This window comes from Symphalangus syndactylus, chromosome 9 (genome assembly GCF_028878055.3).
Source record: "Symphalangus syndactylus isolate Jambi chromosome 9, NHGRI_mSymSyn1-v2.1_pri, whole genome shotgun sequence".
Taxonomy (NCBI): Eukaryota; Metazoa; Chordata; class Mammalia; order Primates; family Hylobatidae; genus Symphalangus; species Symphalangus syndactylus.
The window spans coordinates 92,589,734-92,661,822 of NC_072431.2; the positions used below are offsets into that span (position 1 = coordinate 92,589,734).

A 72,089-nucleotide genomic window follows, 5' to 3' on the forward strand; every position below is an offset into this window, starting at 1 on the left:
GTCAACTCTGTGATTTAACTGATAAGGAAGCATGCCATGTTCTCCAGATGAATGAAGTACCCAAGATAGAGTATCTGTTTTAATTTAAAGTACCCCAAAGAAGACGCTGAATGCTAGGATAGCAATAGAATATCCTCCCTTATTATTCAAACAACAGAGATAAGCAAAAACATGAAATAAAACAAAAAGACCCAAAATATCAAAGTAGCTACTCAAAATGTCAAAACTAGCATTTTGGTGTGAATCCTTCTGGGTTTTCCTTCTGTTTTGGCGTATGAACTTAATAAGGCAGCATGAAAATTGCTCCACATAAAGAATGCAACAGTAGGTTTATATTGGACAGTTGCATAGCTTGGATGTATCAGAGTTTATTTTACCAATAATTTGTGAAAGTGGACTTGTGGTTCCCTAGTCATGCCAGGGTAGGATAGGTGTTTGTGACACAAATAACTTTCCTTCATTATTGAATACTAAAGACCATAAAAAATGTTGCCATAAGAGAGTGCAAGGCATAGGCTGGGTGTGGTGGCTCACACCTGTAATCCCAGCACTTTGGGAGCCTGAGGCGGGTGGATCATAAGGTCAAGAGATCGAGACCATCCTGGCTAACACGGTGAAACCTTGTCTCTACCAAAAATACAAAAAATTAGTCCCAGCTACTTGGGAGGCTGAGGCAAGAGAATCTCTTGAGCCGGGGAGGCGGAGATTGCAGTGAGCCAAGATCATGTCATTGTACTCCAGCCTGGGTGACAGAGCGAGACTCTGTCTCAAAAAAAAAAAAAAAAAAGAAAAGAAAAGACTGCAAGCCATAAAGGTTTTCCATATTTTGTCTAATGAACATGTGTTACTTTTATAACTATCAGATACTACAAAAATATTATCAGAGGGGGATATATATAGAATGTAATTGGGTTTAAAGACATTTCGACATGCTAATTTGAAAATTATTGCCTTGATCGTATGCATTTTTATCTGGGTCCTCAGAGAAGCAAATGCGAAAACAGAATTAAATGTGCAAAACGCCTGTGAGAGAGAATGGGGAGGGATCTGGGTAGGGCTGGGAGAGCTGTCAGAACACAATGGATGTCCACCTCGAGTGAAAGAGAGAGCGAAGAGAGAAGAAAAGTTGGGTAGAAGCATTCCACACTGCTGTAAAGTCTAAGGAAAGTTTGGCAACGTTATTTGGGAGTCTTGAGCCAGTCATCTGTCAAACGAGTCCCTCTTCTCCCAGGGATAACTCTAAGTATCCTGTTGTGCTCAGTCACTGACTGGGAGCAACCCATAGGTAGTGCAGTCTTGCTGCAAAGGTGGCAGTGAATTTCAGGGTGCAGAGTTAGAACCCTTGTCAATATGGCCCCTGCAATTGGAAGTTGTGATTCACATTCTCATACTCATCACACTATGACAATCATAAAAATATTAAAGTTTGACCACCACACTTTTCCAGCACAAACTATAAAGTAGTGTCAAGCAACAGAATGTCTCTGTCAATTTCTGTAACTGGCAGCCATACACTCTTTAATCCCTAAGCCTTGGACTTTTGTCTTCATGCTTTTTCATGTCTTTTTCTTTTCGAATTTATTGAAGAAAGAATATGTTGATCACCACTACAGAACTTACAGTATTTATTTGCTTTGCTACCTGAGAGAAATTTCTCTCTAGTGGAATGTAAGAAAATATTTGTAAAGAGGTAATTAATGGCAAGAACAAAGCCATGGTGTGTAATTTTGCCTTTACAGCCTAAGTCTAATATATTTAGTTGTGATATTTGTATGAGAACAATTTTATAACTAAAATATGCAGCTGCAGTATCTCAATGAGAACAATTTTCTAATGGCCAGTATGACTCACTTAAATGACATATTATGAAAAGGGAAAACAATTAAATTGTTCATTAACAATTATATTCAGCTAACAGGGAGGGCATATAATCAGAGGACTATTCCTAAATCTCATAAAATTGTAAGAACTTGAATAATATAACAAGGCACAAATAACTGAAGTTAAGCAAAAAAATGGTATTATGAATAAAATTTCATCATGGTAGCAAAATAAATCTAAAATAATGTTGTTGATTCAAACTGATGGACTTTTAAAATTCGCTAACATTTTAATAATAATTCTAATAATTTAAAATATTTATTATGTCATTGAAATAGTTCAGCAGCTGAAAATTAGGCAGACAATTGCTGAGTCATCTTTCTCCCTTTTTGGAATGCATAAAATGTTTGGCTTTGGAGGTCATCCAAAGTAGCTTCCAATGGCTGAGCAGGTTCAGACACAGTTCAGATAGGCATCAGTGTCAGGAATCCCTTTCAGTGTCCAGAAAGGGCACCAAGACAGTCCAGCTAGAGGGCCACAAATAGAGGACAGCATATTTTACAAAATCTGTCCGTCTTCCACAGGGCATCCAAGGAAGGTACTGGAGAGCATTAGGTTCAAATCGAGAATGCTTTGGGTGTCCTGTCACGGAACTGGTCTGGATGGACTGGGTGTAGCCATCAGAGAGACTCTGGCTTTAGGGTCAAGGTGCGTGACTGAGCCAGTACTAGAGAATGGGGACTGTTCTGTCTGGGGGAATTCATGTAGACACTGACCTCATCCCAGCGAAGTCATCCTCGTGTATTTGGCTGATGGGATAGAGGCACTTTCTGCACAGGTGTCTCATTGCCTACTTACTGAGCCCGTCCCTGAATTCAGACCCACATCCCCACCCTCCTGGGTATCTCATCAGCTGACAGTTCTCAGCCTCAAGTTCTAACTTTTCCTGCTGATTTTTCAGGCCTTACTTGCCTCAGCCACAGTGGTCCAGGCCATGCTTTTACTACCTAAAGTCCAGCCGAAATTCAAGACCAGCCCATTTAGCAGAAGCCCTGGTGACTTTCCAGCCTTTTAAAATCTTTCTCCCCCAGAGGCAAGAAGATATTTCCAAGTACTGCTAACCCCAGTCCTTACATGCCTACCTCTTGCTGCTGTGTTCCACCCACTAAATACAATCCCCTCGAGACCAAGACGAACTCGACTTAAAGCTTAATTGGATAGATCTCTTTAGACATTGATTATTAGATTTCTAGCTACTTCAATTAGAAAGAAATGGCCTTTCTCTATGTCTTGTGTATGAAATCTTTGTACAGCTTTAGTCACATATACACACAACTGAGTGTAGCTTGCCATCTGCTGGTGAAATACGATATCACTTTTAAGAGAGTTTTTTTTTTTTCTTTTCTTTTCCCCCAATGCATTCGAAGGTCTGGATCATTCTTGAGGCAATAGCAGTGTGCCACTCAGCACAATCATATTATGAATATCCAAATACTATCAGGCTATGGAAAGTATCAGATAATAATATTCAACCTGAGGCAGCAGGGAAGGTGAAGGAAGTGAGGAAAATGAAGCTATTGACTGTACTTATTTCTCTGCACAATCTAAAGGAAGCCGATAATTGATTTACCTTATTTTTTAATGTATTCTGGAGAAAGATTGAGAAATATCCTTACTGATAACTCCTATGTAAGTAATTAGATTTTGTATAATTTAACACTATTCACAGGCATGCTTCTCAAACGTTATGTTGGAATATGAAAGTATTGCAGTGAGTAATCTGTTACTAATGTGGAAGGATCAAAGCTTGTGAGCATCTTACTTTTATTAATACTAGAGTTAAGAAATTAGATTGAAAAGTTAATCATTCAGCAACATTATTCTCACTCATGTGCAATCTAATATTTCTCCTGAGTGGAATGAAAAGGAGGGTGTCAGGGCTAACATGCTGGGAATCACACATTACTCTGGCTACGGGCTTAAGAGCATACCACTGCAGAAAACATCATTCAGAGTACATCGTGAGAGAGGAAAAGAAACAAAAAGAAAAACAAAATTGGCTTGTTACCTTCTTGCATTATCTTACCATGAGGGAGTTAGGTACACTGCCTGGACTGTTGGACAGTACTATAGTTTGCAAACTATATAAATCTACATGTCATCCTTTTCCTCATTTTCTGCAAGAAAATTTAGAGTCAAAACTTTGACCAATTTTAAATATACATTAGGCAGTATGCATTTGTATTTAACTCCACTCCTGGCTTTATTTGATCTCTCCTACTCTCTTCTTCCCCACATTTCATGTTCCTCCCTCAATTATCTTGTTGTATGTTGTGTGCATTTATATACCTTAAATCTTTTCTGGAAGATCGGGTACAAATAAACATTAAGATTTGTTTGGGGAATACATTTTTATTGTTGTTATGCATAGCCATTCATTTTTGTAACTTGAGGTGAGTTTTCCTCCAAAGCATGTTTTTCTTTTTATTCCCAGGAAGCTGTGCCAAATGGTTGTATATTGATGTGAACGTATGTATTATCTTCTCAAAGTTCTAGGAAAAGAAAGAATGCACTTAATAAAATAAATGACAGTGTTATATGCTAATCTTTAAGCAGTTATCAGTTTCCATATTGAAGTTTTGCACACAAATCACAGAGCGGGGAGATGGGCCTTAACCTTTACCTATAGACAGCCTGACTGAGCAAGTAAGCAGTCATCAAACATTTACAGAGCAATGAGTTAATGAACAAACATTTGTGACAGAGTTAAAAATATTAACTCGTGAGTAAGCTTTCTACCCAACCCGTTCAAGGATTCAAAACTGCTGGTTAAGCCAAAGGTTAGGAAGACAATAGGAAGGGGATGAGAAAAATACCAGGACAGATTGTGCGGCTCCTTCTGAACATGATGGACAGGCTGGAGTGTAAAGGCGGGGCTGTGGGGTTGCCTGGGGGAGCAGCTGGGGGTTCAGCAGGACTCTCAGGTCAGAGATGTCCAAGAAAGAGTTTAAGGAGTTTGTTGGTATTGTTGTATTTTGTTTGAAACAAAATTTCCTTTATTTACTATCTGTTTAAGAACTTTATTAAAGGCTTACTTTTTTCTTCAACTTTATTTTAAGTTCAGGGGTATGTGTACAGGATGTGCATGTTTGTTGCAGAGGTAAATGTGTGCCATGGTAGTTTGCTGCACAGATCATCCCATCACCTAGGTATTAAGCCCAGCATCCATTAGCTATTCTTCCTGATGCTCTCCCTCCCCCAGCCCCCACTGGCAGGCTCTAGTGTGTGTTGTTCCCCCCATGTGTCCATGTGTTCTCATCATTCAGCTCCCACTTATAAGTGAGAACATGCAGTGTTTGGTTTTCTGTTCCTGCATTAGTTTGCTGAGGATAATGGCTTCCAACTCTGTCCATGTCCCTGCAAAGGACATGATCTCATTCCCTTTTATGGCTGCATAGTAGTCCATGCCACGTATGTACCACATTTTCTTTATCCAGTCTATCATCAATGGGCATTTAGACTGATTCCATATCTTTGCTATTGTAAATAGTTCTGCCATAAATATATCCGTGCATGTATCTTTATAGAAGGATTTATATTCCTTTGGGTATATATCCAGTAATGGGATTGCTGGGTCAAATGTATTTCTGGTTCCAGGTTTTCGAGGAATCAGCACACTGTCCTCCACAATGGTTGAACTAATTTACACTCCTACCATAAAGGCTTACTTTTAATTAAGGGTTTTGAGGTTAGGAGTATATGCATTTTCTTTTAAAAATGTAACACTAACAATTTTGTATCATTTTGGAAGGGGTTTTGAAGAGTTCTCTTGCAAGAGCTTTTTGTGCTTGTCTGAGAAATCATTCTTCCTTATTTCACTATTTTTGTTACTATTTTTTCTATCCTGGCAATATGTCAGGGGGTGTGTGTATTAAATTTGCCATTGCAACCATTTGAGTGTACAAATCAATGGTCTTAATGACATTTACATGGTTTGCAAACATCACCACAAACAATTTCCAAAATATTTTGTCAACTTAAAAAAAAACTCTGCACCCATTAAGCAATAACTTACAATTTCACTCTTCCTTCAGCCCCAAGCTATAATTTACTTTTTCTCTCTATAATTGCTTGTTCTAGGTACCTCATATAAGTGGTAACATTCAATATGTGTTCTTCTGTGTCTAACATTTCATTTAGCAAAATTTTTTTGAGATTCATCCATGTTGCAGTATGCATCAATACTTTATTCCTTTGAATGGCTAAATAATATTCCATTGTATCTTTATACCGCACTTTATGGACACTTGGCTGGTTTCTTCCTTTTGGCTATTGTGAATCATTTTTCTATAAACATTACTGTACAAGTATATGTTTGAGTCCCTGTTTTCAGTTCTCTTGGGAATACACCTAGGAATAGAATTGATGGGTTAAATAATGATTCTATGTTTAACCTTTTAAGAAACTGCCAAACGATTATCCAGAAGACGCACCATTTTATATTCCCACCAGCCCAAGGTGACTGTGGGTTTTTCAATCACTGTACACCGTACAATCATTGTACACTGTACACTGAAACTTTGGCCATTCAGGCAATTACTAAAAAGTCAGGAATAATAGATGCTGGTGAGGCTGTGGAGAAATAGTAACACTTTTACACTGTTGGTGGGAATGTAAATTAGTTCAATCATTGTGGAAGACAGTATGGTGATTCCTCAAGGATCTAGAACCAGAGATACCATTTGACCCAGTAATTTCATTACCGGGTATATACCTACCCAAAGGGATATAAATCATTCTACTATAAAGACACGTGCACACATATGTTTATTGCAGCAATAGTTACAACAGCAAAGACATGGCACCAACCCAAATGCACATCAGCGATAGACTGGATAAAGAAAATGTGGTACGTGGAATACTATGCAGCCATCAAAAAGATCATGTCCTTTGCAGGGACATGGATGAAACTGGAAGTCACCATCCTCAGCAAACTAACACCGGAACAGAAAACCAAACACTACATGTTCTCACTCATAAGTGGGAGTCGAACATTGGGAATGCACAGACACAGAGAGGGGAACAACGCACATCAGGGCCTGTTGGGGGGTGGGGGGTGAGGGGAAGGATCTTAAAGGACAGGTCAATAGGTGCAGCAAACCACCATGGCACACATATACCTATGTAACAAACCTGCACGTTCTGCACATGTATCCCATTTTTTGTTTTGTTTTGTTTTTGGCTTTTTTTTTTTTTAGAACAAATAAAGATAAAAAGAAAGAAACTTTGGCCATTCAAAGTGGAGAAGTGGAAAGGAGCTGAGTAGAGGGACTGCATGAGGCTTTTTTTATTATGGTAGATGACACCACAACTCTAGACCAAGGTGTGTGAACAAATGGGTGTGGTGCTTGCCCTGTTGTCTCCATCCCTCCAGCCTGGATGCAGCATCCTCAGCCTGGTTACAAGCAACCAGAATCCCCAAGGTCATCAGCATCTACAAGGCTCAGCTTTGAAGCTGTGTGGTTACTATGCAACAGAACAGTGTGTCTCACAGGAAATAAAGTTTGATTCAGGAATTTAGGAAAAGTTCTTTTCTTTTTAGGACAGGTTTGTCCTAGCCTCAGTCACTGCAACAAGCAAATAAAATAAAATAATAATTAAACAGGTACGTACTTCACAGTATATACTTTAGTTTTCCTCAGGATTCTCAAAGAGTCTATTAACAACCTCTTTTGCTTCATAGACGTTAGATGCTCCATGGACAATGTTTTTCAACTTACTTATTCCAAACCGGGCTCGGATAGAGTGAGGGGAAAGTACTTTTGCTTCTTCTGGGTCTGTTGGGCCCATCAATCGTCTCCATTCTGCAACAGCATTCCACTTGGTCAGAATCATGACCATAGATGGACCCCTGCAAAGAACGGTGCTTTTAGAAGACTCAGCCTACTGAGAACTCTTGACACTGCAAACAAGGCTAAAGACAACACTGCAGCCTGGGCCAGGGAGCTCCTTTTCATTCTTTGTCCTTATCAGTGCAATCATGTACTCTCTTTTTTTCATTTCTCCCTCTTCTAATAGGTTTATATGCTAGGTGAGTGCTGTAATTTAATTCTAGAGAATATTTGTCAATGAAGTCTTATTATTTTGCTACTTTGAGGTCTGTAAATAGAGACATTGTCATGGATTCAGGACTTGTTGCTTTATGGTTGGCTAGCAACCTCTAACCCCTTCAGGGATTGCCTCAAGTTAAGATAGCCACCGTATTCAGGCCACCCTCATTGCGAGGATGGCCTACTTCAAGTAACTGAGTGATGTGAGCATACAACAGCCTGGTCATCTCAGCCAGTATTGGACAACTCTGATAGACCAATCTAACTGTGGTTAGCAGAGGCTGTTGTCTGGTCTGCACTATTATCTTGACTTGCCGTCATCCCCATCCTGCTTCTTTGCCCCCTCTTCCTTGTGGCATCCTTACTCAATAGCCTGAACAAGAAACTCTTGCTATAGCTGTATGGCAGAAAATGCAACCTGCAGTAAGTATGAAAGTTAGTTTTCTAAGCTGTCATGGTGCAGTCCTAGGCTTCTGCTTATTATTTATATCTAAATAGCACATATATTCCATTAAATTTGGTTAACTTTATAAATTCTGCCTTCCTAAACTCATTGACAAATGGTCAGGAACTGAAAAAAGGGAAGATGTGCAATTAAAGAGGTTTCTTATACGTATTTTATACACACGTGTGTGTGTGTGTGTGTGTGCATGTGTGTGTGTATGCACAGTCATGTACCTCTTAATAATGCAGATACATTCTGAGAAATGTGACATTATGCTATTTCATTGTAGTGCAAACATCATAGAATATACTTACAGAAACCTAGATAGAATAGCCTCTTACACACCTAGGCTGGCTCCTGGGCTATAAACCTGTATAGCATGTTACCATACTGAATACTGTAGACAACTGTAACACAGTGTTATTTGTGTATCTAAACATATATGAACAGAAATGGTAATGCATTGCATTACAATGATCACGAAGTCACTAAAGCAATAGGAATTTTTCAGCTCCATTATAATCTTATGGGACTACTGCTGTACATGTAATTCATTATTGACTGAAATATTATACTGCAAAGCATGACTGTATAGAAAATATTTGATGTTTAATATATATAAAATAGAAAAGACATTTAACTCATAGTAAATCGACAATGATGTTCACATAATTATGAACTCTGTGTAAAAGAGAGCTTTGGAAAGCAGCAGTTAAAAGCAGAGACTCCCTGGGTTCAGACCCAGCGAAACACTAGTTTTGTGACTGTGGACAACTTCTAGCCCGGGGCCTATGTTCTCTCAAAATCAAAGTGGAAATTCTAGTAAAACTACTTCATAGAGTTATTATTATAAGAATCAAATGAAATAAAGTGTGTACAGCTCATCACAAGGCCTGGAATTAAGGAAACAATAAATGTAAGCCTTTAATTTCTATGCGGTGGTTATAAAAGTATGTGTTGTCAGGAACAGATGTATCATGTAGAAAGAAGTTTTAAAAGAGTGTATTTCTTATAGTAATATTTATGTTATTATGTATACATAGTTTTACAAGGTATCAACGCATGTAAAAAAAAGATGTGAATAATCATAGCTAACATTTATCAAGTGTTTAATATCTGTCATGCACTGTTCTAGGTACTTTCAACACATCAATTATGTAGCCCTCCCAACAAGCCTATTAGATAGATACTATTATTACTCCCATTCAACAGATAAGGAAACTCAGGCAACAATTAAGTAGGCTGGCAAAGCAGAGATTTGAACCGAGGCAGCCTCTATGTCTAATGCGAAGACCTAGAGAAACGAGAAGGGAAGGGAAGGGAAGGGAGAAAGGAAAGTAGGAAGGAAGAGAGAATGAAAGAAAGGGAGCGAGGAGAGACAGAAGGAGAGAGAGAAAAGAAGATGTGGGGAGGTAAGGAAACAGAAAAAAGATGAACCATGAATGGTAGCAGAATGTCTTTTCATGAATGAGATTAGATGAAATGTTTTAATTAACTTTTGCATTTTTCAAAGTTTCTATAATGAACATTTACCACTTTTATAATGCAAATAATTATGTATCAGAAACTTACTCAGATAACATTTCCAATAAATCTTTATAAAAGTCTTTTCCTGTTATTTTTGGATAAATTTTCTCTATTTGCTCAGGAGTTAGGAACATTTTCTTCACCTGTGTCAGATCAAACCCAGCCTCCTTAATCATCTTCAGGATCTGCTCTAAGAAAAACAGATATTTGATAATATTGCAGATTGCTTCACTTTTCCTCCATACTCAAGTAGACTGAAATAACTAAGGAAAACGACAGTTTAACTTGCATATTGTGGTTTAACATGACAAAACTGCCAAACTAAATTAAAATTCCAAAGCACCAAATTGACATTCAGAATTTTAGTATGTTAATGTAGATTTTCAGTCTCTGAGGTTCACCTTTCCAGAAACCACCTGAAACACCTAGTAGACCACAAGAGTAGAAGGCGAAGGGACCTGCTCTCAAGCTAAGAATAAAGATATATTTTCACCTTCATACTACAAATTCCAAGGAATTTCTTGCTAGATATGGATTGAAGGATAAAGCCAATCTGAACTCTTCTCCCTGAAGAATCAGAGTACCATCAAAGGAATTAAAGCAAATGTTGTCAAAATCTCACCAACAGCCTAAGTTTTGAGGGCTACATTCTAGAGACAAAGATGAACCAACTGAGAAACTGGGCGCTTTCTGGTAAAACGGCCTGTTCTTTGCTCCAGATCAAAAGCACATAGAATGGTCTGGGAGCTAAAGGCAATATGATTATAACCAACAGACAGCCTGGAGAAGGCTGGACCTCTCCTGCTGGAAGGGAGGTGGCCAGGATCTGCCCTAAGACAGGCACTGCAGAAATGAAAGGGAAGAAAATATAAACCTTTCCTCGGAGACTAATTGTCTCAACAGAGAGCAAGGCCTATAAAGATATCATGAGAAAGTAATCATTATTATAGAGTAATATATAAGGTCCCCAGAACCACAGGTGAGAAAACAATTAACTTTCTCTGAAGAGGTCAGGGATGACTTCACAGAGACACCGACCTTTGTGTTAAGCATGGAAAAAATAAGGTGTGATCACCAAGTGGACAAGTAGGGAAAGGACATTGCAGGCAGAGTGAGTAATGTATGCCAAGTGCAGAGGGCAGGAAGAAGTGACTGGGTGAAAATATACTGGAGATGAAGTTGGCCAAGTAAGTAGAAGAAGGATTATCAAGAGCTATGCCCTGTGAAGAAATCTGGACTTTCCTCTAAAAACAGCAAGGAACATTTAAAGCACTCTAAGCAAGAATATAATCAGATCTGTGCTCTAAAACGATAATTTCCTTTGCACCATGAAGAATGAATTAGGGTAGGAGTGGGTGATTGTGGCATTGCAAGCAAGGTATTTGAAGACTAATGCAGTTTTTGGAAATCAATACTTTCTGGTAAAAGGAGGCACCTTGGAAAAGAAAAGTCTCTTACAGTTCTTAGATAAAGACAGCAAGTGGCTCAGGTTAACGTTCAAGATAAACAGAGAGTACTGTAGGTAGTGAGGTAGATTCACCCCCTGCAAAGGCCCTACCTATGAAGAAACTACCCAATTATATTAATACAAAACCAAGGGAAAATCTGAGCTGAGAAATGAAATGAGCTAACCCAAACACTTATTAATCTTTACTGAACCATTATAAAAGATAAAATTAAAATTACTATGCTAATTAAAAAATTTATTCCCCTGTTAAAGAAATAAATAAAAGAAAGAGAAAGAGGAAGGGAGGGAGGAAGAAAGAAAGCCAGCAGAAGGATGACAAATACCTCCCAAACTGTAACACAACACCCTAATGTGAATTAAGCAGTTTGAACATTAAAAAAATCATAAATCATAAATCAGAACTTCAAACTCAAAACTAGAAATGGCCAAGCAATAAGTAGATGTGAAATAAAAGCTGCAACCACGAAAGACAAAGATAAAATAACAGAAATAAACTAGGTGTCTAATGTAACTTAAAATACAGAGAAGGACATAGAGAACAGAAGTAAAAATAGCCAAGTAAAGGGAAGTAAAATAAAGAAAGAGAAGTCAATAGGGAAAGTGATAGTTACAGAGGTTAGGCAAAGATAAGCATGTCTACACGTGTGTGTATGTAGGTATGTGTGTGTACGTATCTGTGTATATATATAATTAAATAATATATATTACTATATTTATTTAAGAAATTTGACTTCATCATACCAAAAGAGAATATTTTTAACTAAAAATTGAGTAAGTCAATCTAAACACTCAGAAACTTCAAAAGAATCACCTGTTAGTTCCAGTTGGTGAAATCCCTAAAGAAAAAAAAGAACAATGGAACAGAACTAATATTTAAAACTATGAGGCAGGAAAACCGTCTTGAAATAAGAGAAGATAAGAATCTAGGCAGTGAAAAAGACTAACATGTATCTGGAAAAAGAAACCAAGAGTGGTCAAATCTCAGACATATGTTAGTAAACCTACTAGACTTAAGAAACAAACAAAAATTAACCCTGTCTTCTGGCAAAACACCATATTACAATGAAACAAAAATCAATATGGCACCAGGTTTCTTGAAAGAAATGCAGGAAACAAGAATAGAGATACCCTGTCAAGAAACTCCAAGAAAAAAAATGTGAGCCTAGGATTATTTTTATCCAGCATATATGTTAATAATATATTTTCTAACAAAGTACATTTAACATTTAACACAAGTTCAAAAAATAGGAGAATAGCTCAAGAAATGAGAAAGTAGATTAAATACCTAATTGTTGGAAAGGTAATAGGATATCATTTAAAGCAGAGAAAACAAATAATAGGCACTCAGTCAAGAAAAGAGAACTTTCAAGCTTATCCGTCCCACCTTTTTTTGTTGTTGTTGTTGTGTTTTGTTTTAGGCTTTTAGCAGCCCAAAGCCATGGTTTTTAGTTTCTGTCTCTAGTGATAACCAGAAAAGAAGGATGAGGAAGGGGCTTTACTGGACCAATCAGAAACAGAAACTAAGAACCCATGACTATATTCTTTCCCTTGGACAACCCTGATAGATGTTGCAATAAAAATAGCTTCCAGAACAAATAAATTTCTCAAACACAAAAGAAAATGTAAAAGACCACACAGAGAAGAACAACAGTAAATGAAAAATAACATGTAAAGTAAATATAACTTAAAATAATAAGATGTTTGAAACTAAACATATCATTAACATAAAATAAACATATTATGTGACTTTATCTCATCTACTAAATTTTTTTCCTGTAAGACCTAAAACAATAAAACTACTAGAAGAAAATATAGGTGAAATGCTTCATAGCATTGGTCTCGGCAGTGATTTTTTTTGATAAGACCTCAAAAGCACAGGCAACAAAAGCAAAACTAGACAAATGGGATTATATCAAACTAAATTCTACATAGTGAAGAAAAAAATCAACAGAGTGAAGAGACAACCTACAGAATTCAAGGAAATATTTTCAAGCTATGCATCTGACAAAGGGTTAATATACAGCATATATGAGGAACTCAACTCAATAGCAAACAAACAAAAACCCCCAAAAAAGGATTCTGGTTTAAAAATCGGTAAAAACCTGAATAGACATTTCTCAAAAGACATCTGTTGAACATATAATGACCAACAGATATACGAAAAAATGCTCAACATCTCTTAAAAAATTAAAAATAGAACTACCATATATGATCCAGCAATCCTACTATGGATATATATCCGAAGGAAATAAAATCAGTACATTGAAGAAATATCTGTACTCATATGTTTATTGCAGCATTATCCACAATAGCCAACATTTGGAATCAACATAAATAAAATCAACCTATTTATTATCAATAAAAATTGATGGATGAATGGATAACGAAAGTGTGATGTATATACATAATGGAATATTATTCAGCTATAAAAAGTAATGAAATCCTGTCATTTGTGACAACATAGAAGAACCTAGAGGACATTATCTTAAGTGAAATAAGCCAGGCACAGAAAAGACAAATACTGCATGATCTCACTCATATGTGGAACCTAAAGAAGTTGATCTCCTAGAAGTAGAAAGCAGAATGGTGCTTACTAGAGGCAGGGAGGGTATGGGGGAGGGAGAAATAGGGACAGATAAGTCTTTGGGTATAAGTTCTGGTGTTCTACTGCATAGTAGGGTAACTATAGTTAATAATATTACATTGTATATTTCAAAATAGGTAGAAGAGGAGACTTTGAATGTTCTTACCACAAAGAAATGATAAAGTTATGAGGTAATGGGTATGCTATATACCCTGATTTGATTATTACATAATGTGTACATCTATCAAAACATCATAATGTACCCCATGAATATGGACAATGATGTTTCAATTTAAAAAATTAAAAATACGTCAGTTGTGTACTGTTTTATTACAGTGAATTTGGCTGTTTAACATATATTTTAAGAGAAAGTCAGGAATACAAATCTGCCTTTATGGATTTTATGTGTGAGACAAGCCTAAAAAAAGTGATTCAAAAAGGCTAAAAATAAATAGGCAAAAATATACAAAGCAAATGCAAATAATAACAAAGCAGGGTGTGTGGTCTTGATAGCAAACAATACAGAATTCAGGCCCCAAGGCATTAAATGAGACAAATAAGAACCTTGTGTAACGCTAAAAACTAAATCTACCATGAATAGTTTTAAATATCTATGTATCAAATAACATGGCCACCACCATTATGAATCAGAAAATACAGGAAATACAGCCAACAATATACTGAAAACAGGTGACTCACACCTTTAGTTTCTGAGGATCCCCAAAATTCAAGACAGATCAAGTCGGGAAAAAATAAATCAAGATGAATCAAACTGTAAGGCTGGTTTTATCTTATATTCAAACTTTTCACCATGATACTAGTGATGATATTTTTTCTCCTCAGACACGTAGAATCTTCACAAAAGTTTGCCATATGGTAGTTCGGCAATACCATGATAATTTCAAAAAAATGCAAGCTTTTTCTTCTACCAGAATTTTAAAAAATATATTTAAAAATAATTTATTTGTTGAATAATTCTAAGGCCCAAGGGAAAATACAAACCAAAATTACAAAATTTCAATAACATATTATCAATAATCAATAATGATAATGAAAACTCTATGCATTAGAACCTGTGGGCTATAATTAAAGCAGTAATCAAAGAAAAATGTATAACCTTAAAATTTCTTATCAATAAAAATTAAAAGTTGAAAATAAATAAATTTAATATTCAACTCAAAAAGCTAGAAGAAGAACATAAGAAAAAACTACTAGAAAATAGAAGGAAGAAAATCATGAAGATAAAACCAAAAATAGTAGTTAGAAAAGAGAAAAACATAGAACTTATGAATAAATTAAATTTTTATTGTTTGAAAGATAACAAAATAAGAAATGGTAAAGTAGAAATAATCACGGAAATGGAGGAAATATAATAATGATAAGAAATTACTTTACAAATTACGTAGCTGGAATAGATAACTTCCTAGGAAGGTATAATTTAACTATATTTACTCAAAGGGTGATAGAAAGCTTAAACAGAGCAATTTCCATAAAAGAAACAGAGAAAGCAATCAAATAATTATCCCACAAAAAAACAACAGGCCCAGATATTTTCACAGGAAAATTTTACCAAACCTCCAAATACCAATCTCAGTGCTGCCTACACTCTTTTGGAGCACTGAAAAAGATGTTCACATTCCTTATGAAGTATTCCATTGATTTCTAAACCTGATAGATATCAAACCAAAAAAATGGAAAGCAGAGATCAATCTCACTTTTAAGTCTCAATACAAAAAAAAGTAAAATATAAGCAAATAGTATCCAATAGCAGATCTAAAAATGCATCGTAACTAAGCAACATCTACATAGGAATGGAAGGACATAGTTCAATATTTGAAATATCATTAACAAGATATTCCGTACCTATATATCCATGGAAAAAATAACTCATCATTTTCATAAATTCTGAAAAGGACTTCAGCAAAATTCAATATCATTTCTGATTAAGAGAAAGACAAAGACAAGGATGAGGGAGGGAGACCTGAGAGAGACAGCAAGAGAAAATATGACAAAGTTAATCGTTGAATCTAAATGAAGGATAGGAGTACTCATCACAACCTTTCTTTTTTTGAATTTTCTGTTTCCTGTTTTGCTTTTCTGCTCGTTAATTTTTTAAATGTTCACAAAATTTGGAGAAAATGTATACATTGACTTTTATTCTCAAATATTTACCTCTTTGTTCACTTGTTGCATGAGGTTTAATCAAGCCTAAAGTGCTTTGAAGAGGAAAGAAATGCTGTATTTCCCTTTCAGCGGTTTCTAATGAATCGCTGCCATACAACTGGTTGACCGGCAAACTGTCCACCGCAAATTTTGCGCACAAACTTTGAAAAAGAAGTCAGGTTTAAAAGCTATTAGAACAGAACAGAATAATATAACACAATTTACATAAGTTGTTCAAAAGTTATCAAATAACAGCAAATCATTCCAGATCTTGACACTGTGCAAAAGGAAGTAAGTACATGGCGGCTTAGGGCATGCTACTTCTTTTCAAGGAGGTAACGGTCATTAGGAAGAAAGGATGTGATCATTTAAATCATCATGACAATGAATATTGACAGATAACTATGAAAGAGGAATGAATGCCGATATGGTTTGGCTGTGTTCCCACCCAATTCTCACGTTGAATTGTAATCCCCAAAATCCCCACATGTCATGGGCAGGACCTAGTGGGAACTAAATGAATCATGGGGGCAGTTTCCCTCATGCTGTTCTGAGTGAGTTCTCAGAAGATCTGACGGTTTTACGAGCACCTGGTATTACAAGCCCTGCTGGCACTCATTCTCTCTCCTGCCACCCTGTGAAGAGGTGCCTTCTGCCACTATTATAACTTTCCTGAGGCTTCCCCAGCCATGCGGAACTGTGTGTCAATTAAACCTCTTTTCTTTATAAATGACCCAGTCTCAGGTATTTCTTCATAGCAGCATGAGAACGGACTGATATAGATGCCCTGTGCAGTGAAAAAGCTCAGAGGGTAGAATCCTTGCACTACTTGCTAGCTGTGTGATATTAGGGAGCTGCTTAACTTCTCTGTGCTTTAGTTGTCTCAAATATAAATATGACAATAAAACCTGTTTCAGAAGGTGATTTTGCAGATGCAATCAGATGATGCCTTTGAAATATATGGTGCGTGTATTGAACTCTAAATAAATTTTCTTCTGTGGCTTTCACCATGCGTTAATGCTTCACATTAACAAGCATTACATGGCATTTGACTCTAGACCAAAGATACAAAATTATAAACATTAAATCCAGAAGATACTGTAAGGGAACCCTCCAGGTGAGCAACAACAGCAATAAAAGAGAAGTAGACAGGACAACTTTGTGGGAAGAGGCAGGAGTGATGCTGATAATACCAGACCATCCACATTAGATTAGACAGTTTATTGTTATGCTTTCTTTCCTATAAATAAGTATGTATCCCATGAATCAGCTGTTGCTCTTTGGTATTTTTTTCAGTTGTCCTTTTTATCTGTCTTTCTATCTATGCATATTTCAGTAGCAAATAATGCTCACTGCCCATTTCACTTTTTTCCCTTTAAACAGTCCAGGGCAGTCAACCCAACAAATTCCAGCTATGGTGAATAATGTTCCTTCCTGCTAACACTGATGTGGATTCTTCACATCACTGGAAACTTGATTTTCTGTCCCCAGCTTCCAGATCCTCTTCTTTCCTCTCTGGTCTCAGTGACTCATTCAGGGTTTTGTTTGTTTGTTTTTGTTTTTTTGCCTTATCACCTTGACCTTTCCATTCTGCCCTTGGCTGTTCCCACACCTCTAATCTGGAGATACTTTTAGCCCTAGTCCCTTGGACTCCGTGATTGCCAGGGATGAGGGATTTGCACAATGATTGAATGAAACAGCCTGAGCCATCCTGAGCACTTACTCTGCTCAATGCAGAGCATTCTCCCAACCCCTGTTATGCTGTTAAACACGATTATTGGAAAATGTCGGGGGAGGAATAGTGGGATACAGGGAGTAACAGGTAACAATGAGGGGTTGCTGTGCTTCTCTTCTATGCAAATTATCATATTTTGGGTAAAACAATGCCAGCATAGAATCTGATATTCAGGCACAGGAAAGGGGTGAAGTTCTATTTAAAGAGTTATTCCTAAAGCAACTGTAAGTGCTGGGTGGAGCCAAGGAAAGTGGAAAAGTGGGGATCAATTAGAAATAAAGATCAAGATTAATTGTGAACGTGTGGCAATTTTCAGTATGATAGTGGGGTGGAGATGGGGCAGTAACTGAGAGCCTCCACACTTGGTGCCCCAGTGTCTAGACCAGTGTGCCTACAGGCACAGGCCTTGTGTTGATAGCAATCCCTGTCTCTGGTAGCATGCATTGCGCTCTATGCCACATTTTATTAAATGATTCCATGGCACTCTGCTCACAACACTTGCAGAGGTTCTATGCTTATTATCCTTCACAGTCATTAGCACATAAGCAAAGACATAACTGAGTAGGGCTAACTAAGGGGCAATACATGTTAATGCAACAGAAGTCAGATTTAAGTATATCCTACCCAAAAGAAAGCACTTCAGCTTTTATGTAAGTGAGGCTTCATAACTATTGTTATTTATTGTGTCAACATGTATGTCAGGTTTGCAGTGCCTTAAAGAGCATCTATATTCTTGCACACTTGAAGGGGGTATGAGGGGTGTCCTTTCTTCCTTTGAATTGAATCCTACCCTAAAATCAGCACGAAGAATTCAAGGGAATTGAAATTCAATTTGTTTCCATCAGCTTCCTGCCAAATATGGAGATGCATGAGATACTGCTTCTATCCTGCAGATGATATTAAGCCTAGCACGTAAGCTCAGAAAATATTGAAAGAGTTCCCCTTATGTGCCAGGTAATATGCCAGGGGTCAAGTTGATTACAAAGTTTAGCTGATTTCTAAGATTAATCAGTAAGCTAAGTCAATAAATGTTCCCACTAAATTGTAGAGTACATACTCAATTAGTCATCACTGTCTTAAAACTCATGATCAGTTAAAGAAGCTACAGCTGCCACCACAACCTTCTTAAAGGAATTTCTCCTAAATAGCAGGTGGGGTGGATATTTCTCCCAAGAGATGACCTGTTGACTGAAATATACACCTCTTAGCTCCCAGCCCCAAGCCTAGCATCTCACAATGGTCTCTTGCAAATCCTTGGCCATCCTCAGGCTGGCACTGGGCTGGACCTCCAGTCATAAGCGGTCCACTCCTGCCCCAGGAAAGGCAGCTTTCCTGAGAAGCTCCCTTGGAGTAGAGCTGTGGTTCCAATACTCTACATCTAAAAAGGTGTTTAAAATGGAGCCCATGAAAACAGATAGGGACCCACGGTATGAATCCTACCTCTCTGGAAAATATTCAATGGCTTCTTCAGCAGTTCTTGGTCCCAGTAATTGTTTCCAGTGTTGCAAGCCATTGTCTCTCAATAAAACAAGGGCTAGAGATGGACCACTATTAGAAAAGAAAACAAAGAAGAGGTATTAAGAAGTGTAGCTCAGTAGCTAATTATGTACAGGCAATACAAATGCATATTGTTAAATAGATCAAAAACATGTAACGTGTGAAATAATCTTTTAACAGAGGTCTGAAATTTTTTTCCATTGATATGTTTTCAAGAGCATATCTATAAAAGAATAGAAGCAGAGAAAGGAAGGGAAGGGGAGGGTCATGATTCTTGCAGATGTTTCTTTCATTGTTCCCATGGTCCTGCTGGTTTATATGCCCTTGCGGGATTTCGGCCTCAATTGCTATTTCAGTTATTCTTCTAGAAAGAAACCCAGCACATTTCTAGCAACCCATTCTTTCCTAGAACTAGTTAACTATAAGATTACAAAGGCTCTTGTGAGTCAGTCAGTTCTCTGCTTAAACTTGATAGTATTGTACACCCTGGACTTCTGGTGTTCAACTCAGTGGGACTCCAGTAACTTCCTCTGAGACCTTCCTACTATTCCAGTAACATTCCAGGACGACTAGAGAAGACAGGCAGGTGAGCAGAGGACTGGGATGGGAGCAGGACTGGTAGAGAAGTAAATTCAGAACATGTTTACAGACTTGAGGAGTTTGGCAGCTTAAATAGAAACCAGACTTAAGAGAAAGTTTACATGATTCAAAAAGAAATCAGACTGAATTTTCTTAACCTGAATTCTACCTGGTCATGTTTTCTATAAGTTTATTAAAATAGTCTTCATTTTCATATTCCTTGCACAGTGCTTGTGCTTCTTTTTCCGATAATACTACTTGTCTTTGCTCCAGTATTTTGAAGTCTTCATCTTTAATAATATGCAAAACATCATCTAAATAAAAACAGTCACATAATAAGTTTTAAACTGGTAGATTACTGGTTACGTACACAATACATAATATACAATCATGAGGGCATACAATGCACTTTATTCTCATATGAAATTTTGAAAGTTTGCAGAAATACCTTCTTAGGTTTTAATTTGAGGTGAACAGTATCTCTTAACATCTCATTATGATGCTATTTCCAACTTTTCATTCTATAGGAATCATGCACCCACACACATATATACAACACACACACACACACACATAGGTATCTCATTACATCTTTTTCTTGGGTGTATGCATGTGAATGTGAGTGATTGTGTGTGTGTATGTGTGTGTGTGTGTGTAGATAGTAACCTAAATAATCAACCAACACAATTACGGAAGTCATTATAAATAATTTTTATTTTCAATAACCATGATTTGATTTGTCCCATTTGGGGAGAAACAAGGTGATTGAATACCTGAAGGTATTTCTCAACCTTTTATCTCTTGCCTACTTCCCACTACAGAAGCCTAGAAAATCCAATACTCACACCTCCATCCTTCCTTACAGATAGTGTGGCAGTGTGATCCAGCTATGGTCAATGATATTTATAGGAAATACACTGGGGTCTCTTCTGAGAGAGGCACTCAGGGAGAACCTCTGTCCTACACCACCTTCTGCTTCCTGCTTTTGAATGTTTGAGGGACATGATCTTTGGAGCTGTGCAGGTCATCTTGTGACAAAGAAGGATAAGTCAAAAGCACAAATATTGACTAAGATCTTGAACACCCTTAAGCTCCTTATCGAGGCCAAAAAACAGGAAATAAAGTGAATAAAGTAGAACTAAGCAAACAATTGTAGGGAAAGAATAAAACAAAGTATCATGCATGTTAATACAGTTTAAGCAATAATTTGCTTCAGAAATACCTCACAGAGAAAAAAGGAAAACACAGGATATATAGCTCTTGAAATTTGAAAAAGTGGAATCATATTAATTCTTAGAAGACACTGAAGTTTTTTTTAATTACTAATTTTGTAAAAAGATTTCTCAAATGAGGGTAGCTGATGACCACAGTTTAAAAAGTGACAACCAATCCCCAAGCAATTGCCATAAAATATTAATAGATTTTGAAATGACTCATAAAAGCTCAGGAAAAATATTCAGGGAAGGTAAATCTGCATAAAGCTGAAGAAAGTAGATTCAATGGGAGGGTAGGTCGATTGTCGATCCTTGAGAATCCTGGAGATTGCCTTCCCTAATTTGCACTCTCTCAGTTAGGTGATCACAAAGGAATTATAAACCAGGTGTAGAGAGGGTCCTCACCGTCCAACTGTTAAATTGAAAAAATATTGGTGAGTAGAACCAAAATAAGGCATATTGGTGAGTAGAACCAAAATAAGGCATATTGGTGAGTAGAACCAGAATAAGGCATATTGGTGAGTAGAACCAGAATAAGGCATATTGGTGAGTAGAACCAGAATAAGGCATATTGGTGAGTAGAACCAGAATAAGGCATATTGGTGAGTAGAACCAGAATAAGGCATATTGGTGAGTAGAACCAAAATAAGGCATATTGGTGAGTAGAACCAATATGCCTTATTTGCAAGATGGCATTGAGTTTCTTTGAACTCACCACTAGAGGATTGTTTCACTCTAAATTCCATGATGAATATAATAATAAATATTTTATTTTGCTTGCACTATGTCCATGAGAATTTTCAAACACCCTTTCAAGCATTCCAGTGACACTATCTGATGACGTATTTGGTGACAGGTATGAAGACACACAGAATTCCTGGTTCTAGATAAAGGCGTCTAGCAATTGCATGGAAGTTTCATGGAATAACCTGATGCATAAAAACTCATACTTCAAAGCCCTGAACACCTTGCTGATCTTTCTTTCTTTCTGCCTTTCTTTCTTCTTTCTTTCTTTCTTTCTTTCTTTCTTTCTTTCTTTTTCTTTCTTTTTTCTTTTTCTTTCTTTCCTTCTTTCTTTCTTCCTTCCTTCCTTCCTTCCTTCCTTCCTTCCTTCCTTCCTTCCTTCCTTCCTTCCTTCCTTCCTTCCCTTCCTTCCTTCCTTCCTTTCTTTCTTCTTTCTTTCTTTCTTTCTTTCTTTCTTTCTTTCTTTCTTTCTTCTCCTTTCTTTTTTTCTTCCTTCCTTCCTTCCTTCCTTGCTTGCTTCCTTCCTCCCTTTCTTTCTTTCTTTCTGTCTTTCTGTCTTTCTTTCCCTCCTTCCTTCCTTCCTTCCTTCCTTCATTTCTTTTCTTTTTTTTTTTTTTTTTTTTTTTTGACAGGGTCTCACTCTGTCACCCAGGCTGGAGTGCAGTAGCACCATCTTAGCTCACCGCAACCTCCACCTCCCAGGTTCAAGTGATTCTCCTGCCTCAGCCTCCCCAGCAGCTGGGACCACAGGCATGGGCCACCACGCCCAGCTACGTTTTCTATTTTTAGTAGAGATGAGGTTTCACCACGTTGCGCAGGCTGGTCTTGATCTCCTGGGCTCAAGCGATCCGGCTGCCTGGCCTCCCAAAGTGCTGGTACTACAGGCGTGAACCACAGCACCTGGCCCACACCTTGATACCTTACTTCTCATCAATAACAGGCAAATTTCTAAGTAAGGTGCTTAATAGTTAAATAAATGTGTAAAGATCCATTCATTCTTAGATATCTATACAATCTTGAAAAACAACTGAGCAAAAATAAAGGCAAAATATTTTGCAAGTATCTAAATAAATCAAGCCACAACCACCACCAACAAAAACTGAATTATCTACAAAGGAACAAAAACCAAGCTGACGGCAGACTTTTTCTCTGCAATACAACTTTGTGCTCACAAATTTGATAATTCAGATAAATTGACCCATTCCTTGAAATACACTAAATATTAAATACCAAAACTCACACAATGAAAGCTAGGTAATATGATTAGCCCTATATCTATTAGATAAATTGAATTAATCCTTAATAACATTCTGAAAAACACAGCACCAGCACTAGATTATTTCGCTAGTGAATTCTACAAAACATTTAAGGAATAAATGACACCAATTCCCTGGAAACAATTAATTTTTTTCAGAAAATAGAAGCAGAGGGAACACTTTCTATCTCATTCCATGAAGCCAGCCTTACCATAATATTCAAAAAGATATTACAAGAAAGACTACAGACCAATAGGTCTCATGAACATAGGAGCAAAAATTCTTAACAAAATATTAACCATTCAAATTTAACAATGTATAAAAAAGTTACAAACCATGACCAAGCTGGATTTATTCCAAGTATGCCAGGGTGGTTCAACATTTGAAAATCAATTAACATAATCTCCACTAATAGCCTAAAGAAGAAAAGTCATATGATTGTATCAGTAGATGCAGAAAAATCATATGACAAATTTAATACCAATTCATGATAAAAATTCTTACCAGAGGAGGAATAAAGGGAAACTTTCTCAACTTACTAGAGAACATTTTCAAAAATCCTACAGTGAACACTGTCCTTAATGGAGAGAAACTAGATGCTTTGCCTCTAGGATCGGAAAAAAAAGCAAAGCTACTCCCTCTCACTACTCCTCTTCAAATTCATACTGGAAATCTTAACTAAAGAAATAACACAAGAAAAGGAAATAAAAGGTATACTGATTCAGAATGAGGAAATGAAACTATTGTTGTTCTTCACAGAGGGCATGACTGTCTATGTAGAAATCCCAAAGAATCATCATCATCACTGTCAACAACAACAACAACAACACAAAACTTCGGGCACTGATAAGGGAATATTAAAGCAAAGGTTCAGGTTATAATTAATATACAAAAGTCAATTTTTTTCTATATACCAGAAATGAGCAATTGGAATTTGAAATTTAAAACAAAACAATTTATATTAGCACTAAAAAAGAAAATACATGGGTAAAAAATCTATTAAAATACATAAAGAATCCAAATGAAGAAAAGTACAAAACTCTGGTGAAAAAATAATCAAAGATCTAAATAAATGGAGAGATATTCCATAGTCATAGATAACAAAACTTAATATTAAGATGTCAATTTTTCCCAACTTGATCTGTAGATTAAACACAATCCCACCCAAAAGCCCAGCAAGTTATTTTTTGGATATGGAAATTGACAAACTGATTCTCAAGTTTATATGAAAAGGCCAAAGATGTGACACAGTATTGAAGGAGAAGAACAAAGTTAGAGAGCTGATACTACCTGACTTAGCCACACTGATTAATGGAACAGAGTAGAGAGCCCAGAAAGAGACCCACACAAATATAGTCAATTGGTTTGTGATAAAGTTGCAAAGGCAATACAATGGAGGAAGGACAGTTTTGTCAACAAATAGTGCTGAAATAATTAGAAATACCCTCTCAAAACAATAAATCTAGACACAAACCTTATAGTATTCATAAAAATAACTCAAAATGGATGATACACCTAAATGTAAAACACAAGACTATAAACTTTCTAGAGAATAACACAGAAGAAAATCTAGGTGACCTCGTGATTAGCAATGAGTTTTTAGATACAACACTAAAACCACAATCCAAAAAGAAATAACTAATAAGCCGGACTAAATTAAAAATAAAAACTTTTCTGTAAAAGACACTTTTAAGAAACCACAGAACCAAAAACTTGGAGAAAATGTTTACAAACCACATACATGATAAAAGACTTGCATTCAAAATAAGCAAAAAAACTTTCTACTGAACAATGAGAAAAACAAACAACCCAATTAAGAAATGGGCAAAAAATATAAAGAGACAACACATCATCAAAGAAGATATAGAGATAATTAGTAAGCATATGAAAAGAAGCTCTGCATAATATGTCATTAGGGAATTGTAAACAAGGACAACACTAAGGTAATATTATTTGCCTATTAATGTAACTAAACTCCTAAAAACTGACAATACCAAATCCTGGCAAGGTTGTAGAGCAACAGGAACTCTGATTCATTTCTAATAAAAATGGAAAGTGATACAGATGTTTTGGAAGACATTTTGGCAGTTTCTTACAAACTACACATACTTTTACAGCATGATCCTATACTCTTGCTCCTAGATATTTACCCAATTAAATTGAAAACTTACATCCACACAAAAACCTGCATATGAACACCTACAGCAATTTTCTTCATACTGGCTGAAAACTGGAAGCAACCAAGACGCCCTTCTATAGGTAACTACATAAATAAACTTAGTTGCATACATACAATGGAATATTATCCAGTGATAAAAAGAAATGAACAATCAAGACACCAAAAGACATGGAGGAACACAAAATGCACATTGCTAAATGAAAGAAGTCAATCTGAAAAGGCTATCTACTGACCGGGTGCGGTGGCTCATGCCTGTAATCCCAGCACTTTGGGAGGCGAGGTGGGTGTATCACTTGAGGTCAGGAGTTCTAGACTACCCTGGCCAACATGGGGAAACCCCCTCTCTACTAAAAATACAAAAATTAGCCGGGCATGGTGGCACACCTGTAATCCCATCTACTTGGGAGACTGAGGCAGGAGAATCTCTTGAACCTGGGAGGCAGAGGTTGCAGTGATCCGAGGTCGCACCACGGCACTCCAGCCTGGGTGACACAGCGAGACTCCATCTCAAAAAATAAAAAATAAATAAAATCAAATATATATATATATATATATATATACACACACATATATATACACACATATAAAATGAAAAGGCTATATATTGTATGATTTCAACTCTAAGACATTCCGTAACATATCAAATAACAAAAGGATCAGTGGTCGCCAGGGGTTAGGAGAGAGAAAGGGATTAGTAGGTAGAACACAGGAAATTTTTAGGGTGGCAATTCTATTCTGTATGATACTGTAATGAGAATACTGGACATTATGCATTTGTCACAATCCATAGGATGAACAAAATAAAGAGTGAAACTTAATGTAAACTATGGACTTTAGTTAATGACATTGTAACAATATTGGTTCATTAACTGTAAAAGTGTATCACAGTAATACAAGATGTTGATAGGAGAAGGTGGGAGGGAGCAGGTATATGGGAACTCTGTAGTATTTTTCTTAATTTTTCTCAAAGTCTACAATGGTTTTTTTTTTGGCTTGATTTTTCTGTAAATCTAAAACGGTTCTGTAAAGTCTATTTATTTAAAAATAACATGTATTTGAAAATATTATCTTTTTTAAATATTAAAAGACATTCAAAATGGCAAAAAGACAAAAATAAGACAAAATCTTCCAAAAAAGAAAACCCCATGTCTGAATCATTTTACTCATAAATTCCAGTAAACATTTAAGACATAACTCCAATTCTACACTATCTCTTCCATAAAATAAGAGTGACTGCTTCTCATCTCACTTTATGAACCTGCATTACTCTGACACCAAAACCAGATAAAACCATTACAAGAAAAGAAATCAACACATATCCCTCCTGAATAGAGACACAAAAATTCTCAACAAAATATTAGCAAATCAAATCTGGCAGTGTGTAAAAAGGATAATACATGACAGCCAAGTGGGATTTTTCTGGAGAATGCAAGGCTGTTTCAACATCAATAATCAAAATAATCCACCATATTATCAAAATGAAGGAAAAAACACAATCACATCAATAGATACAAAAAATTTGAGAAAAACACAACATCCTTTCCTGATAAAAATTCTCTCCAAACTAGGAAGAGGTGGTAATTTTCTTAATCTGATAAAGGACATACACAGCTAACATACTTCATAGTAAAAGACCAAATGCTTTTGCTATAAGATCAGGTACAGGGCAAGGATGTCTCCTCTCATCACTCCAATTCAGCATCATACAGGACGTGCTAGCTCACTCAATGAGGAAAGAAAAAGAAATAAAAGGCACACAGATGGAAACGAAGAGGAACAAGTATCTCACTTTGCAAACCCTATTACTGTGTCTATCAATGATTTTTAGCTGGAGAGATTTTGCCCTAAAAGGGGCATTTGACAACCTCCAGAGACATTTTTTCGTTGTCACAATTTGAGAGGTGGGGTGGGGGGGAAGGGGGTATGATACTGACTTTCAGTTAGTAGAGGCCAAGGATGTTGCTACACATTTTACAATGCACATAACACAGTCAATCCTCCACCCTGGACAAAGAATTATCTGGCCCAAAATGTAAGCCGGTCTGAGGTTGAGAAATCCTGGTCTACATAGAAATGCCGAGGAAACCACATCAAAGCTCCTAGAAAGCTCCTAGGTAGTTGGACAAGTCAGAGAATAAAAGGCCAATATATAAATATTAATGGTAATTATGTTTCCATGTATTAGGTATAAAAAAAGAATGAATAGTGTTAATTTATGACTTGTGTTCTTGTTCTGCCATATTCACTCTGCTATAAGAATATGGGGCGAGATTAAAAAGAACTAACTCTTTATGTGCCAGGTACTTTGTTTGTGTTTTCTCATTTTAATGTTCTGAATTTTACATGTGAAGAAATAAACTTGGTAAAATATCTTGTTCAAGTCACACTATCAGTTATGGTAGATCCAAGCTTTGAACTGAGGCATTTCAGACATAAAAACTTTCAATATTTATTGTATAATAATTCCTGCAACGTTAAAATCTACTCTAACAATTTCACAGGTTAGAAAATACCTTGTAAACTCTTCAGCTACAAATATGTTTCATTCACTATTATTAAATTATTAGTAAGTTAATACATTAATTTCTTAAGGTACATTTTCTTCAATGTTAATTTTCAAACAATGTCTTTAAATGTAATTATACTAGGGTTTATTCAAATCTCATCTATAAAATACTTAAACAATTTATGCTTGATTCCCTACCTTTCCTTTCATGAAACAGATTTGGTCGAAGTAATGCCAATGTCTTTTCTAATTTCATGCTTTTCATTTTTTTTAAATCAGGGAAGAAAATATCCATGAACTTAGCAACATTAGTTGCATCCTCTTCAAGGTCACAAAACTGAGCTACATGTTGTCTTTCCAGATATTCTTGTAAACTGTCAAAATCCAAAATATAATTTAAGATAATTATAAACTGAAGTTTATAACCATGCCAACAAATTAAAAGTGATAATATGTTAAGAAATTACTAGAAGTTTAATAAAACAAAAATTAAATTTCATGTAAAGATAAATTGCATTTCCTATTATATCCAAGAATATGATACTTAATTCAACTTTTTATTGAGCCCACTACAAAAATTACTTACATGATATCATCTATGTTTGAGTTTATGAGAGAATAAACAAAGATCAAAATTAAATTTTGTGTTTTTAAGGAAAAATTTTTCTTTTCCCTATGTAGAACTTTCCAGATAGTTTTTAATTTTCTTTTTAATCTTGTCTTTGAACTAACGGTTAACTAAAAGTGCATTTCATATTTTCAAATAAACATTTTCAGTTACCTTTTTATTGTTTATTTCCAATTTTATTGGCTTATAATCAGAAAAATATGTGTGGTAAAATTTTGATTAAAAATTTGTTGAGGTATTCTTTGTGTAAAAGAAAAAATTATTTGTAATGTGTAAGGTTGTATCTATGTTTATGTTTCATATATTATAGATAATTTATTATCTATCTATCTATCTATCTATCTATATATATTTTTTTTTTTTTTTTTGAGACGGAGTCTCGCTCTGTCACCAGACCGGAGTGCAGTGGTGCAATCTTGTCTCACTGCTACCTCTGCCTCCGAAGTTTATGCGATTCTCCTGCCTCAGCCTCCCGAGTAGCGGGGACTACAGGTGCTCACCACCAGCCCAGCTAATTTTTTTTTGTATTTTCATAAAGATGGAGTTTCACCACATTGCCCAGGATGGTCTCAATCTCCTAACCTTGTGATCAGCCCATCTCAGCCTCCCAAAGTGCTGGGATTACAGGCGTGAGCCACCGTACCTGGCCAATTTATTATATATTATTTATGGAATATGTATTTTTAAATTCCTCTACATCCTTACTTATTCTTGTCTGCTAGCTGGTATTTTTTCCAGTTCTCCTATTTTTCCAATAATTCTCTCCTTATGTACTTAGCAGTTATGTTGGTGGGGACACAATTTTTTCTTTTTTTGGTTGCTGTATTATCATAAATGTTGCCTTCTACATCATGTCTTTATCAAATTTAGCAATTTTAATGATCAATGTTAATATTTTATTTTTCCTGGCTATTTTTTGGCCATCCCTTTATTTTCATCTTTTTTTTCTAAACAGAATATAGATGAGTAAAGTTGTTTAAATTTTTTATTTTGAAAAAAATTAATAGAAAAGTTGCAAGACTAGGACAAAGAACTCCCATTTATACCCTTCATCTAGGTTCACCAACTGTTAACACTGTCCCATATTTGTTCTCTCCATCTTCGGCTTTCATCCCCCATTGGGTATGGGGGGTATGGGGGGCTGTGTGGGTGTGTGTATGTGTGTCTTGGCAGATCCATTTGAGAGTGAGCTGCAGATATTTTAACCATTCATCTCTAAATACTTCAGGAAATATTACATTGATACACAACTATTACCTCATAAACAGTCCATATTCAATTTTCACCAATTTTCTAATACCGTCTTATCTATAGTAATTTTTTATATTAATCCAGGATTATATATTGCATGTAGTTGTCCCGTCTCCTTAGTTTGCTTTTATCTCCAACAGTGACTCAACCTCTTTTGTCTTTCATGATATTGATACGGTGAAGAGTCCAGGAGAGTTGTTTGTAGACTTCCCTTCATTTTGGATAGTTTCAAACTATTGGATGGTCCAGTAGTTTCCTATTACATTCTGGTCATGAACCTTTGGCAGGAAAACTATCTTCAAGAGCCTATGTCCTTCTTGGTCCATTACTTGCTCCATCACATAGGAGGTGTATGATGTCAGTTTTTCCCATTATTGGTGATATTAATATAGTTGATATCCCCCCATTTTATCTACTGAAAAGCTACAATTTTCCCCTTAAAATTAATAAGTCATCTCTGAGGACATTCCATGAAACTGTGTGTATATTTTTCACACAATATTTTTAAACCCAATGATGATTCTTGTGTGCATCATTAATATGATGGTTTTTAATTTAGTTTTTTTTTTACCTTTTACCTAGTAATGTCTATATGTGATGGGAAAATTAACCTTTTCATAGTTAGCCTAATAGCCATATTCTTGACTTTATTTTTTTCATCTTACTTTATCTAGACTATTTATTTTAAATTGAGGTTTCTTCTTTTTTCCCTTATTTTGCTGGTCTGAGCAAGCTGCTCTTCATTCCATGTTTTTCCCTTGTTAAGGTGGAAGTTTTACTATACTTATCCACGGCATTAATGTTTACTGTCTTTTTCCTGCCCCTGTTGTCAGATGCGTATGTCCCAAATATTTCTTGCATTCTGACACACCATCTCCCAACTTTAATACTCCACTTATGCCCTTTCTGCAAATAAGAACCTCAAAATACAACTGTCAAAATACTGCCTTCTTGATCTTTGAACCATTTTGCCATATACACCCAGAAATTTCTAGGTTTTGTTGAGATAATTTAGAATCTAGAAGAATTTTCTTCTATTTCTAGAGTACTTCATCAGCTGTTATATTATAAAACCCAGAATTATGGACTGTATGTGTCTGTGTGTGTGTTCAGCGATTCCAAGGTTCACTGATAAGAACTGTTTTTCTTCTTTTTCCTCCCATATTTTTGATTTGGTTGAGTATATCCTCACATATTTTCCACAGAAGGAGTATATAGGTGATATATTGCTAAGTATGTCCTCGAAGATCTTCATTTGCTCTACCAGGTAAATATCTTAGCTTTGTAAGTATGCAGGGGTTGCAGTCTTTTTCTTCCAGTAGTCCTAAAATGAGCCCTATGGCAGTCAGGCATTTTTCCCTTGTAAGTAACTTATTCTCAATTGCTGCCAAGTATGCAGTTGGTGGAAGGGATCCACCTAAAGTGCAAGTGCAATTTTAAATCAGTAACAAAACCAATTAAAAGTCTGGTTGCTTTTTATCAGCACCATGTACCAGCACTCCTAAACAACATTAGTGATAATGCACCTATGTACTCTTGGAGTTCGCACATATTCATTACTTATCCTTTCATAAGTAGTGTACTGTACATGATGCTCTACATAGAATCAATCCCAAAACAACAAAGTTATTGGCAGTATTGCAATTTCTGCAATGTACTGTAAAATGGGAATTTCACTTACCTTTTTCTATTAAACATAGAGTGGAGATCAATTTTGAGAACATCATGGACAAATCTTCAAAAATTAAGGCTTTCAAAAAGCAAAAACTGTACTTCATTTTCTGTGATAGATTAATATATACAGACATACATGTGTTTTATTGATAAAAATATTAATTAATCCATCTATCACTTCTTTCCTTTGGGACATTGTAACATTTATTTTTATTTTATACTCATATATTTATACATTCAAAAGTCCATAAAAGACTATTTTCTTTTCTTTTCTTTTTCTTTCTTTTTCTTTCTTTTTCTATCTTTTTTTTTTCTTTTTTTTTTTTTTGAGACAGAGTGTCACTCATTCGCCCCGGCTGGAGTGCAGTGGCGCGATTTTGGCTCACTGCAATCTCCGCCTCCTGGGTTCAAGCAATTCTCCTACCGCAGCCTCCCAAGTAGCTGGGACTATAGGCATGGGCCACCACGCCTGGCCAATTTTTGTATTTTTAGTAGAGACGGGGTTTCACCATGTTGGCCAGGCTGGTCTTGAGCTCCTGACCTCAAATGCTGGGATTACAGGCACGATCCACGGCATCTGGCCCATAAAAGACTATTTTCACTGTATTTTTATTCCAGCATAATTGTTTGCCTGATTCAGTAACTAGCACTTAAAAATAATTTCATCATACAGAGGAAGAGGCTGTTAGGAAGATGATCTGCTCTGGGTTTCAAACATATGAAGTATACAAATGCTTGCTCTGTCTGTCTGGAAACAGTGTGCAGTGTTTCTTCCCAGGATGTTCCTGTATTTGTGTGTAGGGTGGGGGTGGGGTGGCATCAGTTGAGGGTGGACTATTGTAAGCCCTTGCAGTTGGCAGAGAAATGCATTTATTCTGGGAAAAAAATTCCCCCATTATTTGTTGAATTATAGTTTGTCCATCTGTTCTTTCTCTGTGCAGAGTTTCTCATTAGCAATTGATCCCCTCAGTATATTATCCAGATTTCAGACTTCTGCTCTCATCATGTCTGTCTAATTTTTTGTGTGTGCTTTCAGCTATTTCTTGCATCTGACTTTCCATGTCATTAATTTGAGTCTCAAACGATGATCATACCAATTCTCCACTGAACTTATAATTCAAATCACAATTTGTATAATTCAAATTTGAAAGGCTTTTTAAATGTATACCTAGCAATTGAATCTCAAGTCCTTTTTTTATTGTTATTTTATTTAAGGATTTTTCTGTCTCTAAGCAGTTGTTTTTCACTAGACTTGTGTTGTGATTTTTGTAAAGGCCTTCCTTTCTCTGGCTGCCAGTCTCCCTTAGGCAGGTAGTCATTTTTCCTTGATGGCTCACTGGGGCTTAGGTCTGATTTTTGATATGTGTTGGAAATCCTGTAGTTGGAAGGCAAGATGACCTCTAGGCTACAAGCTTGTGCTGTAGAAGACAGTGGGTCATTATTCTTCTGCAGGAGCAATCAGGAAAAGCCCTCAGAGACCTAGCTAGGGCAAGGAATTCAATAATTCTACTCAGTTCCATCCTGGCCCTTTAGGAGTCATGAAGTCTCAGTGAAGTCCGCAAGTCTGTTATTCTCAGGGTCTGTAGTTGTCTGCAGGTCCTTTTTTTCTGGGGAGTTCAGGAGCTCCCCAAACTCTCAGTGGAGAAAACACCACACCACCCTCATCTTCTCCTGCCCTGGGGACCTGAACAGAGCTCCAGACCTCACTGACAGCCAGCTGCGTATCAGTTAAGCTTCCATTTGACTATGGAGAGGAAAGAAAGCTTTGCAGATGGGAGTAGAGTCAGGATATAGAATTCAGACTTCCCTGATCCCAGAAACACTTTTAAGGATTATTTTAGGAATTGTATCTATTATGTTTAATTTAAATGAGAATATCATAAAGGAAAAAATAAAGCTCCCTATAGCTATGACATGTATAGGGACAAATCGAGAGGCTACCAAGAAGAGAATAGATATTTTCTATGGACAGAGGAATACAATATAGTAGAGGTGGCTGGAAATGTCACCTTCACTCTGTCATAAAGACTTAAAACTGAAAGTGACCTCAGAGGTCATCATCTAATTCTTCCCCATCTTTGTATCTCTACGATTTGGCATATAGTAGGTCTTCAATAAATACTAGATGAATGAATCAACACATAACAGAATAAGTGAATGAATGAGAAGACTATGCCAGTTGCTACCTGTGTGACTCTGAGCAATGTAGCTAATGGAACCACACCTTCCTGATCTGTAGAAAGACTGGAAAGCAAAGAGAAATGACACTATCCTTTGATTTCTTAAAACAGGCTGATTACGGAGACAAACATGTAAATAATGTAATAAAAAGCCATCATGAAGGAAGCTGGAAGGTGAACGACAAACACGGGTACCTCTGCCCTGTCTCCCTGGCTCTTCCCCCATCTTTCTGCAGCCACTGGAGCAGGCAGACCATTGATGGCATGGAGAGAGTTTCCCTACAACATGTGAATTCATAAGCTGTGAGTGTTTGTCTCCATAGGAATAACCAGCCAATAAAGCCCTGGGGCTCCACTGCTCTATACACAGAGGGGTCACCAATCACTCCCAGTTCAATTGCTCTGCTTTTAACTTTTCTCATGTCTCACCCTCTCCATCCCCACCACCCAGAGAGGAGAGTGAGCAGGCTGGGAGATAGGGGAGAGGGGGCAATAAAGAGTGAAAGTGAACAGCTGAATAAATTATGCATGAGAGTTTTTTGTCCTTATTCCTTTAGATTCTGGACCTACTTGAAAGATGTCACATGGAAGTGACAGTGCCTTTCAGGCCCTCCCTCCAGAGAAAGAGCTGTGAAAATAAAGACAAACATTACAGGGGCTAGGGGAAAGCTTCCCCTCTGTCCTCTCAAGTTTTACTGAAAAACCAATGGGCATCAACGGACAAAAAGTAGATTAGTTGGAGAAAAAGCAGACAAATTTGATTAACATGTACACAGAGAGAACCACAGAGTGAGTACCCACCCTGCAATGAGGTTCAGAAGCCTATAGACCAAGCTTGTACAACCTGCAGCCCACTGGCTGCATGAGGCCCAGGAAGGCTTTGAATGTGGCCCAACACAAATTGGTAAACTTTTTTTTTTTTTTTTTTTTGAGATGGGGTCTCACTCTGTCGCCCAGGCTGGAGCGCAGTGGCTTGATCTTGACTCACTGCAACCTCTGCCTCCCAGGTTCAAGCCATTCTCCTGTCTCAGTCTCCCAAGTAGCTGCAACTACAGGCATGCATCACCATGCCCAGCTAATTTTTGTATTTTTGGTAGAGACTGGGTTTCACCATGTTGGTCAGGCTGGTCTCGATTTCCTGACCTCATGATCTGCCTGCCTCGGCCCTCCAAAGTGCTGGGATTACAAGCATGAGCCACTGCACCCGGCTCAAATTGGTAAACTTTTAAAAACATTATGATATATATTTTTTGTGAGTTTCTTTTTTTTTAAGTTAATCAGCTATGGTTAGTGTTAGTGTATTTTATGTGTGGCCCAAGACAATTCTTCTTCCAGTGTGGCCCAGGGAAGCCAAAAGATTGGACACCCCTGTTATAGACCATCTGACAAAACAGGTAATGAGAGCGGGGAGAAGAATTCTGTTGAAGGACAATAAAGGATGACTAGGGAGAATGAATGGACCAATGCACAGAAATTAACTTGTACACTATCTCCGTTCAGATGTGGTTACATTCTTGGTCTTATAGGGAGGGGAAGAAAAACAATTGTTCTTGTCGGATCTGAGGATCTTAGGCAGATAAAAGAACTTCAGCTTCATCCTGTGCTTTGAGAGAGACTGCTGGCCGGGAGTGCTGGGACAAGTCAGAGAGATCGTGAGGCTTTTTCAGTTCAGCATGTCAAAGCACCATATTTTGGGTATCAGTTTCTGAGCCCCAGCACACCAAACAAGCATGCTCCACACTGTCCCATGCTGTCTGCTGTGGCCAGCTTGGGATAAACATGGGCCAAAGGCACATGGGGACTCTAAGTTTAGAAAGGAAATACTGTAGACTGTGCCAGAGCAAGGTGTACACATTTCATTTCACTCTGATCTTGGCCCCTACAGTGCTTGCGCTTGTTCTGGAGGGAGAGCTGCCGGCACTTCCTTCTGACGTGCCAATTAACATGCCTAAATTGTCCATGGTGTCATGTGAGTATTGGACAATTGGAGCTTCTCAAAGTTGGATGTAATGGAGGTTTACTACCTAAACAATAGCCCCATGGAATGATGACTTCACTTGTTACATTAATGAGTGCTTCGTAGAATGCTTTTTGTTTTTTGAATGGCTCAAAAATTCTAGGATAAAATCTGGTATATTTTTAAACTTAACACACCCTACCCAACAAGCCTTCCCTCAGCCCACTCATTATTATTTTCCCTTAAAACCCTGAAAGTAACTGCTACTGTTTAAAAAGCTCCTTGCCAGCAGGATTTACCTTATGAGTTCCTTTATCTTGCATACAACTTGGAACTAATGATATTAGGATCTCCCACTTCCTAAAAATATGGCATCACTAGGAGCCAACAGAGGTAGGCACCCAAGAAAACCCACTACGATTCATTAATAAGTCAAGAAGGAACAACAAGGAACATTCTGGATATTCTCAGCCAGAAAATGCAATGGAGATGGGCTGCCAAACAGGGGGAGACACACCCCAGGAAGCCTCAAGACTCAGATACTCTAAGTATGTTCTTGCTCACCTGAGTTTCTTTCTGGTGCAGCCTGACAACTGCTGTGTTACACTCTCCATTCTCTGAGTCTTCAGAGGAATAGCAGCACATAAAACCAACACTCTACAAATTATTTATATCAATTTTCTAATATTTTAAAATCCACCAACAAAAAATATACAACCGTTTTGTTCTCAGTAATTTGTAACCACAAACCATCTAAAGTAAAAGTGCATGTTTCATGTTTTCAGGGCACCGGGAAGGTGGAAGGGGAAGGTGGGGAGATGGGAGAGGAGACTGAGTTGGGAGGGATTATACATGGTTCCAATACACCTTTCGAGCCCCAGCCCTTGTGGCCAGACTGGTATGCCCAGCTTTAGGAAGACAAGAAGGGAAAGGGCCTCCCTTTCTAGTGGTCTTGACATAAACTTTCAGGGCAGTCACAGTGAGGGGAGCAAAGATCACCTGAGGGCCACCAAGCTGACTATCCAGAGGCAAAACTCCTTATCTGAGGAATTTAGAAGTAACTAGACTTCCCTATTATTTAAAGCTGGCATCTGGTACCAGACTTTAAAAAAAAAATTATCAGTAACTAGAATTTCTATACATCTCCGGAATGCATGCATGTTCAAACTCATTGTGCAACCCTTGCTGACATCAAGGCACCAACATGTCTACAAGTGCAATTATTTATCATGACCTGTGTGGCTAATAAGGTCCAAATTACCCTTAAGCTCCAGCTTTAAGGTCCATAAATATCCCTAAAGAAAAATCCACCATGGCGAGCTCAGTCCTCTCTCACCGAGGAGCCCCGCTGCACTCTTCTGCAGTGCTCTTTCTATCTAACAAAACTCTCCTTTCAAACCTACACTGTCATCTGTAAATTCTTACTACCCTACAACCCACAAGCCAACTACTTTTTCCGATGCCAGGTATCTGACACTTCACCCGGCACACAGCTCTTCTGAATATACAGTATGTTAGGTTGACTGGAAGAAATACTTATGCCTTTAACACAAAAACATTTGCCCTTAGGTATTGAGGTGCCTGCACTATGCTTCATTACCCAATAACACATTGCAAGTAACACAATTCCTGGTCTTGAGCTATACCTGTCTCGTTTGTTCTTCATCATTCCAGGTGTAACCTGGGCATTGACCTCAGGTTGATCCTCAGATGGTTCGTTAGGTTCAGTGTCAGGCTGTGATTCAGTTTCTTCAGAGGGAGGATTGGATTTACTTCCTTGAGATACAACTAGAATGTAGCTTAAGCCACTTGTCATAAAAGAGACAAACTCTTCGAAGTCAGCCTGCAAAATAAAATGATAAACTCTTTCCTTCAGGCTCCTAAAATGGATGGACTAAAATGGTGGTCACTACCCAAGTCAAATGAAATCTTCCCCCTCCATTGCCCCTGGGCAAGGGAATGTTACTCTTATAAATCTCCTGTTAACAATACATTTTTATTGTTTGGGGGTTTTTGTTTTTGTTTTTTATTGAAAAATAATTGTATATATTCATGGGAGACATAGTGATGTTTCAGTAAAGAAAATGTATAATAACCAGAGCAGGGTAATTTTGTATCCTTAGAAAAATAAATCTCTTGGACCCCAAAATCACTAAAGAAAAGTCCAGCCAGGAACCCCGTCAGGCAAACGTGCCTCTCATTTTATTCCTAAATAAGATTGCTTCAAAGATTAAAAAAAAAAAAAAAAGCTACATACCTCCCTCATAATTTGTCCACAAGGAAATTCCTTGTGGGCCTCAAGATCTTTACTCTAAAACAGTTCTGTCAGATTTCACCCTGGTAATGTAAATTGATAATTGATAGCTTATCTTCACAGGTGGGGGACAGAGGACAGACAGAGCCTAAAGTCATCCTGCTGCTCACCTGAGACAAATGCACATCTGATGGCTTCCTCTGCTCAGTGGTTTATGTAAAAACGCAGATTCACTAAGCAAGACTAAGGCATAAGTGACTATTCCTTTATGGCATCTCGCATGTAAATCGTGTATTCAGTGAAAGGCTCATCAGAGACTCAGAAGAATGCTATTGTTTGTCTCTTATCTACCTATGACCTGGAAGCAACCCTGCTTCAAGTTGTTCCACCTCTCCAGGAAGAACCAATGTACATATTACACATATTGATTGATGTCTCATGTCTCCCTAAAATGTATAAAATCAAGCTGTGCCCCGACAACCTTGGAAAGAGGTCATCAGGGCCTCCTGAGGCTGTGTCATGTGTGTGTCCTTAACCTTGGCAAAATAAACTTTCTAAATTGATTGCAACCTGTCTCAGATACTTTTGGTTCACACCTTTAACAAATCTCTCCCTATCCCTTCCCAGTCACTAGTCTCCTACATTTTTAAGTGGTAGAAGTTCAAAGCTATTAGGAATTTATCTTAAAGATAACCTAACAGTATCCCCAAATTTAGGATGTTTCCAAGTCATCTAGGGGGCTTGTTAAAACACATATTTCTGGAGCCCAATCCTACAGTTTCTGATTTAGTAAGTCTGAGGTGGGGCCCAGGAATTGGATTTTCTCAGAAGTTTACAGTTAATGCAAATACAGTTGGCGTAACCCTTTCTTTCTACACATGTGGAAGCTGGGGCCAACAGAGATGACATCAGTGGTGCAGTCAGTTCCACAAATTGATGTCCAGTAGAATGGTCTGTGACGATGTACATGCTCTTCTGCCCTTTCCAACACAGTAGCCACATGTGGATTTGGACACTTGAAATGTGGCTAGTGCAACTGAGACTTCACATTTTTAATGTAATTTAATCTTAATGAATTTAAATTCAAAAGATCACATGTATCTAGTAGCTACCATATTGGACAGTTCATTTCTAGAAGTGAGGTCTCCTGACTCCCAAGCCAATACACTTTCTAATATACAGCACTGCCTTTATTATATTATATCCCCAGACAAAAAAGAGTTGGTGGGGCAGGGAGGTGGCGGGAGTGGGGCAGTTGGGGTGGGGGCAGCCTGAGAGAAAGGCCCTTAGGTAAAGAAAAGATTAAAGCATTCTTGTGAAGCTGATGACAGAGCCTTCAACCCAGAATAAAAATCAATAGGAAAGGACTGGATATTCACTTCCAGAGGATGGATGCAGGTGCTCTTGGAGGGCACGACATAAAGAGGTCTTCATGTCAACAAAACACAATCAGATCATCCAGTTTTGCTTGGCAGCCACTATTTCTACCAAAGATTTTTTCAGAGCCACTATCATTGGCATCTCCATGATATGGACACCAACAGGGACACCAGGAGCTTATTTTAGTTGTTCAGACTTACCAATTTGCTTTTCTGTAATAAAGATTTAAAGCTTATAGAGGCCAATGTATTTAAACACATAGTGGATTTTTTCTTTTTAACTTTCATACCTGGTCTGCTATTCGACTATAGAAGTTGACAACTTGTTCTTCAGTGAGCACTGTCTTATGCTCTGCTTCTATAATAAATCCGGCTTTGGTGATCTTCAATTAGAGAGTAAGGTCAAATCCAGACGTTGTGGGATCACATGTAAAACAAGTTAAGTTTGTTTTTGGGGCTTAACAAACCACCAGCTTTCAATGCATTTTCTATAAGAACCTCAGCAAAATCGATAGGACACTTGGTTTGAAGTGGCTCAAAAATATACAAACTTTAAGATTTGACTGCTCTGCTGGATTTCAGACTTGCCCAGGGCCTGTAGCCCCTTCATTTTGGCCAATTTCTCCCACTTGGAATGGCTGTATTTACCCAATACCTGCACCCCTATCGTATCTAGGAAGTAACTAACTTGCTTTTGATCTAACTGGCTCATAGGCAGAAGGGACTTGCCTTGTCTCAGATGACATGTTGAACAGTGAACTTTTGAGTTAATGCTGAAATGAGTTAAGGCTTTGGGGGACTATTGAGAAAACATGATTGGTTTTTGAAACGTGAGAACATGACATTTGGTAGGGGCCAGGAGCAGAATGATATGGTTTGGCTCTGTCCCTACCGAAATCTCATCTTGAATTTTAAACTCCCACAATTCCCATGTGTTGTGGGAGGAATCCAGTGGGAGGTGATTGAATTATGGGGGCGAGTCTTTCCTGCACTGTTCTCATGATAGTGAATGAGTCTTATGAGATCTGATGGCTTTAAAAATGGAAGATTTCTTGCACAAGTTCTCTTTGCCTGCTGCCATCCACGTAAGATGTGACTTGCTCCTCCTTGCCTTCCACCATGATTGTGATGCCTCCCCAGCCATGTGGAACTGTAAGTCCAATAAACCTCTTTCTTTTGTAAATTGCCCAGTCTCTGATATGTCTTTATCAGCAGCATGAAGGCAGACTAATATACAATCTAGTATAAGAACTATAATTTTTTAAAATTTACATAAGACGCTGGTAGAGTAGGATCATTTACAGAAGGATGCATGAATAGATTGAGCCTTGTAAAGACATAAAGTACCCAAAGCCTCTAGAGGTACCTAGCACCAGTAGTGCATTTTGTTCTATTTCACTCTAAATGGTAAGCTTGTCTTCAAACTGACGATTAAGAGGTTGTTATTTTGCAATTAATTTAATCATGGTTGGAAAATATTACTTACTCTTCTTTTAATTTCTAGACCTTTTCTACTGATCACAGCATCTGGTTTGATAATAGCAATACTGTATAATTCCTCTAGAAAAAAATTTAGAAAAAGATAGAATTTCATTTTCTGGGCACAAAGTCTGGATAATGAAGGATCTGGCAATTAGCAATGTAAATTTCTAACTATCAGTGAATTGTTGCCCATTGATAGCTGTGTATCTTACTATGGCATTTCAACTACCAGAGGTTTCCTACTTAGAATCAAATGGCAGTCCCTATATTTGCATGCAGGGGAAGCATTCACAAGAGTTTTTAATCAAGAGGAAACAAAAATTGAGTAGGTAGGCCCTAGTGGCTTGAATGCAATTCCCATGTGTAAGAATCACACACAGGATCCATCCAGCACAGTACCACCAGTAAGTGAAGTTTTAACTGTGAATCATGCAAGTAAACATCACCAACAGATTCATCCATGAATGTATCGACATTATTATAACGAACTTTTAGTGCAAGATAACTCATTTGGTTGTGGCTGTTTGCCTCTGCTCCCTCCAGAGTATGAAAACATACACCCCGCTACCCCAATGCAGATAATCTAGTGAAGGCATGAAATTGTTAACTGCAAAGTAAACCAAGAGTATGGGTCATCAAGGAAGAAATTATCATCACAAATATTTGGAAGATGATGAAGGATGAAATAGGAAGCTGCTGTCCAGATTAGTCACAGGAGACAGGAATCCATTGTACTGGGTAACCTCTGAAAGGCTCCAGGCCCAGAACCAAAGGTAAGGCGAGCGAGGAAAAGAAGATGCTTTTTAATAGCTGAGTCTTGCAAGGCACAAAGCATCATTTATCTGAACAATTCCTCATTAATAAACATGGATTTTGTTACCAGTGTTTTGCTGAAACAAGTGATGCTGTGATGACCGCCCATGTACAGAAAACCCTTGGATTACTTTGAAGTAAATGTACTTACGAACACTTTCATATGGTGATTCCTCACTAACTTCTGAATCTGAGTCTACTAATGGAATTTCAGGATGCTATGAAAAAGAAATGCAATGCAAAGGGAACACAGTTATGTTTTAGTATGATAGTGAGTGGGTTTTTAGAAATTTTGTGTCTAGTAAATATTTATAGTCTAAGAAATAGAAAGTAAAGTGGAAGAGTTCCTGAACTTATCTAACATTACCGTCTCCAGCTTTCCACTGAAATAAAATAAGGGATCTTTTAAAATGGAAGGGGCAGGAATAATGCATATATGCAGTATGAAACGGGTAGCAAACCTTAATTTTTTTTATTTATTTATTTTTTTTTTTTTTGAGTAGGAGTCTTGCCCTGTCGCCCAGGCTGGAGTGCAGTGGTGCTATTTTGGCTCACTGCAATCTCCGCCTCCTGGCTTCAAGCGATTCTCCTGCCTCAGCCTCCCGAATAGCTGGGATTACAGGCACCCGCCACCATGCCTGGCTAATTTTTGTATTTTTAGTAGAGACGGGGGTATCACCATGTTGGCCAGGCTGGTCTCGATCTCCTGACCTCAAGTGATCTGCCCCCCTTGGCCTATCAAAGTGCTGGGGTTACAGGCGTGAGCTACTGCACCCAGCCAAACCTTAAAATTTAATAAGAGCATGGGAGATAAAATAAGAACAAAGCAGAAATTAATAAATAAGAAAACTGTAAACACATGATTATCATATTAATGATCAAAAGGGAATTTGATAAGTGTGAAGATCTATTCTTGACCACTAGTATCAGCAAATTTGGAACAAAAGGATATTTCGTTAATTTTAAAAAAATCTTTCTCAAACCAATAATCAATATCCTATTAAAGAGGAAAATACCAGAAGGACAAAGGTTCCTAACTTCCAGGGAAGCCATGGATATGCTTCTGTGATTCTGTGAACTATCCGAAAGGTTTCATTTTTATGTATATAAATATATACACACATGCATTGCCAAAATGCTTCCCAGAAAGGTTGCACCATTTACACACCTGGATAGTTACAAAATTAGTTTAAATAACATGGCACATGTATACATATGTAACGAACCTGCATGTTGTGCACATGTACCCTAAAACTTAAAGTATAATAAAAATAAATAAGAAAACATCAAATAAAAGGTAACGTACTTTTTAAAAATTAAAAGACATGAAGTACTTAAAACCTTTAGAGGTACCTAGCACCAGTAGTGCATTTTGTTCTATCTCACTCTAAATGAAAAGCTTGTCTTCAAACTGTTGTTAATCCAAAGTATTACCTGAGGTCGAGCCATTTCACCTGCTGCAATTTTTCTCTCCTCATCGATCAAATTAATAACTTTTTTATTAACAAGCGGTGCATTTGCACCCTGAATCTTTGCGATAATTTTGCCATTCTATGAGGGAAATGAAAACAGGAAGGGAAGTTTCATTTGCAGAACACATGAAGAATTAACACTTAAACTGGACTAAGTCATCCCTCCCTTCTACCCTACTCTCATCCTCATGAATCCTCCTTTAGCTATGGTAATTAACCATTTTACAGTAAGATCTTAATACTGTGAATGTTCTTGACTTGGTAAACTCCACTCTTTGAGGTCTACCTCCAATTTGCATGTCCTCCAGCACCTTGCAGCAAGTCATCCCCCTGCAGGAGCTCTCACCTGATGCAATCTCTCCTGAGGCATCCTTGCTTTGAAGTTGAACAATTCTGGACAGGCCTCCCAATGACATCCTCACTAGTGATTTCTGACACCATGCCCCTTTCACTCATCTTTCAACACCTGTTTACTAAGCATCTGTTTACTGGTGCCGTACCAGGCATAATAGTATAAAATAATAGATCTGGTACCTGACCTAATTAGATTTAAAAAAAAAAAAGCCCTACATAAACACAAACATGTGAAACAGCAACCTTAGTAGGTGCCACCAAGAGTGGTGCAAAACCATTGGAGCACCTGTAAGAATGAGTTTTGGTCAAAGAGATCAGGGAAGGTACTTCTCAATGTCAGGAAGTGATTCTTGGTTTAAAATATGAAAGATGGGTAAGAGCTAACTGGGCAAAAAGGAGAAGGAAGAGCAAAAGGAATAACAGATGTAAGGATTCTAAAGCTGGAAGGGAAGATGGCAAGTGACAAGACCAGGTGACAAAGTGATGGGGAGCCTGGTGTGAGTTGAAGCCCGGCACCCAGGGGAAGCTACACTGTGCACAGCCTGGTGGGCCAGGGATTCAGTCTTCATCCTAAGTGCGGTCAGAATGTTTAAGCAGAGGCCATGACCACGATTAAAATTGTCTGTAAAAATTATTTCACCTACTATGTGGAAAAAATGCTGGGGGGAGCAAAAAAAAATATTTGCAGACAAGTTAGGAGCCACGCTAGAGGTGGAGGTGGAGAGATGATGGTGGTGGAGATGGAAAGGATGGAAAGAGGTAGATGAGTGTGACAGAGACTTGGGCAGTAAAATTGACAGGTCCAAGGTATGACTTGGATAGAATGTTGTGTAAAGAGATTTCACCAAGGTGACTCTTCTGTTTCTCACTTGAAAACTGGATAAATTATAAATTATCATGTTATATGCCAAATTCAGAGACAATAGAAGAGGACTGTGTTTTGTGGGGAGGAAGATCTGGTATTGAATGAATTTGCTGTGAGATGCTTTTTGAGAAAGCCAATAGGAGATGCCAAGACACCAACTGGAAATGTGAGTGGAAAGCATAGCATTCAGCTGAAGATGTAAATGTGATTTATTGATATACAGTTGGTGATGATTGAAACTGTGCATTGAGGAAATTTTCTAAGGAGAGTGTATAGCCTGATAAAGTCAATATTTAATCATGGAATAAAGAAGGATGAATTTGCCAAAGGGACAGAGGGAAGTGGCATCCAGGAAGGTGAAAGGAAAACCAAGTCACATAAGCCACAAGAAGCAAATGTTTTAAAAAGGAGGGCATGGTCACCATATTCAATCCATTTAAGAGGTACAAATGATGAATACCTAACTATATCCATTATACTTAGCACAGGCTGGTACTTGGATACATTAGCAACAGCAATTTTGGTGGAATAATCAGAACTCAGGTAGAATGGATTGAGGAGTTAATGAAATGGAAAGAAAAGAAGTAAAATTAAATATGTAAAGTCTTCTGACCAATTTAGCTATGAGGTGAAGACAAGAAATGGATGGTGGCTAGAGAGGGATATGCTATCAGAAAGAAGTATTATACATTTTTTAAATTGAAAAGACTTAATCATATTCAAAAGCCAATGAGAAGGATCCAGTTGAGTAAGGTTTAAATGAAACCTGAAACTCTAGTTACCATTTCCAACTAAAAATTATCTTTCAACAATTCTGTGAACTATCTAGTATCTCTTGAGGAAGGCTTCTGCTGAGACTAGCTGGAATGAATCTGTTGTCAGCTAAAAATGCTGAACCATACAAAGGGACATTGAAGGAATATCTGAATAAAATGAGCATTGGGCTTGATGGTGTTTTTGTGATCACAGAATTCTATTCTTAAATTAATGATTATGGATGTGGAGCAATGAGCAGTCTGAGACATGGTTGCAGGAGTGATTGGATGAAGTTTATTGGAAGAAAAGTTTATTAGCAGCCAGGAGGTCAAGAATTGAAAAGCCAGGATATTGGGTGGGTTGTCAATGTGGAAACTAAAGTCCTCAAGGTCATGGCAGGACTCAGGCTCGAGAGTAAGACTTTGAAGCACACGCCAAAGGCTTCAGTCATCAATAGACCTGATTTGAAGGTCAGTAAATGACAGGAGTGAGATGGAGGAACAGGAGATTTAGCCACGTGAAACAGACCACTAGTAATAGCAAAGAAAACAAAGTTATTGAAGAACTAAGAAGTAAGGGAAACACCAACTCTATTCCACATCCTGAAATAAACAGTTATCACTTCTGGGCTGTGGAGAGAGTGTCCAAAGGAAGAAGGTAGAACTAAGGCAAGCCAAGGAAGTGAGACAAAAGCTCAGAACCATGGTCAAAAATCTTAGGAAGTCATTTTAATTCCAGATGTCATAGAGTGGAAAGGTTTGAGAGATAGGGGAAGAGTTGGAGAACTGAGTGTGACAAAGAATAAGCAACAGAAGGATGGATGAAACATGGCTACAAGGAAGGGTGGACTTAAACTCTGGGCACTGATGATTAGAGAACATGGATTGGATGGTCCACTTAAGGAGGGTGGGGCTGGGTCTACTGGTCAGACTGAACTAGCTGTTGGGGTGATGGCCCGATTAGTCTGTTTTGTGTTGTTATCAAGGAGTACATGAAGCTGGGAACTTTGTAAAGAAAAGTTTACTTGGCACAAACTTTTGCAGACTGTACAAACATGGCACCAGCATCTGCTTCTGGTGAGGCCTCAGGAAGCTTGTTCTCATGGAGGAAGGGAAAAGGAGACGGCATGTCACGTGGAGAGAGAAGGAGCGAGAGAAAGGTGAGATGGTGCCAGTCTCTTTAAATAACTAGCTCCTGCATGAACTAATAGATGGAGAACTCACTCATTACTGTAGGGAGGGCACCAAGCCATTTATGAGGCATCCGCCCCAATGACCCAAACACTTCCCACTAGGCCCCACCTCCAACGTTAGAGATCACATTTCTGCATGAGATTTGGAGGAAACAAATATCCAAACTATATTATCGACTATCTCAGAGCTCCAGACTCTACAATGTGACCCACTTGCCTAATCTTTTCTCCTCAGTCCCATGCTCCTACCCACTACGTGCAGCTAAAGCCTCCTCATTGTTCCATGAGCCCCCCAAACCCATTCTGCCTCTGTGTTGTTATTCATTCTGGTCCCCTCATGAGTGTAATGACATCTAGCTTAGAAGTCAGCAAACCTCAACCCAGTCCAGAGACTATTTTAATCATGCTGAAAATATTCACTCCCTGGCCCTTTACAAAAAAACAAAACAAAAACAACAACAACAACAAAAACAACGTTGGCTGACCCCTCACCTAAATCATTGAATTGTAAACATCCAACTTAGAGGAGATCTACAATGCATTTTTTACCATTCAATGCATTTTTTTATCACTAACCCAGCAATTCAACTCTTTGAAAGGGTTGCAAGAGTATTGTTTAATAGCAGAAAAAAGTTATATCCAAGATGTGTTTTTAATGAGTATTTCTAATATCAAAAATAAATATGCCACAGAGGAGCAGTCCGAGTCCTGTCTATCTCCTCCATGAAGGCTTTCTTTCTTTCGTCTCAATTCTCGAACTCTGTAGCAGCGATACCCTGTGTCACACAATTTAGCACTAACTGTACACTCTGCTTTTAGAAAATAGCATTTTTTATGTCTTTCTAATTATCCATTTATATTTTATATTTATTTTATTATTACTTATTTTTGAAAATAGAGATGTGGTCTCCCCATGTTGGCCAGGTTGATCTTGAATTCCTGGCCTCAAGCAATCCTCCCACCTCAGCCTCCCAAAGTGCTGAGATTACAGGCGTTAGCCACTATGCCTGGCCTCTGTCTGATTCTTAAAGTTGTGTGTTCCTCAGAGAATATGTAGAAAATATAGAATAGTATGAACAATAAAACTTAAATTAGTCAGCTGTTCCTCACACGTAGAAAACTACTATAACATTTTGGTGAATCCACTTGCTTTCTTCTTTATAAATATAGAGATAAGAGTAATATGTATTACAAAAGACTGATCATACAGATGCTTTCTTGTATGGATATTCATGAATGTTTATAACCAATTCTCTCTTGCTAGGTATCTAAGAAATTTCCAAGGTTTTACTCCTGTAAATAATCTATTGTACAAATCTCCGATCGTTTCCTTAGTAAAGGTAAACACCATCTTACTTTTCCTTTCCCTGATCAACCCATTGTGTCATCATCTAATCCCTTCAATCCATAATAAGCTCCTAGTGGCCAAATTATAAAATTTATAAATAGTCAAGAAAAGATAAGGCAAACATTGTATAATTACTGTCATTGGCAAACAATTTCATGGTAATTTTACAATGTTACTTGTTCTTAACTGCAAACTGAAATCTGATAATGCAATTGAGAAAGTAAATATACTTACAACACTAAAGAGAAAAACAGGTTCACATTTATCTCTAAATGGCTGCAAAGTCACAATGTTGTCAGCTTCTGCCTGGAAAAAGTAAATACTTCATATAATAATAAATAAAACTATATTCAAGTAATGTGATACACTATGTTGAAACAATGCAGAGATATATATAATTTTTAGGTTTACTGCAACATTCGGTATGCCTTAGTGCTTTTAGGGCTCAAACTGCACATACCAGCGAGTCAAGCCCTACATCATTTGGCCTTAAACTTTCCACACTGTTTCCTTTTACATTAACCAACCTTTAGCCAAACTTATTTACTCATGTTTTCCTCCCTGGTCCTGCCCTTCTTTTACTGTCCCTGTTCAACTATCCTTCTTCCAATTCCGTCTCACTTCCTTTTGCTGTAAATCATCTCTTGTTCTGCACAGCACGTTACTGCCCCTCTCCCAAGGCACCTATGTCCCTTTCAATATTCTACTACAGGCACGTGTGGGCCTGTGGCACCTGCTCTGTTAGAAGGAGAGTTGTGTGCACAGAGAGAGTATGTTTCCTATCCACATTTGTGTCTCATCTCCCTCTGTCAGTCATAGGGCCATACATTAAAAGAGCCTTACTAAACATTCCCTGAATAAATTAGTAGTCAACTTTTAAAGATTTTGAATTTTATGTCTGTAATTTTCTTAATATTTTCTCATAAATTTCAAGTTGTTCCAAATCAATTATGAGCAACTATACATTCAATAATAGTGTCTTCTTCCATATTAACATAGTATCCATTGGTCCAGTTGCCAGAATGAGATCGTTTGGTAGGCCCTTCTGTAAGAGGTGGTGTCTTAGTCAGTTTGGGCTGCAATAGCAAATTGCTATTGACTGGGTGGCTGAACAACAAACATTTATTTATCATAGTTCTAGAGGCTAGAAGTCTCAGATTAGGGTGCCAGCACAGTCTGGGTGCCAGAAGTGAAGGCCCTCTTCTCCATTAATATCCTCACCTGGAAGAAATCACATGTCTCTTCCTTTATTTAAAGGCTTTGATTTTATTCTAATTACCTTCTAAAGTCTCCATCTCCAAATATCATCACATTGGGGATTAGGATTTTAATGTATGAAATTTGATGGCAAACATTCAGTTTATAGCAGTTGGTTTTTGTAACCTAAGGCAATGCTTTTCAAAGTGGGATTTTCATTGTGTTTAGTGCAATCCCATAAACCTTGACTAACACCTTGGGATCCAGACAAAGTGCTACTAGGGATGTTGGAAGGGCTCCTAAAAAGCTGAGAAAAATCATGACATTACAAGAAAGAGCTGACTTGCCTGATAGGTACCCTAGATTGAAGTCTGCAGCTGTAGTTGCCCACCATTTCAAGATAAAAGAATCCAGTCTAAGAGTAATTGGGTTTTTTTTTTTTTAAGGAAGTTCATGAAGCCATTGCTGCAGCTGTGCCAGCAGACATATAAATCTTGCATTTTTTTTGAAATACCTTTTTATCTCACATTGAAAATGCAGCTTTTATGCGGGTGCAGGATTACTATAAGAAAGGCATGCCTATAGGACTCTAATATGATTCCAAAAAAGCAAAGTCATCATATGACAACTTAAAGCAAAAGGAAGTGAAGGATCTAAAGCTGGAGAATTTATTGCCTGCAAAGGATGGTTTGATAATTTTTGAAAAGGTTAAAAAATATTAACATATCAGGAGAAGCAGCTGCTAGTGACCAAGAGACAGCAGAAAAGTTTCCAGATGCCTTTAAGGAAACAATTAAGGAGAAAAGATGTCTACCTGAACAGGTTTTTAATGCAGATGAAAGTGCCCTAAACTTGGGTTTTGGTGGGGGGAGAGGAATGCCACAAAGGTCGTTATTTAGTAAGGAAGAGAAGTGAGCACCAAGACTTAAGGAAGAAGAGATAGGCTAACTCAACCCTTTTATGCATTACAATCGGGTTTATGATCAGGGCTGTCTTTCTCAATAAAACTGCTAACCCCCAATTCTTGAAGGGAAAAGATAACACCAGCTGCCAGTCTTTCAGTTGTACAACAAGAAATCCTGGACAATGAGAACCTTTTATTCTGGTTTGGTTCCATCAATACTTTGTCCCTGCTGTCAGGAAGTACCTTGCCAGTGAGAGACCATTTTTAAAGTTCTTTGATATTGGACAATGCCCCTGTTCACCGAGAATCCCATGAGGTCAACACCAAAGGTGTCAAAATGATCTACTTGTCCCCAAACACAACATCTATAATTCAGCCTCTAGATCGGGGGTCATAAGGATTTGGAAGGCTCATTACACGTGGTACTCTATGGAGAAAATGTCAGTGCTATGGAAGAGAACCCTGATAGAACATCATTAAAGTCTGGAAGAATTGCACCATTGAAGATGCCATCATTGTTATAGAAAAAGCTGCAAAAGCTATCAAGCACAAATTAATAAATTCCTGCTGGAGAAAATTGTGTCCAGATGTTGTGCATGACTTCATGGGATTTATGACAGAGCCAATTAAGGAAGTCATAAAAGAGATTGTGTATATGGCAAAAAGGTGGGGGGTGAAAGGTTTCAAGATATGGATGTTGGAGAAATCCAAGAGCTGAGAGACACCACACCAGAGGAATTAACAGAAGATAAATTGATAGAGATGAGCGCCTCTAAAGCAGTGCCAGACGATGAGGGAGAAGGTGTAGAAGAGCCCGTGCCAGAAAACAAACTGACATTAGAACATCTGGCAGAAGAATTCCAGTTATTGAAGACTGCTTTTGACTTCATTTATGACATGGACCCTTCTATGATATGGGCACTGAAACCAAAGCAAATGGTGGAAGAAGGATTGGTACCACATAGAAACATTTTTAGAGAAATGAAAAAGCAAAAACGTCAGACAGAAATTGCCATGTATTTCCATAAAATTACATCCACTATGCCTGCTTCTCCTGCCTCCCCTTCCACTTCCTCCACCTGTTTTGCTTCTGCCACCCCTGAGATATCAATACCAACTCCTCTTCCTTCTTCTCCTCCTCAACCTACTCAATGTTAAGATGATGAGGATGAAGAATTTTATGGTAATCCACTTGCACTTAATGCATAGTAAATATATTTTGTTTTCTTTATAATTTTCTTAATACTATTTTCTTTTCTCTAGCTTACTTTATTGCAATAATATAGTATATAATACACATAACATATAGAATATGCGCTAATCGACTGTTTGTGTTACCCATAAGGTTTCCAGTCAACAATAAGTTATTAGTAGTTAAGTTTTGGTGGAGTCAAAAGTCATACATGAATTTTTTACTGCATAGGGGGGTTAGCACCCCTAACTCCAGCATTGCTAAGGGTCAACTCTATTTAGAAGTAATTCAGGTATTATAATTACAATGTTTATATTATAATACATAAATTATTAAGTATTAAATAATGTAATAATAATATAATAGTAACTATAATAAACATTTACTAAATCTTTATATGTCTATATATATATAAAATATTTAATGTTCCTCTTTTAAAATGGCACACAGCAGAAAAAAATTGTATACTGACCATTCAGCTCAGGGTGATTTTAATAGGTAATAACCTTATACATTTTAATTTTGGACCTACATGTTCAAGTTCAGAGTGTCTCTCTTCCTTGATTAACAGCAGAAAACAATATGTCCAGCAGAGGGCATCCCTCCACTGCTGCTCACAATGGAGGTTTGGAGATACAATTTTCTTTCACCTTCATGGGCAGGTCACCAGAATCCAGAACCCCTAGTCTATGTCTTTTGAACAAACTTTCCTAATGCCAACTGCCAGGATTCACAAGAATTTCCTGATCCTCAATTCCCTGTGATCCATCTGTTAGCTGTTAGACACTTGTGATACTGTCTTTTAGCTTCCATCAACCCCTTTCCAACTGCATGTGGCAATCTCCTTTAGGCCCTATTCTCTGCTCTTCTAACTTGATTTTTCTTCCCTGTGAAGAATCAAGTCTAGAATAATTTCCTAGCTCCTTTATGGTGGTTCTGATTCTCCAGAGTGAAACAGGTTGTTATAGAATCTTGTCTTATAAAAACTACAATGACAAGAGAATGAAAAAACAAGCCACAGACGGGGATAAACTATTTGCAAAAGTAATACCTGATAAAGGACTGTTATTCAAAATACACAGAATGCTTGAAACTCAACAATAAGAGAACAAACAACCCAATTAAAAAATAAGCCAAAATCCTTAGCAGATACCTCCTCAAAGAAGATATACAGATGGCAATAAAGTATATATAAAGGTGCTCCACATCACATAATCTCAGGAAATGCAAACAAAAACTACAATGTGATTCCACTACACATCTATTAGGATGACCAAAATCCAGGCAACGGATGCTGGTGAGGATGTGGAGCAACAGAAACTCTCATTCATTGTTGGTAAGAATGCAAAATGGTACAGCTGCTTAGGAAGATGATTTGGTGGCTTCTTACAAAATAAAACATATCATTACCACATGATCCAGCAATCTTGCTCCTTGGTATTTACCCAGATGAGTTGAAAATGTATGTTCATACAAAAACCTAAGCATGGATGTTTACAGCAGCCTTTTCCTAACTGCTAAAAGTTGGAAGCAACCAAGATGTACTTCAGCAGGTGAATGGATAAATAAACCATGGTACATCCAGATAATGAAGTATTATTTGACACTAAAAAGAAATGAGCTGTCAAATCATTAAAAGACGTGGGGCATATCACTAAGTAAAAGAAGCCAATGTGAAAAGGCTCTACACTATGTGATGCTAAGTATATGACATTCTGGAAAAGGCAAAACTATGGAGGTAGTCAAAAGATTGGTGGTTGCCAGAGGTTACGGGGTAGGGAGAGATGAACAGATTACAGAGGATTTTGCAGGGAATGCAACTATACTATATAATGCCATAATATAATAAGTACGTGTCATTACACATTTGTTAAAGTCCCTAAAATGTACAACACCGAGAATGAACTTTAATGTGAACTATGGATTTTGGTAAATAAGGATGTGCCAGTGTAGGCTCATCCGTTGTAACAATGTACCACTCTGATGTGGGATTTTGATGGTGGAAAAGGCTGTGAGAGTGTGGGGTTAGGGGATATATGAGAACTCTTTACTTTCTAGTAAATTTTGCTATGAGCCTAAAACTGCTCTAAAAATAACATCTATATAAAGACTTTTTTTTTTAATTAAAGGAATGAAAACCTTACAAAGTCCTTATTTCAGAAGACAAAAAAAAAATGTAAATTCCTTCACCAGGACAACAGGATTTGACTACTGTAGACAGCCACTTACTCTCTTGAATAGAAAAATAATAAGAGGTGAGTGTCTAGGCTTTAAACTGCTTACTCATCATCTTGAACTAAGGAAAATAAGTCCTATAGAAAATGTATTTAAAGAAGGGGATGGATAGTGAAATACAAGGCCAGCAAGCAAACCCATTCCAATGTTTGGGTTGAAAGGGGCCATGAAAGACCTGTAACTGGGAGAACATGAGTGGGTTGTGGTTGCATGTCTGCATTAGGAACTATGTATTTCAGAGATAAGAAGTAAAGATCTGTTATCATCTGTTATCTGCTCCTGTATCATAAGTCTAGTTGGTTTGGGTGCTTTTCTATATAATATAAATACATTATATAAGCCACACATATAAATTCTCCAGTAGGGACATTTAAAAACAAAAAAGGTGAAAATAATGTGATAATAAGTTTTACTTAACCTGATACATCCAAAATATTATCAATTCAACATGTAATCATTGTATAAAATTATTGATGGCATATTTCACTTTCTTTTTCCATATTAAATCTTTAAAATCTAATGTGTCTGTTACACTTAAGAGTACATCTTTAATGGGTGCAGCACACCAACATGGCACATGGATACATATGTAACAAACCTGCATGTTGTGCACATGTACCCTAAAACTTAAAGCATAATAATAATCATCAAATAAAATAAAATAAAAAAGAGTATATCTTAATTTGTATGCTAAATGTTAATCAGAAATAATTAATCCTTAATTAGCTTTAACAAAATTTACAATTAAATAGTAGATTCACATACTCAAGTTATCCAAGATTTTAAAAGTTTTACAGTAACTCAATTATCAGTTTTAAAATTCAGATTTAAATTCATTAAAATTAAAAATTCAGTTCCTCAGTTGGACCAGCTACATTTCAAGAGCTCCATAGTCACTTATGCCTAGTAGCTACCATGTTGGATAATAAAATTCTAATTAGTTGATCATTTTATGTAAATAGATTGAATAAACAGTACAATTAAGTAAAATGTGTTTGGCTATAATATTTTAATCCCTTATTGCAAGTAGGTAGCAAATAAATGAGGAAAAAATCATTGCCACTGGAAGATAAGGTAACTGGGTTAATGCCAGGGCACTACTCAATGATACCCAGTAAACAGCTTTTGCAGCCCTTATTCTAAAGGACACACACTGAACAGGTGGTCAGGTGAAAGGAAACAGAACAATAGACGTATCCATTATTACACTTTTCTAACTTTCACAGTCATGGTAAATAGCCTCGACATTATAAGAATGGGATAAAAATAATGTTCATTCTCAGATCTAGTAGAATTAAATATATAGTAAAACTGCCAAGTAAAGACTATTTTGAAGAACTGACAGGTTGTTTAAATTAAGACAATACTTAAAGTATTAGAGGATACTTAAACACTTAATATGAAGTGAAAACAGTGGTTTAATGAAAACAAAATTCTTACAACAGCAAAATGCAGAATTTCATCTTCGTTCAGTTCGTTTTTCAATTTTCTGAATAAAGGTTGCATTGCTTTGCAAGGTCCACACCAGGCTTGGTAAACATCAATCACTAGAAGATGATGATATTTATGAAATAACTAAGTCTACCAACCTAGGATAGCAGTTATCCCAATCTGGAGCCATGGCCAGGGCAAAGGCACTGCAGGATTTCTTGGTCAAAGTGGGGAGTGGCACTCTAGAGGGACAGGGTGCCAGGAGATACCCTAGATCAAACCCCAGGTGGCCAGACAGCTGGGGAGTCCTTGTACCTGTTAAGCCTTTGTTCTGCAACATCTCATCCCACAGGCTTTGATTATTGATGACTGTCTGCAAAGTGGAAGGCACTGTGAAAGGTATTCAAGCACCGGTGCACCAGATAAAGAACTGTTGATATGTCAGACCCACCTGTAACTGGACTTCTTGTTTTTTGCTTGCCATTTATCTACTATCATAGGAAAAAGAAAGAAAAATTTTTAAGTAGGAAATTCAAATAATATCTTCTTTGTGCATGCAAATAATATCTTCTTTGTGCATGCAAATAATATCTTTTAAAACAATTTTTAATTTTTGTGGGTACATAATAGGTGTATACATTTATGTATCTCTCTATTTATGTACTTAAATATTTATGTATTTAAATCTGAGATATTTTGATACAGGCATGCGATGCATTATAATCACATCAGGGTAAATGGGATATCCACCACCTCAAGCATTTATCCTTTGTGTTACAAACAAACAAATTGTTACGAACAATTTATCCTTTGTGTTACAAAAATAACTCTTTTAGTTATTTTCAAATGTACAATTTAGATTTTTTGACTGCAGTCACCTGTTTATGCTAGCAAATACTAGGTCTTATTCATTGCTTTTTTTTTTTTTAATTTTTTTATTTTGAGACATAGTCTCACTCTGTTGCCCAGACTGGAGTGCAGTGGCACAATCTGGGCTCACTGCAACCTCTGTTTCCGGGGTTCAAGCGATTCTTCTGCCTCAGCCTCCTGAGTACCTGCGACTACAGGCGCCTGCCACCACGCCCGGATAATTTTTTTTTTTTATTTTTAGTAGATACAGAGTTTCACCGTGTTAACCAGGATGGTCTCAACCTCCTGACCCGTGATCCTCCCACCTCAGCCTCCCAGAGTGCTGGGATTATAGTATTCATTCTTTGTAACTGCAAATAACATCTTAATGTACTAGTGAAAAATTTCCCCACTGTACATTGGATTATGCAGTGTCATCTTTGCTGGGGAGAGAGAAGCTAATGTCATGGAAGCACTATTGTATGCTAGGCTCTATGCTAAATGCTTATAGCTGCCACACTATCTTATCCTCCCAACAGTCCTGAAGCAAGGTAAGAATGTTAGGTGTTACACGTAGTCTGGTTTTTTTAAAGGTTTTGTTTTCCTGAAATATTAGAAAGTGCTTCCTATATTATCAATTGCAAACATACTGTCTATGAACATGCCCGTGGATCTTTCTGGGGTCCCTCTTCAGATCTGGCTGCTCTAAGGATATTTAATCTTGAGAACAAGGCCACTAGTGTTTTCTGGGGCACAACATAAACTTCCCAAACTCCCTATTCAGTGGTATGAGGGGCGGTGTAGAACAGGGGTCAGTCAGCATGTGGGCGGTAGTGGACACTAGCGTACAACAAAGGAAAAGCCACAAGCAAGGCTGTATCCCAGGAAAGGTGCTGGTTGCTCCGGCAAGCCTTACACAAAACGTCCTCCTCTAAGCTAGACTGGGACGTTTAAAGAAAAGGAAGAAACAGGCCCAGAGGATCTAAATCAGCTCCCTCGTTGTGGCCGTTTGAGCAGCGACCTCGGCGAAGTTCCATTCCAGTACCTGGGACCCTGGTAGGGCCTGGGGCTGAGGCTGGCCGGCCTCCTGCTGGGCTTTCTTCTCCAGCTGATTCAGCAAAAGGAAGAAGAGGGATTCCCTGCCTGTCTGGGAAGAAGAAGGCGGGCAACGTTTTGTCCAACCCATCTGCCCGTGAGACTTGAGCGGCGTCTCGAGGCCCCTGCTCCAGCCAGCAGCTATACCTGAGCAGTGGGGACAAGACCAGGTGGCGCCTAAAATCCTCCACCTCTTCTGCCCACACAATGAAGGAACAAGGAAGTCCTGGTTCCACCATCACAAGACTCTGTTCTTCAGCTGCCCCATCCCCAAACTCCCATCCCCCATATTCCCATCCCTACATTCCCCATCCCCAGATGCGCACCAAGGTGCGCTTTCCGAAGTGCAGATTTGATCATATCTCTCCTTGGCTTTGAATCCTCCCGTGACTGGCCATGCTTTACAGCATAAAATGCATGCACCACAAATCGGAACAGAAGGCTCTCTGCCAGCACCAGCCTTTTCTTTCTTTTTAACTTTGTCTTCATCTACCCTGGTTCATTTATTTTTTCTTCTTCTTCTTTTTTCTTTCTTTCTCTTTCTTTCTTTTTCTCTTTTATTTCTCTTTACTTTCCTTCTGCCCTCTCACTTGCAGCATCTGAAAATAATTTTTAACAATAGTTTCTGATTAATCCACAGGCCGAGATACAGAAAGCAACTGTAGAGTAGAGGGACACAATGAACCTTTGTAGGGATCCTCATCCCTGGAGTGGACCAAATAGATGAGCAGGGCTACCTACAGAAGGATTTTTGACCAGGATCATATCCTATCAAGACAGGACATGTAGTACTCCTTCACTTCACCATCTGCAATTTTCTTTCCTTTTTTTTTTTTTATTATACTTTAAGTTCTGTGATACATGTGCAGAAAGTGCAGGTTTGTTACATAGATATACACATGCCATGGTGGTTTGCTGCACCCATCAACCTGTCATCTATATTAGGTATTTCCCCTAATGCTATCCCTCCCCTAGCCCCCCACCCCCTGACAGGGCCCAGTGTGTGATATTCCCCTCCCTGTGTCCACATGTTCTCATTGTTCAACTCCCACTTATGAGTGAGAACATGCAGTGTTTGGTTTTCTGTTCTGTGTTAGTTTGCTGAGAATGATGGTTTCCAGCTTCATCCATGTCCCTGCAAAAAACATGAATTCATCGTTCTTTATGGCTGCATAGTATTCCATGGTGTGTATGTGCCACATTTTCTTTATCCAGTCTATCATTGATGGACATTTGGGTTGGTTCCAAGTCTTTGCTATTGTGAATAGTGCTGCAATAAACATACATGTGCATGTGTCTTTATAATAGAATGATTTGTAATCCTTTGGGTGTATACCCAGTACTGGGATTGCTAGGTCAAATGGTAACAAAAGCCAAAATTGACAAATGGGATCTAATTAAACTAAAGAGCCTCTGCACAGCAAAAGAAACTATCATCAGAGTGAACAGGCAACCTAGAGAATGAGGGAAAATTTTTGCAATCTATCTTTCTGACAAAGGGCTAATATGCAGAATCTACAAGGAACTTAAACAAATTTACGAGAAAAAAACAACCCTATCAAAAAGTGGGCAAAGGATATGAACAGACACTTCTCAAAAGAAGACATTTGTGAGGCCAACAAACATATGAACAAAAGCTTTTCATCACTGGTCATTAGAGAAATGCAAATCGAAACCACAATGAGATACCACATCACATCAGTTAGAATGGCAATCATTTTAAAAAGTCAGGAAACAACAGATGCTGGAGAGGATGTGGAGAAATAGGAACGCTTTTACACTGTTGGTGGGAGTGTAATTATTTCAACCATTGTGGAAGACAGTGTGACGATTCCTCAAGGATCTAAAACCATCTGCTATTTTCAAATAAGTTTTATGTATTTCCTATAATTGCTATTTCACCAGAGTCAGATTGTTAGTAAATTGACTTTTGATTCTTCTTTGCTTCAACACAATAGTTCACATGGTGAAATGTCCATGCAAATATTTCAGGCAAATCCTTCATATAACACTTTGATGCAAGAAGTTTCAATGTATTCTCAAATTAGAACAAACATTTATCAGTGACCAATACATGGAAGGAAGGTGTAATTAGGTTTTTTTTTTTTTTACATCATTACTACTAATCGCAAAAACTTTGAATGTTGAGGCTTTAAAACGTAAACCTGAAGAGCCTTTAACTTGGGTCTGCCCAGAATTGACTTTAAGGGCAAATTCTCTGAAAATGTTGGTTACAAGACGATGTATATTTTATTAGGGAGAGTGTAAGCTATAAATGCCAAAAAGCCTATGAGAGATTTTACTTCTGATGGGACCTAATAGTTTGTTTTGCTCCTTGCATATATTTGACTTTATCTTTCAATATTCATTAAAGGTACTCTCTTACACTGACCTGCCTTTTCTTACCCTCACACAGCACTATGTATAGTGCTCAATTTGCTTTCCTTGGGGCACAAGTTTATTAGTGCCTAATTATTTCATTTGTGTGTTCTCATGACTTCTAAATATATACGAAGACCCAGAAAAAAAGAACTGGATTGTAGAATTGTTTTCGCTTTGCTCTCTTCTTCTTGAAATCCTCTCTGGCACCTAGCATCACCATTTGTGCATAAACAGTTTAAAATTAGATAGCAGGCTAGTGCATTTGGAAATAGCAGATATTCTTGACACATTTATGTACTCTTTAATGAAGATAAACAAAATTCTGAATTTTTGAATTCAAGAAATCTGTCTGATGATTTCTCAAAGAACTTAAAACAGAGAGAGCTACAATTTGACCCAGCAATCTTATTGGATATACACCCAAAGGAAAGTAAATTATTCTACCAAAAAGACAATGCATTCATATGTTCATCACTGAGCTATTCACAATAGCAAAGACATGGAATCAATCCAGGTGCTCATCAATGGTACACTGGATAAAGAAAATGTGTATATAAACATATGCACCATGGAATACTACACAGCCATTAAAAAGGATGAAATCATGTCCTTTGCAGCAACATGGATGCAATTGGAGGTTATAATCCTAAATGAATTAATGTGGAAACAGAAAGCCAAATACTGCATGTTGTCCCTTGTAAGTGGAAGCTAAACACTGAGCACACATGGACATAAATACTGGAACAATAGACACTGCAGATTACTATAAGTGGCAGACAAGGAGGGAGACGTGGGTTGAAAAGCTACTTATCAGGTACTATGCTCATTACCTGAGTGATGGGATTTGCACCCCAAACCTCAGCATCATGCAATATTCCCATGCAATAAATCTGCACATGTACCCCTCATTTCTAAAATAAAAGTTCAAATTTTTTTAAAGTTTAATAAAATAAAGACACAATGCTTAAAAAAAGAAGAAATCTGGTCCAGGTAATTAAGTAGACTATAAAGAAAATAAATGGTATAAGGATTTACTTTAATTTTATAACTTCAGCTAGAGATAGAAGTAAGCTAGTCATCTATCCAGGAAAACTTTATATAACTTTTAAAAAAATTTCTCCTATCTCCACTACATCAAAATCACAGATTCTGAATTCCAATTTTAAAAGTCACCTGCATAATAATACTAAATTAGATATTCTCTTTTCCCATTGTATATGAAATTAAGGCACTGAGAATAATAAAAACTCATAATAATAAAACAGAATGAGTGAACCTATTACAACCGCAACCTATTGGGAACTGCAAAATTGATGAGTTTGGATTGAGATAAAAATTTTGTGCAGTTTCTATATCCGAGCAAATCTACCAGCCTGAAACTAATCAGAAAGAGGCTTTGGACCTCCCTGTCTGCTTTCTGTCTCAGAGACTCAGAGAGTTGCAACAAACCAAAACAGTAGCCATCCCTCTGCAGTCCAGGCACTGATTCGTAATACAATTTATGTACTATTTTCTACCTTTTACTACCCTTTTTGCTGTATTTATGGAAGATCACAATTCTTTCTAAATAAGAAAAGCAAGGGTGAGAAAATGGAAGAATTAACTTGTGACATCCTGAGAGTCATAATCGGTGATATGCTGGTAAGTGTTAATAACCAGTTCTCTTGGAAAAAATGTATGCAACAAAGTATTATGAATTTAATTGTTAAAATGATGTTTCACATTTTTAATATATATTATAAAATATACAGTACTCTTTATTGCAAATCCCACATAGTCAATTGATTTTTACAAAAGTGTTTTTCTTTAATTTTTGCCAAACTCGTGTTTCCATAGCTAATTCATGGTTGCAATTTGTTCAGAAGATGAATAAATGCTTGTTTACTATATGATACAGCAAATAGATTATTCATGTCATCAATGAATGTGTGCAGGTCCAGTAAGAATGTTGGTCAACATTTCAATATACATTAATGAGTTCAACAAAGTGAAACAATGAAGATACAAGTTAGAATTTCACCCATTCATCAATGACATAAATGACTTCTTGCGGAATATGGTAATAGTTTGCAAATACTGGAAGATTATTTCTCAAATATTGGGTGCTTTTTAGAATGTAACAACTACAGATGCAACATACTTTAACTTTAATCTGCATTAACGATCAACAAATCAATAAAGTGCTAATTTGTAGCATTTGCAGATTTCCGTGGTGTAAATATTCCCACCATGTTCAGTTTCAAGTTACCAGCATGATGTCATGGGACACAAAAGATATGCACTAACACTTCATTATATGGTTGGTGTTTTACCTAAAGATACAATATATATAAGTAATTTTAAGAGCACAGAAAAGAGTAAAATGTGACAAAGTGATAAGGAAGTGATGAGTTTGAGAAATTTATTACTTATGTTTTAAATATAAATAATTTGTTACTTTATACATTTTTTGTAATGGCTGTGATTAACCCTCATCTCACACAATCCCTGAAACCTAACAATTTGTTCTCATTAACTAGTATAAGGTGGTTCCAAGGCTCCGCTGGATAATAATTTTAAATGATGTCTTACACGGGGACAGAGATAGGAAAAGAAGGAGTGGAAATGTAGGATAAGTACAGTATATGCATTCAGAATATTAGAGAAGAGGAGACGATCCGACTTCTGATAAGAAGAGCAGCACCAGATGTGCCATTTAATTAGATCTAGTTTTCAAATTGCATTCAATCAACAACTATGTGTAGGTGAGCAAAACCAAGAAAACCTGGCACCTTGTTATCAGGCATACGACAGATATTTATATGAGTGAAGATATATATTTCAATGAAAACATTAATAACAGCAACAACAACAAAAGCAACATGAGGCTTATGAACAAAATACTAAAAATTAGTTAACATAATCTTCAAAATTAAAGGGTTCTTCTTTACTAATATAAAATGTTTAAGGTATAAAGTTTGAAGAACTGCCTTATTAATTGCATCCTATAAATTTCGACACATTGTGTTTTTAAAATCACCATTCATTTATAAATATTTTCTAATTTACTTTTTTTTTCTTTTACCTATGGGTTGCTTATTTACATATTAGTTGTCTGATTTCCAGATAGGACTTTTCTAGGTGTTTTATCATTGCTGATTTCCTTAATTCTGTTGTGGTCAGAGAACATATTCTGTAAGATTTCAGTCTTTTGAAATCTGCTAAGATTTGTTTAATAGCCCAGCTTATACTCTAGCCTGTTAAGCCTTACATATGCATTTGAAAATAGGCTGGGTGCTGTGGCACATGCCTGTAATCCCAGCACTTTGGGAGGCTGAGGCGGGCAGATCACGATGTCAAGAGATCCACACCATCCTGGCCAACATGGTGAAACCCTGTCTCTACTAAAAATACAAAAATTAGCTGGGTGTGGCGGTGTGTGCCTGTAATCCCAGCTACTTGGGAGGCTGAGGCAGGAGAATTGCTTGAACCTGGGAGGTAGATGGTGCAGTGAGCTGAGATTGTGCCACTGCACTCCAGCCTGGTGACAGAGCGAAACTCCATCTCAAAAAAAAAAAAAAAAAAGAAAAGAAAAGAAAATAATGTGTATTATGGAGTCATTGGAGGCAGTGTTCTATAAATCTCATTTGAGTTAAAGCCACTGACATTGTCATTCAGATTCTTAAGGACCTTTTTTTGGTGTAGTTGTTCCAACAATTACTTAAAAAGTCTGATAGACCACAATGAGATACCATCTCACACCAGTTAGAATGGCCATCATTAAAAAGTCAGGAAACAACAGATGCTGGAGAGGATGTGGAGAAATAGGTACACTTTTACACTGTTAGTGGGAGTGTAAACTAGTTCAACCATTGTGGAAGACAGTGTGGCGATTCATCAAGGATCTAGAACTAGAAATACAGTTTGACCCAGCGATGCCATTACTGGGTATATACTCAAAGATTGTAAATCATGCTGCTATAAAGACACATGCATACATATGTTTATTGCAGCACTATTCACAATAGCAAAGACTTGGAACCAACCCAAATGTCCATCAATGATAGACTGGCTTAAGAAAATGTGCCACATATACACCATGGAATACTAAACATCCATAAAAAATGATGAGTTCATGTCCTTTGCAGGGACATGGATGAAGCTGGAAACCATCATTCTGAGCAAACTGTCACAAGAACTATCGCATGTTCTCACTCACAGGTGGGAATTGAACAATGAGAACACTTGGACACAAAGTGGGGAACATCACACACTAGAGCCTGTCCTGGGGTGGGAGTGTGGGGGAGGGATAGCATTAGGAGAAATACCTAATGTAAATGACAAGTTAATGGGTGCAGCAAACCAACTTGGCACATGTATAACTATGTAACAAACCTGCACGTTCTGCACATGTACCCTAGAACTTAAAGTATAAAAAAAAAAGAGCTAGGGGCAATTATTCTCAGTAAGAAATCAAAACTATTTTATTAATTCCCAAACTCATCAAACATTTACAGAGCCCCTATTACCTATGGCAAAGATAAAAATTATTATTATTATTATAAAAACAATCCCTTTCATTTATTTATTATTTAATTGTTTGAATATTTATTTATCTCTTCTAGAGTCAGGCACTGCTATTAGCTAAAAATTCAAAATTAATAAAATATAGTGCTGCACTCCAAGAACACACACTCCAGAGATTTACATCCTGAATTATTATTAGCTTACCAATGCCCAAAGAAAGAGGGAGGAGAATGTGATAGAAAGGCGGGACATCAGCTGTATTTGTAATGTTTTATTCCTTTATAAAACCTAATAAATAAAAAGAATATTAACATTTGGAAAATCTAAATGGCAAACAAAGTCTGATAGAGTCTCCAACTATGACTGTGAGAATTGTGCATGACTTCCTTTAGTTCTGTCAGTTTCCTGTATATATTTTGAAGTTCATTTATGAGGCTCATATGTTCGCAGTTGTTATGTCTTCTTTTGAACTGTCTCTTTATCATTACAAAATGTCCCTCTGTCTCTAGTAAGTATCTTTGTCTCAAATTTCATGTTGGCTGATATTAGTATAATTACTCCAATTTATTATATTTACTGTTTTCCATCCTTTTATTTTCAATTTATTTGTGTTTTTATATTTAAAGTGCATTATTTTGTGGACAGCATATTGATGGTTCTTACTTTTTTACACAGTTTGAAAAATCTTGATTGCTGTCTTTTTATTGGAGTATCTAGTCCTTATACATTTAATGTAATTACTGATATGGTTGTTCTGAGGTGTCCCATTTTTCTATTTGTCTTACTTGTTTTTGTCTTTTGTTCCTTAGATGCCTTATTTTAATTGAATGTTTTTAAGCATTCCACTTTAATGCCTTTTTTAGTTTTGAAATTATTTTTAACTCATTGCTTTAGAGTGTAAAATATACACCTATAACTTATCCGTACCTACTTGGAATTAGTATTGATTTTTTTTTAGGTAAAATATAGAAAACTTGCAATAGTATATTTCTAGTCATCTCTCCCCCATCCTTAATGTTATTTTCATCTTAGGTATTATATTTATATATCTTGTAAACTCATCAATAAAGTGCTATAATTTTTGTTTTAAAATGTCATGTTTTTTAGAAAATACAGATACATACGTGGTGAGGGGAGAGAGAGAGAGAGAAGAGTTCTTAACTTACTAACTCACATACTTACCATCATTTTTGGTTGTCTTCATTTCTTCTATGCATCAGAATTGCCATCTCGTTTCATCACTCTTCAGTCTGGAGAACACCATAGGATTACTTGTAATGTAAGTCTCCTAGTGACAAATGCTCTCAGTTCTGTTTATCTGAAAATGTATTAATTTTTCCTTCATTTTTAAAAATGTTTTGTGGATACAGAGTTCTTGCTTGACATGTTTTTTATTCCCTCTCTTCATCACTTTGAATGTATCTTTCTAAAGTATGATGGCTTCCGTAGTTTTTGATGAGACATCAGTCTTTAACATTATCATTGTTCTGCTGTATGCAATATGTCGTTATTCTTTACCTATCAAGATTTTCTCCTTAATTTGGCTTTCAACAAAATGACTATGATATGCCTAGTGGTGGTTTTCTTTGCATTTATTCTGCATGTGTTTTGTGAGTTCGTCAGACCCCTTCGTTAATATTTTCCATCGAATTTCAAGTTTTTGATCATATTCCTTCTAACATTTTCTTGCCTTCTTTCTCTATTCTCAATCTCGTATTCCAATTACATGTATGTGAGAGTGTGATGTTGCCCCACAGGTCTCTGTAACTCTGTTTAGTTTTATTCTTTTAATTCATTCTTTGGGTGCAGATAACATATGTTGATTTCTTTTCAAGTTTATACATTTTTTGTCATTTATTATTTGTTGAGCTCATCTAGTGAATCTTTTTTATTTCAGTTATTGTACTTTCTACCTTTAGAATTTACATTTTGCATAGTTTGCATTTCTCTATTGAGATTTTCTGTCTAGTCTATTAATTAACATTATATTTAAATTATTGAACTTTTTTGAATTTATTCAACGTATTTTTAACAACTGCTTTGAAATCTGTGTCTACTAATTATAACATTTGGGCCCATTCAGTCAATTTCTATTGACTGCCCTTTTCTGAGCATAGGTCATACTTTTCCATCCTTTTACATATCTGGTAAATTTTAGTAATAAAACTGGACATTGTAGATCATAAAGCCAGCCCTGTAACAATGTAGATTTCTGTTGTGTTATTTTAAACATTTCTATTTTATTATTCTAGTAGGCAATTGACATACATTTCTATACTCAAAATGCAAAATTAGAATACCCATGATATATAGCATCTGGTAAAATGACATGCTTTTTCAATTAAAGATATATATGAGTTGAAAGTCAAAAATGGAAAAAATATAATGTAAAAAGTAAGAATGCTGACATGACCATGTTAATATCAGACAAAGTAGATTTCAGTACAAAGAGTATTTTTACAGATAATAAATATTTCCTGATGATAAAAGGGTTCATTAGGGAGACATAAGTATTTTAAATGTGTGTATATTTAAGAACAGAGATTCAAAATATAGGAAGCAAAAATTTCCTGAATTAAATAAAAAATAGATAACTCATTACATCTCAATAATTGATATAAATATATAAAATCAGTAAGATTATTGAAGATCTGAACAACCCTGTCAATCATCTGGACCTAATTGACACTTACTGAATAACTGCAGAATATACTTTCTTTTGAAATGCACATTGAATATTTAATGAATCATAAGCCAGATAATAAAATCACAATAAACTTCAAATATTTACATCTTTCACTATATTGTCTCTGATCACAATAGAAATAAGTTAGAAATTAAGAACAATACAATAATGGTAAAGTCTGAAATACCTGAAAGTTAACAATATGCTACCAAATAATCCATGAGTTAAACAAGAAATCAAAAGGGAAATTAGAACATATTTCATTGATTGATTGATTGATTGATTGATTTTTGAGACAGGATCCCATTCTGTTGCTTAGGTTGGACTGCAGTGGTGTTCTCTCTGCTCACTGCAACCTCTCTCTCCCAGGTTCAAGCGATTCTTGTGCCTCAACTTCCCATATAGCTGGAATTACAGGCTTGAGCCACTAAGACCAAACTAATTTTGTATTTTTTTGTAGAGACATGATTTTGCCATGGTGCCCAGGCTGGTCTCAAACTCCTGAGCTCAAAATGATCCACTGCCTCAGCCTCCTAAAGTGCTGGAATTACAGGGATGAGCCACCAAGCCCGGCCTAGAAAACATTTTAAATTGAATGATAATTAAAACATACCATATCAAAGTTTGTTGGATGTTGCTAATGCAGTTCTTAGTGGGAAACTATAAATGCTTGTATTAGAGAATACAACATATTCAAAATAAGGATGTAAGTTACAACTTATGAGCTGAAATAAATGACTTATTTTTCAAAGTGAATTGAGAGAAGAAACTAACAAAAGTTAGAAAATTAATTAAATAGAAAACAAAAAAATGGGAGCTGACAAACATCCAAGGTTTTTTTTATAAAGATAAGAAAAGACAAACCCAAAGCTAGACTACATAAGAAAAATAGGCTATATACAAATTTTCAGTATTGTAAATGAAAGAGGGCATATCACTAAAGACCTCATAGCAATGAAGTTATGGATTCCATCAGTGATGGAATATTACAACAACTATATGCCATAAGCTTTTAAAACTTAGATGAAATAAAACTTACCTGAAAAATACAATTTAGCAAAGGGTCACAAGAAACTGAATTACCATGTATCTGTTACTTAAATTGAGTATATAATTAAAATATTTTTATAAAGGAAATTTTATGCCCAAATAAGAAAAATAATTTAATACTATATGAACTATTTTACAAAATAGAGAAAGAGGAATATATCCTGACATGTGTCTGCTTCCAGGCCAGCATAACCCTTATTGACCAATATACCTCATGAACATAGATGTAAATATATGTAACATATTAACAGATCGATTCTAATAATACATGAAAAAGATGATGTGTCATGACCAAATGAGGTTTATCCATCAATGCAAGCTTGAAAATGAAGCATTTATTCACCATATTAGCATAATACAAGAGAAAAACTATATCATGACATAAATAAATAAAGAAAATAATGTGATAAGCTTTATATTCATTCATGATAAACACACACACACAATCTCTTAGCAAACTGCTCCAATCTGATATAGTGTATCTATAAAACACCTTCGGCTAACATTATATGTAATAGTCAATTATTAAACACTTTCCCATAAGACCATTAACAAGTCAAGAATGTCTGCTTCCCCCACTTCTACTAAATGTTATATTGAAGTGCTAGCTAGTGCAATACAAGGGGAATATAAATAATAGGTGTAAAGATTGAAAAAAGTGTATATATATATATATATATATATATATACATATATATATATATATATATGCAAAGGCACGATTTTGTATCCTAAGGAATCTTGGGGAAAAATCAACCTACTAGAACTAATAGATGATTAATCAAAGTTGCAAAATACAAGGTAAATATAAAAAATTAATTGTATACCATAAACTAGCATCAAAGGTTTGGAAAATAAAATTAACTTTAAAATTTACAATACCATCAAAGAAGATAAAATATGTCATAAATTTAAAAAGAGAAATATATCTTATTTCTGAAAACAACAAAGTATTGCTGAAAAAATCAAAGAAACAAATTTTAAAAATGTGTATCATATTCATTAATTAGAAGACTAATTGCTAAGATGTCATTTTTTTTGGTTTATTTGAGACAGAGTCTCGCTGTGTCACCCAGACTGCAGTGCAGTGGCGCGATGTGATCTTGGCTCACTGCAACCTCCACCTCTCGGGTTCAAACGAACCTCCTGCCTCAGCCTTCCATGTAGCTGGGACTACAGGCACCTGCCACCATGCCCGGCTAATTTTTTTTTTTTTTTGTATTTTTAGCAAAGGCGGGGTTTCACTATGTTGGCCAGGCTGGTCTTGAACTCTTGACTTTGTGATCTGCCCACCTTGGCCTCCCAAAGTGCTGGGATTACAGGTGCGAGCCACTGCACCCGGCCCAAGATGTCACTTTTAAGCGAAATTATTCTATAGGTTCAATGCAATAATAATAAAAATCCCAACCATTTTTTGTTGTACTTGACAATCTGATTCTAAAATTGATTTGGAAATGTCAAGTACCCAGAAGAGTCAGAAAGAAAAAAGGTAGAAAACGTGCACTTTATTATTAAACTACAGCAATTAAAATGGTGTGGTAATGCCATGTATAGATCAATGAAAAAAATACAGAGTTCAGAAAGAGTCCCACACATACCGTCAATTTATTTTCTCCAAAGACATCAAGGTAGTTCAACAGGGAAAGGAAATTTTCAAATAAACGATGCTGGAAAAATTTAAACTCCAGATGTAAAATAATGAACCTTCACCTCCTCTTCATAAAATATGCAATGTAGTTCAAGATGGATCACAGACTTACACATAAAAGTTTACAACTATAAAGGTTTTCCAAAAGTATAGAATATTTTTACAATCTTGGGATGGTAATCAAATATTTCTTAGAACACAAAGAGTCATCATAAAATTTTAAAAGTAATAATTGGACTCAACCAAAGTTAAAAACCAAGTCTATGCCAAAAATGATTAACTTTCATTAATAATAATTTTAGAAAGCTCTGAACAAACTTAGAGTTGAGAAATAATTCTGTCTGAAACTTACAGCTAACATTGTATGTAAAATTAAAACATTAGAAACATTCTAATTAGGCTAAAACCATACAAAAATATTCACAAAATCCCATGTTCATGGATTGGAAGACTTAATATTTTTGAAATAATCATACTTTTCAAAGTGATCTGCAGTTTAAATGCAATTTCTATCAAAATCCCAATGACATTTTTTTACAGACATAGTAAAAACAATCCTAAGATTCATATTAAACTATAAAAGATCCAGAAGAACCAAAACAATCTCTAGAAAAAAAAAGAAAGCTGGAGGCATCACAGTTCTTGATTTCAAAATATATTACAAAGCTACTGCAATTAAAACTATATTGTATTGGCTTAAAGATAAACACATAAATCAATGGAATAGAATAGAGAGTGCAGAAATAAACACACACACATGATTAATTGATCTTTGACAAAGATGCTAAGAATACACAGTTGTTTCTTCAACAAATGTTAGGAAAACTGGATATTCATATGTGTATATTACACCACACACAACAATCAACTCAAAATAGATTAAGGACTTAAATGTAAGACCTGGCCAGAGTTGGAGTCTCACACCTGTAATCCCAGCACTTTAGGAGGGCAAGGTGGAAGGATCACTTGAGTTCAAGAGTTCAAAATCAGCCCAGGAAACACAGAGAAACCCTTTCTCCATAAAAAAAATAGCCTGGTGTGGTAGTGCACACTTGTAGCTACCTGCAGTTACTTGGGAGGCTGAGATGGGAGGATCACTTGAGCCCAGGAGGTTGGGGCTGCAGTGAGCTTTGATTGTGCCACTGCACTACAGCTGAGTGACAGAACAATATCTTGCTTTTAAATAAATAAATAAATGTAATACCCCAACTATAAAACTTCTAGAAGAAATCATAGGGAGAAAGCTTCATGATAATGATCTTGGCAGTGATTTCTTGAGTACAACACCAAAAGCACAGGCAACAAAAGTAAAAAATAGACAAGTGGGACCACATAAAATTAAAAAGTTTCTGTACAACCAAGGAAATAATCAACAGAGTGAAGAAACTTATAAAATCAGAAAAAATATTTGTCATCCATATTTATGACAAGCCAAAACATATAGGGAACTCCTACAACTCAGTAGCAGAAAAACACTAAAACGCTAAAATAGCTGAGAATTTCATCTTGATCCTGTGATTTAATTTCATAAGTGAAATCGAAATCAACTCTTCATTTGAATATATTCTGTCTGAAGTCCTCATATGAATTTTCATTGCAAATGTCTATAAAAACTACGCCTGACATTATTTATTATATTTGAATTTTATTCAATATAATTAATAAGGTTTAAGTGTAACTTCTCAAGACGTCCATAAGGTGGCAGTGTGCACTTCTGTGGTGGCGGTTGAGCAGCAGCGCACAGAAAATCAGCTAAACATCTACGCGACCACGTTCCGCTGCCAAGGCTCTGAAGCCCCCCTGCCCTAGACCATTTGGAGCATCAGACATGTAAAGAGTCCTGAGCTCATATCCCGGGGCTCGGTGTTGTCTTTTCTGTTGCTCATCATCTTACGCCCCAGTTCTAAAATGACACCCCTGTTTGGAAATGCATGAACCTCTATAATTCACACGTACCCAGGTGGTCCTGCAGCCTAGTTTCCAAGTTTTAGGTCTCAGTTCCGAGTGGAAAGGATTTCCTAGCAGCCTGACAATACAGCCAGAAAGCATGTTATGGGGTAAGGTGATAAATATGTGCCATATGAGCCGTCCCCCACCCTCCCACTTTTGTAGCAGACGTTACTAATCAATCATGACAGTTCTTGCTACTCAGCCTCCCCCTTTCTCAGCAGAACCCCAAAAGCTCCGACACAGGAGAGTCCCTGTCTTTAGAAGTGGGGGCCGATTCCCAGAAATACCTAGGATTCCAACACAAGTATGGAGGTGTCGTCACACATCAACCATGAACAGCAAGAATAACCCCTCAAGACTAGACCCCGCACAAAGCAGGGACCCCCCACTCCCTCTCTCACTAATCCTAACACACTCTACTATGGCCCCTGAAGACCTAAACTGTATTTTGCATTTTCAGCCAAATTAATATTATTTTTATTCACATAATCAATTTTTCTTCTCTCCTAAATCACTTTCCATTAGCATTTTAATCTCTGATGGCATAGTATTTTTTTTAATTCTCTTGTATATCAAAATTTTAACTTTCTCCAGAAGCAAATGTAGGATTTGATATAAGTCTGGATCCCAAAATGGAACTCCCAGAAGACCTCAATTACAACCAAAGACCTAGATTACAGTTCCATCTTGAAAGTTATTTCTAAGAGATGGATCTGCCATCCAGAACAGGGAAATGAGGCTGGGCAGAATAGCCCTAAAAAGGAGTAGGGAGATGAGAGAAAGGAAGAAAAATTGCTGGTTCATGGCCATCGACATAATGCTTTCTTCAAGTGAAGATCTATGATTTGATTAAGTTCCTGATTCTAGAATGGCAACTAGGCCTAGGACAAACGTCCCCAATGGAGGAAACTGGTCTGGGAAAAATATCCTCAACCTTGTCTTGGGGCAGAGGTGCAGGTGATGATGATGGCAGTGTCAGCAAGTACATCCAAGGACCAGATGGTGCCAGGGTCACTGCAGGGGCAGCATCAGAGCTACCAGGAGAAGCCGTGGGGTGGCACCCCATGCCCACAGTGGGTGGAAGAGGAGAAGCCTGACTCCCCAGGGAGCCTCAGTTGTGGTAAGGGCTGAGAAGGCAGCTGCCGAGTCCACCAGGTATTCTGCCAAGGAAGGGAGGTACCCACCTCTGGGAACTTACAGAGCTGTCCTGATGATAGAATCTGTCTGGGGAGGCTCAGCAAGATTCTGCTATTTTTTTCCCATGTGACCCAGGAAATACTCCATTTGTTGTGAATTTAATATTACATAGAAGAATGTTTATACTATGTTCCTATGAATATTAAATATACTGTTCTTCACAATGAATAATGGTGACAACTCTACGTGAAAAAATGATACAAAGTGGTAGGCAGTGTCCCATACACATAAATAATTTCTAAATTCTGTTATCTTTAATATATAAATCTTTAATATGATATACTACTGAGCTTGTTTTTTTTTAACCATCATATGTTGCAATTTTTGCTTACTC

General features: G+C 36.9%; 1 protein-coding gene across 5 annotated transcripts; it reads right to left on the reverse strand.

The window, feature by feature from the left end:
* Positions 1-4,198: 4,198 nt before the first annotated feature.
* Positions 4,199-56,529, reverse strand: NME8 (NME/NM23 family member 8). Of its 5 annotated transcripts, XM_055293384.2 has the most exons (18): positions 56,484-56,529; positions 56,287-56,388; positions 54,844-54,883; positions 54,708-54,765; positions 54,402-54,508; positions 47,668-47,739; positions 42,881-42,997; positions 41,598-41,664; positions 40,638-40,711; positions 39,442-39,534; positions 37,165-37,361; positions 28,027-28,202; positions 20,099-20,243; positions 19,294-19,401; positions 16,128-16,279; positions 9,949-10,093; positions 7,495-7,732; positions 4,199-4,373 (listed from the first exon to the last, which is right to left on the reverse strand). In XM_055293384.2, exons 3-17 carry the CDS (start codon positions 54,874-54,876, stop codon positions 7,510-7,512), a joined length of 1,767 nt encoding a protein of 588 aa, XP_055149359.1. In that variant the 5' UTR covers positions 54,877-54,883; positions 56,287-56,388; positions 56,484-56,529; the 3' UTR covers positions 4,199-4,373; positions 7,495-7,509. The 5 variants fall into 5 exon arrangements, with proteins under 5 accessions (XP_055149359.1, XP_055149361.1, XP_055149365.1 ...); XM_055293386.2 differs by lacking the exons at positions 56,287-56,388; positions 56,484-56,529 and adding an exon at positions 56,158-56,266; XM_055293385.2 differs by lacking the exons at positions 4,199-4,373; positions 56,484-56,529 and adding an exon at positions 5,947-6,231 and having other exon boundaries at positions 56,287-56,473.
* Positions 56,530-72,089: the final 15,560 nt, after the last annotated feature.

Coding starts and splice junctions, on each gene's coding strand:
- NME8 (XM_055293384.2), bottom strand. CDS start 54,876: ATGGCAAGCAAAAAACAAGAAGTCCAGTTACAG. Junction 42,998..47,667: donor CTGTTTTTCTCTTTAGTGTT/GTAAGTATATTT, acceptor TTTCCCTCATAG/AATGGCAAAATTATCGCAAA. Junction 20,244..28,026: donor TCTGTTTCATGAAAGGAAAG/GTAGGGAATCAA, acceptor GTTTTTATTTAG/ATGATGTTTTGCATATTATT.